The following is a 71,540-nucleotide window of genomic DNA, read 5'->3' on the forward strand; positions in this document are numbered from 1 at the left end:
GACGATCGTCTCAGATAGAGATCCTCGTTTTACTGCTAGGTTGTGGCAGAGCTTGCAGAGTGCCTTGGGCACTAAGTTGACCTTTAGTACGGCCTATCACCCTCAGACTGACGGGCAGTCCGAGCATACTATTCAGATCCTCGAGGATATGCTTCGGGGTTGTGTCCTGGACTTCAGTGGGACGTGGGAGAGGCACTTACCATTGGTAGAGTTTGCCTACAACAACAGTTTTCAGTCTAGTATCGGTATGGCACCGTTTGAGGCCTTGTATGGCCGACCGTGTAGGTCTCCAGTTTGTTGGGCCGAGGTGGGTGATGCACCTTTGTTGGGTCCGGAGTTGGTTAGGGAGACGACGAAGAAAGTTGAGCTTATCCGTAGAAGGCTTGTTACAGCCTAGAGTCGACAAAAGAGTTATGCCGACCGTAGGAGGAGACATTTGGCGTTCGAGGTAGGTGATCACGTCTTTCTGAAGATATCACCTAGGCGAGGTTTGATGAGGTTTGGAAAGAGTGGGAAGTTATCCCCTCGGTTTATTGGTCCTTTTGAGATCCTTGAGAGGATTGGTGAGGTTGCTTATCGGTTAGCCTTACCGCCGCAGTTGTCTGGAGTGCATGACGTGTTTCATGTGAGTATGCTTCGGAAGTATGAGCCAGATCCATCGCATGTGTTGGATTGGACCGATTTAGAGGTAGGTGAGGATGCCTCGTATGAGGAGAGACCGGTTTGGGTCTTGGATAGGCGGGATCAGGTCCTGCGTGGCAAGACCATTCCTTTGGTGAAAGTCTTATGGAAACATCACGGAGTGGAGGAGGCCACTTGGGAACGTGAGTTGGAAGTCCGTGAAAAATATCCGGACTTGTTTGTTGATATGTAATCTTGTATTTAAATTTTGAACTATTGTTGAACTTAAGAGCTTTTATGTATGTCTTAAGTTGTGAAACATTGAAAATGTTTTGGCTTATTGGAAGTATGTTTTGGAACTTGCCTCATATGGAAGTTGAATGTGACACTATATGTGTTGAATGTATTGTTGAAATTGGAAAGATAATGCGTAATGTTAATGCATGTTGAAAGTACATATGTTATTTACATATTGTGAAAATGCCTCTTGTTAAAGGGATGGGAAGACCGGTAATGGATTGGATTGTTGAATGTTAAAATGTAACATTGTTTAAAATGGAGAAAAACTTGTTTTTGAAAACTTGTGCTTATTTCGGGGACGAAATTCTTTAAGGGGGGGGAGGTTATAGCGATCCCGGGTTTACCCTTGTCGAACAGTGATCCGGACATGTGTCTGTGGATGTTGGTAGTTGTTTATTATCTTGTTTACATCCTTTTTACTTTGTATATTTGAGTTATAGGATGTGTTGGGCAGGTTTGTTACAGGTTGGTTGTGTTTGGGAGCCTAGTGTTGCTGCCCAGATTTTTGGACCTTCGCTCGAGCGAGGAGTTGGTCGCTCGAGCGAGAGTTGAGTTCGTGTCTGGTGGGTCGAGCTAGAGTGGCTTCGCTCGAGCGAGCGATGGCGTCTGGTTCTAGACCTGAGAGTTGTATTTCTTGGCTCGAGCGGTCTGGTTTGTTCTTCGCTCGAGCGAGAAGTCTGTCGCTCGAGCGTGCTTCTGGTTGCAGACCTGAGGGTTTGAGTTGTTGGCTCGAGCGAGCATTCTTTCGCTCGAGCGCACTTTTGAGTTTTTGGCTCGAGCGAGAACTTCTTGGCTCGAGCGAGAGTTTTCTGTGTCTGGTCACTCGAGCGACAAAGGCTTCGCTCGAGCGAGCGCGTTTTATATCAGCGGACAGTAGCGTTTTTGAACATCACTTTTTCACTTTCTTTTTTGATCAAACCCTAGATCCGAGACTCTCTCTCTCTAAACTTACACTCTCTCTAAAATTTGATCTCCCAAATCTAGCCTAGGGCCTTTGTTAAAAAGATAAAGGGTGTTGAGAGCTTTGATTTAATCTGAAAAAGTTTGGATTTGGAGCACGTTGATCTTCGAGTCTTCATCTCCTTTTTGGCTTAAACTTCGAGGTAGGGATATCCTACTCCTCTCTATGAGTTTTGTCTTTAAATTTTAGTATTTTGAGATGTTAGGGTTGGTTTGGTAATTTGGTGAAAGTTTGGGGGCTTTTGTGTTATTTTACAAAAGTTGGGGTTTTATTCATAATAAACCTAGATGCATGTTTGGCATAGAGAAATGGAATAAATGTTAAATCATTGATGAAAAAGGGACCTAAGGGTTGAAATGTTAATCATGGGAATTGACCTAATTACATTGTTTAATTAATTGGGATAATTAATTGTGAGGAATGAGGAAATGAAATGTTGATTGAATATCCATTTGTGCATTTATTTTCTGTTTAGAAATAACTGCTGTGGGCTATCGGTGGAGGATAGTCGTAATTGTTGTAGACAATGCATGATGATTAGGCAAACGGAAACTAATCAATGGATTGTGTCATGGAACTTGACGGTTGATAGAATACATTAACTGTATGTATTGAGTGATTGTATATAGAACCAATGTGTTTGTATACGTTATGTGTAGAGGAGGAGATGGGGGATGTACTCCGCGGTTTAGGGGAAGATGGGGGATGTACCTCTAAACTGGATAGTGTTGGGAGAAGATAGGGGATGAACTCCGTAGATACAGCTCATATGCTTGTCTAGTAAAGTGAAGATAGAGCTCATATGCTTATCTTTGTGAAGTGTGGATATAGCTTATATGCTTATCTGTGGATATTGTTGTTATACATATCTGTTGTAGAATGTGGATATAGCTTATTTGCTTATCTGAGAATGTGGATATTGTTGTTATACATATCTGTTGAGAATGTGGGTAGTGCTTATATGCCTGTCCGTTGAAAAAAGGAAAATGAAAGGTAACTAGGACTCATGAGTCGTATGACATAAATATGTGATTTATGTGAATGTATCAGTGTTGGCCATCTATCAATTGTTAATCTTTTAGTCATTGTTCATGGTTGGTTTAGTATATTTCTACTGGGTTGTGGCTCACCCTATATGGGAATATCATTTTCAGGTACAGGCAGCATGCCACCTCCAAGGACATAGCTTGGAAGGCTAGAGGCGGACATACTTTTGTCGTTTTACTTTTTGATGTATTACATGTAAATTCAGGCCAAGGGCTTAATGTGTATGAGTTAGTACTCTTTTGTTGTAACCAAGTGTTAACTTGAAAGCTGTAAGCCCTTAGGACATTTGCTTTTGTTGTTAACATATAATACTTCTGTAATGGAATTCTGATAAATGGAAGAATGTGGAACTTTTACATATCAATGCATGTCATATTTGTTGGGTTTAATGTTATTATTTTGAGGGCGTTACAAAATCCCTTCAACAAAACTGTACAGCCGGAAAGTTTTATTCATCTATTATAAAACAAAGACAAAAGGGTGAATCTGAAACACTCCAAAACAGTCGTGGCTTGAACGGATTTGGAACCTCGAAGGGAGGCACAATGGTTGGCTTGACAAAATAAGAGCTTAACTTGACGCTCCTAGCTTCGATCCGGTGTCTGGACACTTACATATAAATATAAACAGTGAGCTAAAGCCCAGTGAATAACATATGCGTAAAGGGGTTAAGTATGAATGTCCTTTTATTAATTAAAACATTCATTTGAATCAGTAAATCAGTTATTCAATCAGTGGCTCATATTTCATGCCATATCAGTCATTTAGAATTCATAACAGTCATACGTGGTACGTCCAATAGTAAAACAATATAGTAGGTCTTAATAGACCGAACAGTCAATTGATGGCCATCATAACAGTAAACAATAGTAGTTCCAAACATTGGAACTGACAGAGATCTCTGTAACAGTAGCAGTAACAGTACAGTAACAGTAAGTTGCTATGGATGCCACGAATACAGTTTACAAATAGAACAAACATTCATTTAGTAAGAAATGTCATTTCAGAAAGTAGTACAGTCAATCGTTCAGAAATAAACATAGTTGAACATATCTTTCCAACATTGTTACTCACAGAGTACTGGGCTATAGACAGGCTAGTCAGCGTCCTCGGGTGTGTAGACACCCCATTTTTGACCGTCCTCAAGACTTGGACGTCACCGTTGGAACACTTGGTGATTATCCATGTTTGTGTTTGTTTGGAGTTCCCGGAGGTCTCGGCTACGCGCCTTGCCTCAGGATCTCCGAACTCGATTGTTTTGTGCTTGGTTCAACACCAAACACTTGTGTTTTGCCTTTGAGAGGTAGGGTAGGGCTTGTAGACCATCCCCACCGATCACCGGCCATGGCTTGAGGCCACCGGTTGTGTTTTGTGGCCACCAGCCAAATATTTGGCCGGCCGGCACTATAGATGGCCGGTCGACTATCTTTTTTTGGTCAATTGCATTTTTGGGCAGCTGACTACTGTTCATCTGCTTTTGCAGATATTTTAATACAGCTGTCTTGCATTTGGCTCCCCTCCATACACGTGTATGGAGGGATCTCTCTCTTTAGAAGCTTGTCTTGTAAAATTTACAAGACAAAAAGCTCTATAAGAGGAGCCCTTCTCTCCCTTTGCTTAGGGTTAGACACTTTGGAGATTTTAGACAGCCATATTAGGGTTTTGAGTTCTAGGGTTAGGATTGATTCATATTCTATCTCTATACCTCTCTCTTTTTACCCTTGTGTGTGTTAAAGTGTGTTTGTGTCTTACTATTGCACACCAACACATAGTGTTTCACCTTCCCTTAGTTACTGAGGTTCTAAGAGGTTATTTTTGAGGTTTTGGAGCTGGTTTCAACCTAAAAGAGGCTGCTGGTCCACCATTGTTGAAGGGGTCTTCAAGGGTAAGAAACTAGTCCTTTTATTCCCCATTTTTGCATTGTATTTTTACCTATCTTAAAATTATTTTTGAGCTTGGTATATAATATAAAAAAGTTCTGTTTTTAGGCCCTCTAAATAGTTTGTTTAGAGTGTTTTGTGGTTTGGAGGTGTTTGACCCCTCTTAGGCTTTGAGAGGCCTCATTTTGTGCTATTTTGTGTAAGCTCCGAGACCTTGGTGTTTGGGCCTCCTCACCACTAAAATCTTGAGGGATTTCAGAGGTGAGGATGGTGCCTTGAGGTCCCAAGAAGGAGAGGGCCACCCCCTCTCCTTATTGTCCTTAAAATGGACCATTTTTGGCCTCTTGAGGGAGCATCTAGCTAAGCTTCATGTTGACCATGCCTTGGCTGTTTTTTGTGCCTATTATATCATAATATGCCTCTTTTTATTGTTGGTTTTGGTACACCATGCATGCTTAGCATACCTACCTTGTAATGCCACTTTATTGCCTTAACATGCCTTAGGTTGTAAACCTTTGTTCAAGCTTGTTTTTAGGTCTAGTTTTGTGAAGTTTCTATGCTTATTTTACCATGCTAGAGGTCTATCCATAGTTGTTTGGGTCGGCCATGGCATGCATTGTATAGCCTCTTTACATTTTTGGCTTGTTGGCCTTAAGTGTGTGAATGTGTAGCATGCATCCTTGACTTAATTTAGTGGGTTGGGACCATTTGTCATGTAATTTCAGTCCCTTTGACATGCTTGTATGCTTGCCTCGGACACCTCTTTAATGCTTTGAAAGCTTGTGTAGCATGTTCCATGTTTTGGCCATTGTACATGCCTTTGAATTTGAGCCACTTAGATACCATCTAGGGGGCCCCCTTTGCATGGTCTAGGTCTGCCTTGAACCTATTTTAAGTCCCCTTAGCCTTGTGAGGCTTGGTTGACTTGGTCATGGTTCAAGTCCCTTTGACTTGCTTCAAGTACTTGGGCCATTTATTGCATGCTTAGTCTATTTTGTTTGCTTGGTTTGGCACCATCTTTACATGATTTTCAATGCTTACCTTGCATGCCATATGTCCATGATTACCCTCTTTCAAATGTGTTTGAGAGTTGTTCCATTTGTGCCTAAGTGTTGGCCCCTTTAACATGTGCATGTGTGTATGTGTTTAGTCCCTTATCTTGGTCACTTTGGCCACTGTTTTGGGCCTTATTAGAGTTGCCCGAATCTTGTTTAAGTCCATTATTTTTTTGCTCGCATGCTAACCTTGCATAATTGGTTGCATGCTTGCATGTGCATCTTGCATTTCCATGTTGCATCCTTAGCTTGTATGCCTAGGTTGCATTGCACTTAGCATGCATGTCTTGCTCCTTGATTTAGTGATAGGAATTGGACTTTGGTTTGTTGGTTTGCATTGCATTTGACATCAAAATGTGCACACTTGGTCCTTTGGGCCATCACGCATGGAAATGCGCGATTGATGGTCCGAGAACCAAGGAGCATGTCCCTTTGAGTCATTAACATGATAATGGACATAATTGGTGCATACATGCCTTGAATTGTATTGCCATGCTCTGCCTTGCCCTCTGTTCCTGCCAATTGTAGATTCTGTAGGAGCTTTCTGCCGACCGGCAGTGCTAAGTGCCGACCGGCAATCCTCCCTCTGCCGATAGCTTCACCAATGGCCGGTGATCACATGCCACTGCCGGTGGGCATTCTACCCAGACGATGGCATTCCCCAATATCCAGAGAAGCAACCCTAAGGTTTTGGCAGCCTCCAGAGGAGTACATCAAGGAAAACAGAGGCAGCCTATGCATGACGGTGCACTTCCGAGCAAGATCCGAGCACGCATTGCTTTGAGCTCTCTTCCCAAGGCGGTTTATTGTTTTTCCTAGCTTAGTTAGTTTGTTAGCTAATTAGGCAATTTGTAATAATTAATTAGCTTGTAGGTTAATTATCTGTATTATTCTTTTGGTCCCTCCGAGCGAAGACGAATCTATAATAAGTGTGGGTGAGTGTGTGAATGTCTTCCAACCCCCACTTCTTTCTTCCCTTTTATTTACCTGCTTATGATGATAGATTAGGGCATGTTTAAATTAGCATACCTTATGTTATGTATGCGTGCATCCATACATTTGTCTTGCATGCACCGGGCTCGGTACATCATGCTAACTGCATTTGTACTTCAATTCCAAATTGAATACGTGCATCAATTGATTACATTTCACATGCCATGCTTAAGTTAGCCGAGCCTACTCTAATTGCATCTTGCATGTATTGCATTAGCTAACTTGACATGAACTAGGATCACGCATGTTTGCTAACTAGTTTATTGTTTTGGCACGGAGTACGATGTAAGTATTTATGCTTTAGCATCTCGCATGCGTGTGAATGTTAACATGATAGCATGCTTACCATGTGGCTAGATTCTTATGTGTTATAAACTGTTTGAATGCCTGTAGGTGAAGGTTGGATTGTTTGAGTTGGAAAAACTCGTTGAAATCCGTATTTTAGCCTACTTGCGAGTAGCAAATTCCAAAATATTTTTCCAAAACAAACGGATATGCAATGCTTGTTTCCAAATTAGGCAATCTAGTCTATACTTGTTTGCTGCGCGCATAACGTAGTAATTCTAGGCTAATAAATGGAATAAGAACACATAACGTTTTCACAAACGGATATCACGGTTAGTAGAGGCCGATCTTCGGATCGGGCGAGAGGGGGTGCTCATAGCTGACCTTCCCCAATCGTACCCTAGCTCCCGAGCCAAGGCAACTCTGGTGATGACGGACATGTGGCCTTTGGCACCGAGTCGGGGTTTCCTAAATTCCCCCATAAAAAATATTTAGGTGGCGACTTTGTATCTGGCAAAGCAGTCCATGTTTGACACTTCTTTTCAAAAATCTGTTTTCTCAAAACGACTTGCCAGATTTGGACTCTTTGGTTCAGATTAAGAACCGTGACACAAATCGAGTCCGAACTGTAGCGGGGTCCCTCGCGGGTGCGTCTACAGGGTGCCAACCCTACACAGTTACGGAACAAACACACACTAAGTTACATCATTGGGATTAATAACTTAGCCCCTTAACTTGACTCGGTGTGGTTCTATAACATTATCCTCATTAAGATGTCTTAAACATGGCCTAGGAATGCCTAGGATGGAATGAGGATGCAAAAATGTGCTTCAAAACACTTTTCAAATTTTTTGCTGAAACAGGGGTTTCGCTCGAGCGTGGCTTTCTACGCTCGAGCGAGCTTACCAAAACAGAGGGGTCGTTCGAGCGTAGACTCCCTCGCTCGAGCGGTTAGTAAAAAATGCAAAAGTACTGGTTGTTGAAAATCCCCGCTCGATGCTCGCTTGAGCGTGAGACATAGTTCCTCGCTCGAGCGTAGGTCTCATCGCTCGAGCGTGCTTCTGCGTCCACAAAAACCTGAGAGCTTGCAAACTACGCTTGAGCCAGCATTCCGTTGCTCGAGCGGAGCCCTAAACACAAAGGTGGTTGCTCGAGCGTGGAATTTTTCGCTTGAGGGTGGAAGCCAAAATTTGGGTTTTCCAGATTTGCTTCCAAAGCTCAAACCAAGAATTAAACTTATCAAAACTCAACCTTTTGGGCCAATTTTGCTGGAAAACACTTGGAAACTCATACTACAACATGTTTTGAAGATCAATTTTGTAAAATCAAGCCCAAAGGTGAGACAATTGAACACAATTTCAAAGAAACTTTCATGAACTATGTAAGAACATAACATGCATGAGTTTTTATGGATTCCAATGCTCCAAAACATGGTCAAATGCAAGATTGAACTCTAAAACATGGTGAATTCATGGACTATAACCAAAATATGGACATGCATGTGGAAATTCTCATGTAAATGAGCTCCAAACTCAATGATATGGACATGCATGCACACAATGCTACTCAATTCACCTTTTTAGGCTATAACTTGACTCTAATCTCCAATATTTCCATGAACCATGCAAGAAACAACTCAATTTCATGTTCAAGAGGGTGAGTTTCCTACCTTAGATCTTGAATTCCAAGTATGGAAGCTCAATTTTGCAAATCTCCTTCAATTCCTCTAATTTCAAACAAAATTCTTGTTGAACTAAAATTTTCTTCCAACTCTGTCTCTCTTTCTCTCTCGTTTTTGGTCTAGGAAATGAGATGAAGAATGGCACATCAAAATGTGAATTAAACTCTAAACAAAGTTTTAACAAAGTGGCCTACTATAATGGCAAAAGTGTAATTACCTAGGTTCAATTAGTTTAACATTATTTAATCTAATCTAATCGTTCCAAATCGAATTTTAATTAAACCTACCATAAAATCCTATAAATCCTAATTAGCATATAATACAAATCAATTTCGGAATCGGTCGCTGATAAGGCTTTCAATTCGCAATTCGAAACTAAAACATGAACAGGTCATTTTACGACAAACAGATAGAAATGTAATTTAAGCAACACACTCATCCAAACAGATTAGGATTTCATTCTAATTAATTACTTATTATGCTCAAACACAGTTTAACACTAATCAGAGGTGAGGGTTGTTACAGTATCGGGCATGACAATTGGAATGGCCTTAGCCATCGTAACATCTTGATCTGTGAAAATAGTTTTCAGAGTTTTGTTTGGCATTGCCTCCAGAAAAATTTGAAACAACCATGTAAAAGATTCAGCAGTCTCATCATACATCAACGCTGCACCGAATATAACTGTTTCTTAATGATGATTAAATCTAACAAATGATCCACTCGATTCTCTGAATCATATATATAAATATATAATAAAAAAAATTATATGAATCCACAAATAAATGTATGAATCAGAAAATAATATTTACAAGTAAATGTGATTAACTATCTAACAACAAATATGAATTCACTAGAACAGATCAATGTGATTAACTATATATATATATAGAACATAAAATTTCATATGAAAAAATCTGACTTATACATATAGAATATAAAATTTACCTACTTCAGTGAGTGAACTCATTTCATATGAAAAAATCTGAATTAATTGATTTCAAAAAAATCTGAATCATGGGTTAAAATCTGAATCAAATAGATTAGAATCTGAATTAATTGATTTCATATAGATTAAGGTCTCGTTTGGGAACAGGCTTTTTTAGTAACTTTTTTGACTTTTTGGCTAAAATGTAATGTAAAAAAAACTAGTATATTTGGGATGACTTTTTGACTTTTTACGAAAAGATGTGCAAAAAGTAGAGAGAAAATGAAATCTTTGACTTTTTGGTATGGGTTGTTGGCTTTTTAATTTTTTTAATAACTTTTTGACTTTTTGGCTAAAAGAAACACTTCCCAAATGAGGCCTAAGTGAAATGGGTTAAATAAATCAACATATATGGGTTAAATAAATCATATATGGTTCCAATCTATTTATGTGTTTTTGAAAAATCAATAACAACCCATCTATGAATCCCCAACAGATTATGTGACTGAACCAAACCAAAATCAATAACAAATCTATACATATAGACATATATATATATATATATATAATAGCAAGATGATGAAATAGACCTCGCTGTCGCCGCAATGTCGCCTTCCTGCCATCGCATCACTGCCGGACTCACTGATGCCCGTGATCCTTTGCTCGCCATTGCGGTGCTCCTCTATATCCGCCATCTCTTTCGTCTCTTAGTTCCTCTCTCAGTTAGTATTCATTCTCTTTCAGTTCTTCACTCCGACTTTCAGTCGCTTCTCACGATGCCTCTTTCTCTGTACTAGGGTTCACTGACTCAAATCGATGGTGCAAAGCAAAGAAGACGATACAGAGAGGAGAAAAAGGGAGAAATGAAAATTTTGAATTAAAAAAAAAAAAACTAAATAAAATGACGTCACTTTATCCAAAATGACGTCGTTTTGGAGACCACCGCAGGAAACCATGGTAGATGATTTGGACTCCGCTACCGCTACCACTACCACTACCACCACTTCAACCACCACCATCATGTCACTATTACTACTACCATTACCACCATCATTACTATTGCTATCACTACCACTACTATTATGCTAGAACTACCACTACCACTACCACTACCACCACCGCCACCATCATGCTGTCGCCGTCATCACCACCACTTCTACCATCACTTTCATCACCATTGTCATTATTGTCATGAATATCACCATTATTTTACTACTACTATCATCGCTATCACCACTACCATCACCACTATGCCACTCCACCACTATCATCACAATATAAAAATTAAAATATATAATTTAAAAATAATAAATTTTATTTTATACATATCAAACAACTTTTTTTTAATTCAATATTTAAATTTTTATCAAATAATTTTTTAACTTAAAAAATTTAATATTTAATTTTTAATTTTCAACTTTATCAAACACCACCTAACAATCATACTAATAATACAAGACGGTCAATGTGATTTGGCGTAAAAAAAAAATAAAATAAAAACAATGAAATTTAGACATCTATTGGGGTTTGGACATGTATGTTTTAAAATAAGATATTGTTGTAGGCAGATGTAGTGTAACATTGCTCTCCCAAAAATATATTTTAAATAATAATTCTAACAATTTTATTATTGTATAAGAGAGCAATTAAAATTTTTATTTTTTTGTTAATTTTTTTAAATGATAAATTTTAACAAAAAATAATTTTAATTTTCAAAATCACGTAATTCATATTTTAAGTAAATTTAAAAAGGTATGTTTATAATTTGAAAAATGTTAAAGATCTCAAAAAAATTTATAAAATTAGACATTTAATAAATATTTTAAGTGTCTAACATTACTTAGAAAACAGAATTTATTTAATATTTTTTTAAAAAGTTTTTTTTTTTAATTTCGTCCACTCATGTTTAGCTGGCGAGAGAGGCCACTGCCAACTGGTTATGAAAAAAAAAAAAACTAATGGGGCAGTAGATAATAAAGTAAAATAAAATAAAAGGTTTTTTTTTTTTTTTTTTTTTTTTTGTCTTGGTTGAGTTCTCAAATCCAAAGCCTTTTTAGGGGTTGGAATGTCAGTTTGGAGGTTTTTTTTTTTTTTTAAATCACAGAAAATAAAATAAATTTTTAAATTTAATAAAATAAAACATCATATTCAATTTAAAGTTAATATAATTTTTTTTCTTAAAAAAAATCAACAAAATTAAATACCCTTCTAAACAAGTCTTTTTGGCCTAGACCAAAATAACGAACGCTTAATTCAATACGGATCGTCAACGACAGTCGATAAGAGAGAGGTGAGGGGTAAAAAACCCTAGGGGGGAGAGAGAGAGAGAGAGAGGGAGAGACTCATATCCTATGTTTTGATCATCGTTCACTCCGATTCACATTGCATTCCAAGAATTTCCATAATCTTTATCTTCATCTAAAAAAGGTCAGCATTTTTTCCCTCTTTCTTTTATGCGAATCTGTTGTTGTTCGATTTTCTTTGAATAAATCTGTTTGGTTGCTGGGAAAATGGGGCAGAGGATATCAGGAAAGAAATTTGTGAATCTTCGTTTTAAAAGTTATTTTTAACTGGGAGCTGAGAGAAAAAAAATGAGATTTTTTTTTTTAGTAATGTTTTGATTGAAATTACTTGCTGGAACCCTACGTTTTCTTGCTTCTGCTAATCTGGAAGCATCTCTTTATGGGGAAGATAGTTTTAGAGGTGATTTACGGACCTTTAAATTACATATTTGTTTTTAGTGGCCAACCTTTTTATTTGATTTTTAAAATAGAAAAATCTCACACTGAACTCATGGATGCACTTAAAGCTGGCCCGGACACCAGGTTATAAATAAAAGAAAAAGAAAGTGCCTGAGCGTAAGAATTGTAATCCGGGCTCATCCATCATCTGGCTCAGCCCGCTCTGATTGACAGGCCTAGCTCGGTGCTTTGTTCTTTCCTCAATTGGAAGAACTAAGAAGTTGTTCGAAGGTGTAAATTTTATTATGCAATTACCTAACATGCCAAATTCTCCACAATTGATGTAACCAATGAAACTAAGCTTTCTAATTGTTCAGGATCATAACAAATTACCACTCATTTGTATTCATTGTTCTTGGAAACTCTCATTTGGGTTGGTTTCAATTTGGCTGCTGGCAGTGCTCTTTTCTACACCCCTTGACGTAGGATTACACTTGAGATTTCATGATGCTGATTACAGTCACTTGCTTGGTGGGTTAAAACTAAAACTTCTCATGGCTTTTGGGTTAATGGAGATAAAAGGGATGTTTGATGGCTTGTAGATCAGGAAGATGAAGTATGATGGCTGTAATTTAAGAATTTAGCTTGTTGAATTTTATGAACAATCAGAACAAGTAGTGGAAAGAGAAGAAGAATTAGGAGAAGTTTGAAATAGAGAAAAATAGGAAATGGTTAGTACATAAAAAACTCGAGGTTTAATACCAAGTTACTCTAATCTGATTGCAGTAGAATAGCTTTATTTATAGACTAAAGAAACTCCTTCTAATTAAGTGATAGCACTCCTGAGAGTTGCTGATATCATAATCAAAAAGCCCAATTTTATTTATTTATTTATTTATTTTTTATTTTTATAAATAGAAAGATTTCACGCAAATCTAGTGGTAAACTAATTTTGGGAAATTGTTCTATTGGAAACAATATGAAAAATCATGAAAGTAGAAACTCTTAGAAAATAAGTTTTAAAGGATAGCAACTTTTTTAAACTTGAAATTTTTGCTTGGAAATTTTGATTTCTGGACCTTATTCAATTTAGCATAGTTTATAGCCAAAGGACCACTAAACTTGATACCAACTGACCTAGGTTTTCATAATGGCTAATGTACCTCTAATATGCTAAACCATAACAAACCAAGAAATAACTCAACCAACTAATATTCAATCAAAGAGTCTTGTTGAGTGGAGTGAGGCCTAATGGATCAGTTCTAGGTGTTCAAAGAGGATTACATCTTCTAAGTTCTAACCAAGTTATGGCTACAGTATCATCAAGTTAATTCTTTCTGAAGTAGCCCTTTTGAAGTGGTTCTCACTGTATGCATCTTAAATCAAGCAGTGGGTAGCCCTCTTCCCATTTGAGACTCTTTTCACCTACTAGGTAACCCTCTCTAGTTCTAATTTCCTCTTATTTTATTTTTTAATATTTTGTTTGGGTTGTTGTGGGAGTAACTTATGTAAGAGAAGTTATTTGCTTAAAAGTACTGGGTTCATCTAGGATGCTTATTTTGCTTAATTTAGGGTATTTTCTTCTTCTTATGGATTAATAATGCACAACTGTGTTCGATGTTTGTTATACTGTGCATTGTCTCCTTCTGTATCTGTTTTCTTTGGATCATGTTTTGGAGTTAATATTATTTCCCATACTAGTCGTCTTGGAATTTTCCTTTTCCTTTCTTCTTAATACTTTCCCCTTTATTTAATATTTTGTCAATTTGTACTACATTTTTGACAGGGACTAGTGGGAATTGGGTCATGGAAAATATCAAGGGGTCATCAAACATCAGAAATGCAATTTACTATGGAAAACACCCTCTACTTCCTCCTAAAAGTCCATTTCCTAGTATTTCTCCGAATTTTGTTGATTATGTCCCTAGCCCTGCTATTGGACCTAAAGGTATTGCAAAGCACAGAGAGGTGAATTCGAATCACCAGCGTACTTCCTCTGAGAGCTTTCTGATGGAGGAGCAACCTTCGTGGCTGGATGAACTCCTTAACGAACCTGAAACACCTGTGCGCAAAGGAGGTCATCGGCGTTCATCAAGTGACTCCTTTGCATATATAGATGTAGCTAATGCATCTACTATTGATTATGCAGTTCAGGATGAGTACACATTTAAAAATATGGTTTCAGTGCCTTCATGGGGATCACAAGACTTTGAACAATATAAAGATGTGCAGCATTCTTCTTTGGGAAAACCAAAGAATCGGGCACGGGATTTTTCTTTGAATTCAATGTCACATCCAAGAGGTGTTCTTTCTGCTAGAGACAATGTCATTATGCAAAGTTCAGGATCATCATGTGTTCCACAAGAAGCAGATTTGATTCCATCTGCAGCCACTGAAATTCACGATCCAATTGAATCTGGTCCTCATGATCCAAAAACTGCCTCTGAAAGGAAGGATTCTGCTCATGCTAAGCCTTCTACAGTAGAAACAGATACAAAACGTGCTAAGCAGTATGTCCTATTCTTTGCTTTAATACCTGACAATATTAGCCTGCCTGCTTGTATTTTTTTGGTATTAACTTTTTTTTTTTTTTTGGGATAAGTTATTTTTTGATATTACATTAGAACTGCAATGTTTGTTGATCTTAACTCTCAACTGCTGCTTATTGTTTATTGCTGCTTATTTGTTGCCATGATCTGTATTTGACTCTATTGAGTTACTTGGGATAGACTTCTGTTATTTGATCAATTTAAAGTGTGGATATTTTGCGACTCTTTACTCTTTGAAGGTTGATTGCTATCCTCTTGTGATATTATTAAAGATAAGTGTCCAGTAAATCTGTAATTCTGTATATTTGAATAAGTAGCTAATACTCATTAGAGAGCGAATGAATCTTTCTAAGATATAGAAGGTAGTTAATTTGTCTAAAATATGTAAATTTTACATAAAAGGTGACCTCCATATAACAACTCTTAATTGGTTTACTGTGGTTGAAGGACAGAGATAAATAGCAATATTTCCTCCTATTTTCTTGTTTTTTACTTTGGTGGTAAAGAAAATGAATGGTGGATGGTTTCAAGCCAGATCTACTTGTGACTTAATCATATTTTGGTTAGAGTCTATTTATATTTTTTTTAGGTTAGTACAACTTTGGTTGGTTTTCTATATGATTTTTTTATGTTTCATATGTTAGGGTTATTTTGGCATGGGCTGTACGTGCTGCTTATGAGTCATAATACGGTTCAAGTTATATTATTTGGTCTCCAAATATGTTTTTTCAGAAGGTTTTAAATGCGTTTTTACTTGTGAGATTAGGAATTCTAGTCTATATAAAGCTTATTTAATTCAATGGAGAATATGACATTTCCAGAACTTTTAAAACTTTGCAATTGTATGATGTGATGATTCTATCCCTGGGCGTGGTTCTTAGAATTTCTCCTTGTTTTCTTTCTTTATTTTTCTTCACTTCTAGCTTATAACACTTTAGAAACTGATCTGCTTCAAGCCTTTTGTCAACCAATGAAGCACCAACACTTAAAAACAAGTGCTGTAGGGTGTCAGACACGAGAACATTGTGGGGACACGTAGGGGACAGGCCATGTGGCGTGTTAATTTATTTAATTAATTTGTTTTCAGGGGACACACCGGAGACACGTGGGTGGGGGACACTTTGGGGACACGCCAGCTAGTTATTTTTTACCTTTTTTCTTTAGTTCTTTTGATGGATATTGAATGTTGAATGTTTATTATTTTTTGCTTAGATTTAAATACTTAATGAACTATCCATAAAAAAGATATAAATGATTACTGTTAATTTAAAGGTTATGATTTATTTATTAAAAGTATCAAATTAGTATTTGTTTTTGTTAAGTAGATGTAATATTAGTCTACATAGCAAATAAATATATGAAAAAATATTTTGTTGCCGTGTTTCTGCTACATCTGTGTCCGCATTTTTTTGAAATCATAGTGTCCTGAGTCTGTGTTTGTATCCGCATTTGTGTCCGTGTTTGTGCTTTTTAGCTCTTTTTTTTTTTTTTTTTTTTTTTCTTTCGTTTTTGGGTATAATAGCTCTTTCTTTTTTCATGCCTCCCACATTATCACAACTCTCAACTAAGAGACAACTCCTCTCACTTTCTTGCTTGTCTCTGACTAATTTGCAGTAGTTACACAACTTTTTACTGAGATATAACTCCTCCATCCCTTCTCTATTATATATAAACATGGTGTTCACACAATTTTAATTGTATAGGATTTCTGGCTCTTATTTATTGTCAATATTTTACCGAAAGAGAAATGATAGAGACCCACAATTTAGGCAAGGTAGTGAGGCTTTTATGATTGAATGTCTGACAAATCAAAAGTTGGCATCTATTATGCCACATCATTGTGGGAATTTTTTTAGGGGTCTCAAACATTTTTCTTATATTGAATTGTCTGATCAGTATGACAAGGTGTAAATATGTGATGAAGGGGTTAAGAGGATGTGAGGACCATTAATATAAAGAAACATATAACCAAATTTTGGATTTTGTCTAATTAAATTTAAGTTGCTCTGGAAGTGGAATTAATTCATAACAGTTATGTGATTTTAAAATTAAGTTGCTTGAGCTGATGTAAGAACTTTTTAAACTAGTTGATAGTTGTTCCCTGGTTGCACCACAAAATGGATTATAAACTAGTAAATCACATGTAGAGTTTTTTGGGAGAGAAATGCTGAAAAATGTGTAATGATGCAAGAGCTCTTTTCCACTTATATGTTCAAAGAAAAAGGGTGTGTTGGGTTTTTGGCCCCTATGTTGAATATGTGTTCCAAATCTTGTGTTAGTAAGTACTACTATACTATTAAATACATTTGGTAGTTTGATACAAGATGTCTGCTATTCTTAAAAAAGGATTGTTGTAATCCAAAATGGTTAAGAGATGATTAATTTGATATAAAAGTTGTATAGTAAATCTGAAATGCTATTATGAAGGCAATTTGCTCAACGTTCACGGGTCCGGAAGCTTCAATACATTGCTGAGTTGGAAAAGAATGTGCAAGCTTTACAGGCAAGTATTATAAACTACGAAATTTTGAGGTCGAATTTTCGTGGATAGGTTAGACTGTATTTTGTTATAATAAGCTGATGTTACTCCTCATTATGATTACAGTCAGAAGGATCTGAAGTTTCTGCTGAGCTTGAATTTGTCAACCAGCAGAATCTTATTCTGAGCATGGAGAACAAAGCTCTGAAGCAACGTTTGGAAAATTTAGCCCAGGAGCAGCTTATCAAGTACTGTAAGTTTTCATACTTCTTGAACTTTTGTAAGTCATGTTTGCTTCTGTTGCTTGAAAGTCTAAATCAGTTTTTATAACTCTCATTAGTTCACATTCATCAGGTGCTGGTTTACTAGATATAGTGACATGTTAAAAGTATATTTACTTATCACAAAAGAAAAGAAAATGTGGTGTGTTAGAACAAGTTGGTGACTTTGTATATCATTGTTTCCTGTTTGTGAAATGGAAACAATAGACAGCATTGGAAATTCCTAAAAAATATGGGAACTTTGATAATGGATGCAGTTTAAGGGTAATTGGAAATTAGGAATTCCTAAATGGAAATTGAAGAGAAACTGTGTTGAAATGAGCAGAAAGGAACACGGAGGCATCTTCAGGAGCTTTTGCTGGCATTTTGGACACTAGTACTGCTGGAACTACTGTAGAGGTTTTATATTTGGAGTGAGAGCTTATGGTAGTTTATCTGTCAGTAACATAACATCTTTTACTATTTTCAGTTCTCATGTGGACTTTGTTCTTTTGTAGCATGAAGAAACATTCCTAGACAGAGCTTTGCACTATTGCAAATTCTTTTTCCATGAAAAGGCTCCTATAAAATTACGAATGGTTGATCAAAAAAAATTTATGAAATGGTTAGGCGGTGTATTAAATCCAAAACCATTATTAGTTTTATAAAAAATACAATTAAAGATGTTTTCCTGCATTGATTCTTCTACATCCTAATCCATATAACCATTGTGATCACTCTTGAAATTATTAATTCTTTATAATTAAGGCTTTTGTATATATATATTGGTTTTTCATGGAGCTGTACGTTATTTGTAAAGAGGCCTTTTTTCTTGCTTTGTTGTTCACATTACCAATGGACGACTGGAAGGAAAAAGGCTACATCACTTGTAGGGGTTTTCTTTTGATAGAGTTGGATCCAAGTATTTCTGGAATTTAAAAAACTATATAAAATGATATGGTAAAATTGTGAGCCTTAGCACTACAAAAAAAGACTTATCAAGATATTACTTAGGCCTTGTTTATCAATAGGCTATTTTAGCCAAAAAAGGCCCACTACAAGATCACATCACTCTTTTATTTTTTTTTGTACATATTTTCATAAAAACTTAAAAAATTACTGAGATAGCCAATGTCACTAGCACGCCATTTATAGGAGTTTGAATTGTCTCCTGTCCACAAACTTTATTCAATTTTATGTGTAGATCATCTATAAAAAAAAATTAGATTGACATGACAAATATATCCGCATGTCTGTGTCATATCCATGTTGTGTCACATGACAAATATATCCACATGTCCGTTTCCTAGACAGAGCCTTCTTTTGTTGGTTGCTTTTGATAGAATTAGTATTTAGTGTAAGGAGGTTTTGGGAAGTTAAAAAGAACTCCAAAAATTATATCTTAAGAAGGATTGATGAGTTGGATAGTATTGTCTAGTGGAGGACTTGGTGGTGTCTCCTTGAATTGTGGAACCATTAATTGAGTGTGGACTGTTCATTCATCTGGTCTGTGGCTATTGTACCTCTCGAAGTTAAAGGGTCTGCATGGTCTGTGGCTTGCAAGAAGCTTAATGCCAATGGCATGATTTAGGAAATGAGGCCTAATTGCCTTTTGCTTCCACAATGATGTGTCATATGTAAAAGGGGAGAGGAGACTATTGATCACTTGTTCTTGCATTGTGTTGTAGCTATGACTTTATGGCACAAATTCTTTTTAGTCTAAGAACCACATTCATTTTTAGGAAGGTGGCGTGCCCATGTCGGACACACAATTGGGGGACCCACACATCCATTTGTTTATATTTTAGTAGTTTATATGTCACAGTATTGTATACATTTGTATATTGGTTGGTTTGTTGCAAGAAATGCTTATCATCGGCCTGGAAATCGTTTGCTTTGCAGTAAACTGAGACTGTAGAGCTTAGTAGCATAGAATTACACACAAGACATTGACACAATTGGACTCTCAACACAAATACAATGCACAATGAATCCTTTAGAAGGACAATATATGGAGAGGATACAGCACCATGTAAATATAAGGCTACTACATATATCACTAGTGTCTGTTGCACACTTGACTTGTGGTCACCCTGTGTACGTGTGAAACTTTTCAAATTGAGAAGAAAAGGTTGTACACTTCTCTGGGTGTATTTTTTTGTCCCTCCGTCCCCACCCACCAAGAAATGGTGAAAAAATTTAGCTTATATTTCATTAACCTTTTCATTTTCATTTTCCTTTCCAAATCCATGATATTAACACCACCCAAGTGTGGACACATCTTGAGGAGTTACCCAGAATTTTGGTGTCCAAAATTGACCGTGTTTTTTGTAGGATGTTTATGCTACGTAGCTTTGGATAAACAGTTTCTTGTTTGCTTGGAGAGATTATTAGTTTCCTGTTGGGATATATTGGCTTTCCCTTGCATGTTCTGCATTGATTTTAAATGAATAATCTTAGGGATCATGAAAAAAATCATGAAATGCATCATGAAGATTTTTCATCTTTTGATTAGTGTGTGATGTTTTATTGTATGTGTAATCCAAATGTGGAAAATATTTCATGATCATCTTCATGATATTTTTTTCATGATCCTTAGCATTACTCATTTTAAATTAGCGTTTCAATAATATATGACACTTGAATTCAAAGAAAGAATGAGAGGCTAATATTTTCTTTTCGTTTCCAAATCTCTATCCAAATTCATAATCCAAACACAACCTTAGAAGAGAGATATCAGGCTGTGCTATGCAGGCAAGCTGGGAATTCATTTCCGCATATTCATTGAGAAACTAAGACAATTTAGGCTTTGTGCAGTGGAACATGATGTATTGGAGAGAGAGATTGGAAGGCTGCGAGCGCTGTATCAGCAACAACAACAGCCACCGCAACAACAGCAACCATCTTCGGGCCATCGACGCACCAAAAGTAGGGACCTTGATTTCCAATTTGCAAACCTTTCTTTGAAACACAAGGATGCTAGTTCTGGTCATGACCCTATTTCAGGCCCACTTAACATTTGAACCATGTGACGTAGCTAGCAAGCCGTTTGTGCTGTGCCGTTCCGTGACTTTGCCTCAACTGATGTTTCCATGCCATTGACAAATATTTGCAGTTCCCGCTCATGGTGCCTGCCCTCTTTGCTGAAGCTTTGCTTGTTTGACATCTTGCCTTTCTGTTTTTGCTTTTAATTTTTGTTTTTGGGTTTTTAATTAATACGTATGTGCACCTGGTAGTCATGCCAAGAACTTGTGTTTTTGGCGGGTTGACTCACCGGAGGTGGTGACTCGAACAGCTTGATCATTGTTCATCTCCCCCTGTATGTTCCAGCTATTAAAATTCATAAATTTTCCTTATTTTATACTTTTCGTTATGCTGCACACATTGTTGAGGCTGTACTTCTAAATGCATTGTGCTAAATGTGTAATAAAAAGCTATGCTTCGGAAATTCTGTTTTATTCATGACATGATTGATGCCTTGAGTTTCCAGGTTGCCAGTTAGACTGTTGTGCTCTGTTTGTTATGAGCCTTTATTTATTTATTTTATTTCCCTTTTGGCTGAGAAAGGGTGGGTAGACTTAAACATTTACTGTATCGTCGTGATATTTTGGTATTTATGCGCATGTCCTCAGGAAATATGATTAAATGTTGTCATATGAAGTGCACAAGGCTTCTGTTTACAATATGGTTAGGGATGTAATGTAGCAACTCAATTTTAACATCGAAACAAGGTAATTGACCGCTTAGGTGGACGGTGATAATTCTCTTTCCTTTCTCTGTTTTGGAAGTTGTTCACCATTTGGAGTTTGGTATTGATAAATGCACTGTATGCTGATTCGTAGGATTAATCTGTCCTTTTGAACCCCTTTTGTTTCCTTAATTTCTCTCTACTTCTGTCTCTTGGTTGATTTTTCATTATCATTGTCTTCCTGAAGAACTGTGTTTTGGTGTGAAATATTCAGGGGTTTTCTGGACAAATATCTATCTACATGATCTGATCTAGATCAAAACTTTAGAAAACATTACAAGTAAAATGCTAATAAAATAAAATAAAATGTGTACTTAAAAACAAGAGTCAAAATATATATTTTTTAATTTTTCAAAACAATACTACAATTAACAATAATGAGGAAACAATTATGCTGAATGTAAATGGTGCACTGAGGTGGCCATCGTTTGGGAGCCTTGGGTAGTCATCTGGAGAGGGCATGACACAGTCATCACCATTGAAGGAAATTTTTCTTGGAAAAGCCCATCCTTCCCTGAAAGTGAAAATCCCTGTATCTTTGTGTAGTACCATCTCAGTTTGTATATTTCCGTTGTACCCTGATTGGAGTAACATGTCGTTGTAGTACTGAATACCATAAAACATTCCCGTATCGTCTGGATAAATGAGGTTAGAAAGTGGAGGAACATGTAAGATTCTTTCTCACCAAACGCAAACATTCTTATAAAATAAAGGGAATAACCTTTAATCTTGATGCATTTCATAACCATCCATAGAACTTGAATGATCATCAAAATAAGTGAAACTATCAAAAAATGTGATAAATAGAGTATCAACCAACTTACTTAGGTCACCATATTGATTGAGTGCCTTATAGTTGAAGCTAAAAACTTCTGTCACACTTCGCATGTTGGGATGTAACACCACCAAGTTCCATTGGCTATAATTCTTTGCATAATTCAAGTTTGTCACTGTGATTTTGACCCGCCAGTACTGCGTGTAACTTACTTTAACGTGCCAGTGCACTTTTATGGGGCACATGTGTTGTGTACACTGCACTATTGGCTGTGGAGCTTCATTAGGCAATTGCAACACTGATGGTGAGTCACCGGGCCTGCGGTTATCAGTAAAAATAGTGAAATGGAAATTAAGATAGTTTTTAAAAACTGGATGAAATCAGTTGTTTTCAGATTAGAATCTCATTGTGATGTTGTTCATTTTTTCTTTTGTTCATACTAGAACCATTGAACTCGTTAGATACTGATTCCTATCTCAAAAGTGTTTTCTCCTTGATTTCTTTTCATGAGAAAATGGCCTGATAAAATGAGAACATGATTTAGAAAGCTGATAAAGTTCTTTACAAGAATAAGGGGATTTACCTTACACATTTTGCTTCAGGTTGTCCTTGGCAGCGACAACTACAGAGAGGGCATGAAACGATGGTTTCATTGTAGAATGCAGACAAGGAAACACAACAAGTTGGAGTCGGTGAAGCGCGAAATTGAGAGTATGAACAAGTCACATTATATGTGGCTACAACAAACCGAAACAACAGAAGAACATAAGAAAGAAAAAGAAAGAGAATAGTGTATAAAACAGAAGCTAAATTATGTTCACTTCTTCTAGTCAATGAAGGGGCGAAATTGGTGAATCCAACTTTTGCTCTTCCCAACTAGACCTTTGTTATAGCTTTAGAAATTACCAACTTAGTGTGACTTACCAAGAGCTTGCGTTTGTCGCCGGCCATTATCCTCAATAAACTTGCTCGGCGCAACCTCAACCGGATCTCCACAAGTATAACCAACAAGCCCAAGAGTGAAATTTCCCGGCATTGAAATATTTGTAGAGGTAGTGGAAGCACCAACATTCATCTGAAAAGCGGCGCCAAACAAGTTCGGGCCTTGTATAATGGACGATAATACCCCTCCTTTGCAACAATTAGCAACTTGCTTATTGTAAGAAACTCCAGGCATAAGGTCAATAATAACTGGCTTCTTTTCACAACAATGAGGAAGTTGCTTTCCCTTGAAAGCTGAACAATTGCCTTGTTCAGTAGTTTCAGCACCCCACATATTCCAAATTACCTCATCGCCCTGCCATGTCCAACTTAGCCTCCAACCCGGTGGCTCGATATGTCGGTACATCTGGTAATTGAAAATGACTACTCTTACCTGCAAATATTGTATAGAATTTTTAATTGGAGCTTTGAGCCTGGTGGTGAGCTGAAAATAGAATGAATTTGGGATATGAATTTGGGTATGCAGGTTAAGGCCAACTAGCTTTTTTTGATGCGCTCAGGTCACGCCAGTTCTGAGGACCAAAACCTTCGACCCAAATAAAAAAATTATTTCAAAAGGTACATTACAAATAGAATATATGATATAAATTTAAATTTAATATGGGGATTGTAATAAAGTCTCTTGGATTTTAGGAATAAAGTTTTCAAAATCTATTTGTTATTAAATATTATCGAAATATTTTGTAAAATCACTTCACTTTCTATATATATAAATTTTCATGCATCATTGTGGATCTTATTATTATTTTTAAAATGTAATCAAACTTGAATTACTTGCAAAAAAAAAAAAAATAATAATATGAATACGGGTGCATCACATACATATAAATTATAACAAACAATAACTTACATCTTGTGTATCTTCATTCATTTGCATAACATCCCATTTGATAGTGATGTTTCCATTAGGATCCAATGGATCATACCCATCTGCATTTCCCACAATCAAATGCAAAAAAGTCTCAAAGATTTTACAAAAAAATGCAAATTAAATCTATGATGTCTCAAACAATTCTAATTTGCTCCAACAAAAATTGACGTATTTGAAGAATACTCACAAGTTAGTGAAAGAGAACTGATGAGAGAGAAGGAAAACACAGTCAATACCAAGCAGATTGGCCTTTGATCCAAAAACAAAAATGGGTTCCAATCCATTTCTCTGACTCTCATTCTCTCTCCTCAATCTTAAGCTCTGCTGTTTTGTGTCATTCCTTGTATATAGAGAGAGATATATAAGAGGAGAGAGAGAGAGACCATGCATTGCATAGTTACATTACATGTATGGGTATGGCTGTATGTATAATCTCATCTCTCTCTTTCATTTTCTCTCTCCTCTCTCTATATATAACGTATGGGAAAATTACACTTTTACCTTATAGTTTAACTTAAATTTCACATGCTATGAATTCAATTTAAACAATTTTGAAACTACATTGTAAGTTTAGTTTTTATTTGGTCTCCAAATAATCGTCAATTTTTTTTATATGCATTTGTTATAAAATCGTTAATTTTAACATTGAATTTGAATAAAAAGACCAAATTGAAATTACACTAAAAGAGAGAGCTCAAATTATTAAAATTAAAATTAATAAGACTAAAATAAAATTTGAAACAAATTACAATGATAAAAAGTGTAATTCACCGATATAAAATGTATATAAATGTAGATGTTTCTCTCTCTAAAACAAATAAATCAGAATTAAAGCTTTGTTTTTACCATATTTAGGTGATGAGAATGCGTCTTTGCGGGGATTGAGATCGTTTTTTGACCTCTTGCCACTAACATTTCAATCAAAAAATAATAAAAATTTTATATGAAAATTAATCACAATAATGCAATAATAATATTTTTAACATAGAAAATGTTATATAAACTAATTTTTTTTTACAACGTTTAATTTTTGAACTAACAGATATTATGAGTTTGTAGGGAAGAAATTTTGAAATTTATAATAGGACATATTTAAATAATATGATAGGGATAACTCATGCGAGTAAAAATTATTTGTAAAATTTGTATAGTATCACTTATTTATTTATTTATAAATAATAAGCTATTTTAATAAGTTTTTGATTTGAAGTAAATAGGTACAAATCTGTGTATATAGGTTTTTAGTATAATAATTTTGTTTGTATATTATTACTCTAAAAAAAATATTTAAAATTTAAAATGTATAAATAGATTATTCTAAGTATAACTCACACTATGACTAATTTGATTATTTTGGGTATTAATTTGTGAAACATGATTACTGTAGCTAACCCAAATCCAATCTTAAAAAAAAATTCTAAATCTTAAGTCTGCTTACTTAACTCAATATTTATAACTAATATTATTATTATTTTTTGAAGACTTTTAAATGAATTGGACCCTCTTAATAATTATTTGAATTTCGGTTACCAAAATCTAATAGTAATATAAGTTTGGATCTTTTAGTAACTTTTTCACTTTTTTTTTGGGATCAAATAACTGTTTCACTATTAGACACGAATATTTATGCTTGTTTTACTTATATATATATACTAGTGAGGGGGTTGCGTGCAAAGCACGCTAGCTGATGCCCATTAATAAAAGGAGATAATAATATAATTTTGTTAATAAATTTGGTATTCTGGATGAATCATAGATCGAAAAAATGAAATAGAATTAAATGAAAAACATTATGGACTATTAAATGTGACAACAAATGAGGGGCATCTTGCATTCATGTTGCTTATTTGTATAAATCTGCAGATATGGGAGGAAGACAATGACTTAGCATGTTTTGAGGTCTACATGTAATGAACATGTGGAAAGTTCAATAGCTTTTGAGATACAACAAGAACTTGAAGTTTATGATCTGTAACAAGAATCAACGCACATCATATTTTTTTGATTTTCAAAATAGTACTATAAAAATAAAGTTCAAACTATTCATGCAGGAAGAGAATGAGAGTTGTAAGTGGGTTAGTACCCATTGTAAGTAATATTGGATAATTTCCTTTCACAAGCAATAAGAACCAAACCAAACCAAAAGTAATATTGAGTTGTGTCTAGCACATTGTAGTTCCAAACAGGCAACAACAAAAATATGTTACAAACCAAACCACCTGAGCCATACCAAACCAAAAATATGTCACATTGTAGTAACCTATTACAAAAATATTATAGTGTAGAGTGTTCTTTCTAGAGAGATTTGGTAGAGGGTACACTTGTTGCAGCCGAAATATCAGAAGCAGAATTTGTACCAACAGCAGCAGTTGAAATATCAGAAGCAACATTTGTACCAATAGTTGATGGAAATAGTTCTTTCTTTGCCTTGGGTTCTATTTGGACAGATTGTTGATGTGGTTTTGAAGCAAGAGTTATGATTGAGGGTTCTGCATCATCATTGTTCACTGATGTGATGACATGTTGAAGCATTGCTTGTCCACGGAACTGATATTGGTGAGGCTTTAGTTGAATAATGTGATATTCTGGCACATTCAATTTTGGAAGGGCTTCGTTTGAAACTTTTCCATCCTGCATAATATATGTAGAATATTTAAAAATTTGGGAAGAAAAATAGTGAATTTGAAGATGAAGTATGTTAATTTATTTGACCTGTGTTGTATGCTTCATTAGGTCAGTAGATGAAATTGAAAAGAACTTTTCTGCATGATCTTGGAATATTGTTGCCATTATTGAACCTGAATTATCTTTGAGTTCAACTTGGAATTTGACTCTGTTTGTTTGTAGTAAATTATATGTTAGTTTTATTAAACATAAAACATTAGTTACATTAAAAGGCGTAGAGTTAGTTTGTTGTTACCTCGGTTCTGCAATAACTTCCTTTTTTTTACAGTGGAAACAGTCGAAAACAGTTTGATATTTTGCATTTATGGATTTGTAGCAATTGTTGCAGCTCATGTACCAAAAAGATTGATCAAGTGAGGTGATGGACATAGTTGCTTTGACCCAATACATTTTCTAGTAACAAGTGATTAGGAATGGTTACTAATGATATATTTAAGATGCTTATAGAGAAGAAGAATATGTATATGAAGCTTACCGCATTTGGAGAAGATGGAATGTTGCTGATGGAAATGATTTTATCTACTTTAGGACTTGGAGTTGTGATGTTTCGAACATGAGTTTCAAGTGGAGAAGGTAAAGTTCTAATGACTTCTTCATTTTGGATGCACCTGCATCAATTTATTTTGATATTAGTGTTTGTAAGAAATTATTATTTGAGTTAGAGTATTTGAATTAGATGGTACCAATTGTGAAGTTGGTGTGCAGCTTTGAAGTTGGGGTTGAGCACAAAAGCTGATGTTGGTTTTGTTGATAATGATTGTCCTGTAAAAAATAAATTAAAAAAAATGTGTTTTATATATTTTTAATATCTAGTATAATGTGGTAAGATTATAATTACCGTGAAACGATGAGACTTTAAGCCTGACTGCAATTAGAGTTGGGAATGATTGAGCAATGGTTTGCAATATCTCTCCTTCATTAGTGACAAACTGACCCCACAAAGTTAAAACTATTGGCATTAACCTGCTACAATTAAGAGAATTTGTTAGTATTGAAATCAAGTTATACTAAATACAAGTATACAAAATACTTACTCTTCATTAATGAGTACAATTTCTTGTGCAATTGTGGTTCCATTTTCTGTTGTGATTGTTTTTGGTGGCTTAATTTGAACAACTGCTGCAAGAATATCTGTTATAGATACAAAAACAATAAGAGTATCTAATGAAAAAGTAAGTTGATAATTATTTATGTTGATCTAAGAAAACTACCTATGGATGATGTTTCATTGCCAAGATGGTTAGAGAATTCATTGAATGGTACGAAGTGATATGTTGGGGCATTGTTATCTTCATTATTGTTTTCAACATCTCGAATAAGTGTGCTGGCCGTGATTGTCCATTGCCATTGCCATGATTGCGGTGTGATACGGTATTTTTCTTGTAGCAACTTCACAGCAGCATTTGAGACATAGTATGAGTTAAAAACTTTGAAGGTATCTTGGAACTGTTCTATTTGATCTTCATAAAGTATAGCTTGAACTTGTGTACCCTATACAACTTCATAAAGTATAGCTTGACAGAAGTTAATGAGGCAGTGGATTATGTAATTATGAATTAAATGAGAATTGTTATTGTTAAGAACCTAAAAAATGAATATGGTATATATTTTAAAATAAGAATTTCAAAGTGTAACCTCTACATCAGCCAAAATGAGCCTTTGATATCTTGTTGAGCCTGTTTTTGGGATTCGTGGATTCCACTTTTCCAAAACACGAATCTTTGCTGTCCATTGTTTAGTTGTGCTAGTTATTTTTTTGATAGGTGTTATTTCTTCATTCATCCTGCAAAATTTGTTGTAAGAAACAATTTAAAAAGAATTTAATACAAGGATAATAGATAATTATAATAAATACAAATAAAATTAAAATTACATTACATACGAGGGAATTTACCAAAAATTTACAACAAAAAAATGAATTATATACAGCCTGCAAGTGTTAGTAGTTCTTCATAAACAACATTTTTTGTGGTATTGTTATCCAAAGCATGTTGATTTGTTGGTGGAATGAGAACTTTAACATCTGCAGCAGTTGTAGCTCGTGATAGAGCAACATAAAGTTGTCCATGGGAGAATACTGGCTCTCGTAGGTAAAGACCTACTTTTTGTAATGTTTGGCCTTGTGCTTTATTTATTGTCATGGAAAAACAAACTTTACTGGGAATTGTGTTCTAGTAAACTGAACTGGGTATTTTTGATGATCTGAGGGTTGCAATGGTCTTCGTGGTATGAAAACCATTTGTCCTTTCCGATCCCCAACAGCAATTTCAGCACAAATGATGAAATCTTTGAGATCTCGACAAATAAGTCGCGTTCCATTACACAAGCCTATTGAAGGATCTATGTTTCTTAAAGTCATGATCGGACTATTGATTTTCAATTCTAAATGATGAGGTGGGAGACCATTTGGTTCAAGAGAATTCAAGAAGTCTTCATATTGTCCTTGATCATTTGGATCGATTGTCTTGTCGATGCTTGTATATAATCTACCCTTTGTTGGGAATTGTTTGATCAACAAATCATTTATTTCTTGTACACAATCATTTTCTGGAGTGAGCACAACAGAATTAATCATTGAAATTGGATCTTTTGAGTAGTTCTTGAGATTTGGAAAGATAGTTTGAATCAAGTCTTTGATAGAATTTTCAGCATTTGAAAAATTGTTAGAAATTATCATAGATGCTGGTATTTTGACTTTGTTTTGATCATTGACTGATTCAGATCCATTGCCAATGCGTAATAAGTAATTGCTGAAGGAAGGATCATGCCTTGCTCGCATATTTTCAGTCAACTTTATTTTCTCAATAGATTGCCATAATTCTGAATTGACCAAGCTAGCATCAATTGAATCATATTTTGTTCCTTTGGGAATGACTGGTGGTATTTGTCGAAAATCACCACCCAAAACTACAACTTTGCCTCCAAAGAGTAACTCTGACTCGTTGATATCCTTCAACATATCATTCAATGCCTCAATGTTTTGTTTCTTGGCCATGGGTGCCTCAACCCAAATGATTAGTTTTGCAGTTCTCAAAAGATTTGCAAGCCCAGTTTGTTTACCTATGTTGCAAGATTTATATGTATCAACATCTATAGGTATTTTGAAACGAGAATAGGCCATGCGGCCTCCTGGGAGAACAGAGGCTGCTACCCCAGATGTTGCTGTTGCAAGAGCAATGTAATTCTTGGATCTAATTGCTGCCAACAATGCCTTGTATAAAAAGGTTTTACTAGTGCCTCCAAGACCATCTATGAAAAAACACCCTTGCTTTCCTGAGAAGACCCTATTTAAGATTTTTTCAAATGCTACCTTTTGTTCCGAGGATAATAGAGAAATAGACTGGTAATCAGCTTCAGAAACAACAATATTCATTTCTTCTTCAATTTCGCGACAGGTATCTTGATTATCAGATGAGAGCACGTTGTTAGAGCAAATATTGAAATCTTTGATATCTTTGCCCATTGATTGAAGAGTTGAATTTATGCTTTGCAGAACTTTTTTGAAAATTTCTTGTTTTGAAAGATTTGTTGTTTTGGCATAATCCTCTGCCATGTAGTCTTTGAATTTTTCCCACAACTGGTTTGGATTATTAGGAGCACAATGAATGAGAATGGCTGCAAACAATCTTCTTAGAGAGTAAGGCATTTGGTAAGAGATTGCTTCTTCCAAGCATTGTTCAAGATTGTTGTCTGATTGTAAGAGACCATAGAGAAGGGCAACTTCTCGAAAAGTTTTTGCTTTTCTTCCATTTATGGTTCTCAAGGATTCAAATGATGTAGGCCCTCTGATGTTGTTTAGAAGTAACCTAAGGTAATATCTTTCACCTTATGCAGGATGTGCTGTGACAATGCACCCAATAACATTGCCCTTTTTTCGCTCAGTCCACATTCTATCTTGTTGCCACCAAACAAAATGTTCAGGGAATTCCTTATATAAATATTTTGCAAGCTTTGCCTTTTCATTTGACTTGTTCATCAAAAAGAATTCAGTTAACATTGTTTTCGAACGGATGGGATCATTTAACACAGAATTTAGGTCATCTGAAGGATTGAAAGTAACAAATTGTTGGTGCTCAAGGTGGATTTGAAGATGGATTACTGATGGGTATATGTCATTCAAAGAGAATGCATAAATTCTCCACATTGCCTCTGGAGGTGAAATCCATCTTGCCGACTGAAATTGTTGGATTTCATCTATGATTTCTGATTGATTTTCTTGAACAATATGGAATGCAATTTTATCATGGCCTTTGTAAATATACTTGTACAAATATTTGACAGCTTTGATTGTTGAACAAATTTCCACATTAATGTGGCAATCATATTTGGCAAGAAGATATGGATTGTACGAAACTACCCAACGGTTATCCAAAATTTTCCTTCTGATTTTCACTTGATTACCATCAGCACGACGCTTGTATATTGGGTATGAGTCTTTGGAAGATCTTGTTATAGGTTCAAAATTTTTGGGATAATGATTTTTGCATTTTCCATTCTTCATGCAAATGTTGTTCGGATTTATTTCACCACAAGGTCCATGCATCATGTGTTTGACCACCATAGAAAACAAATGAGGATGTTTTTTTTGATCAAGAAGTTCAGCAGATACGATTGAATCATAAGTATCAGGAGATAAAGGCTTTTGTCTAGGTGCTAGAATTAATAATAGATGCATATGTGGAAGACCTGTCTTTTGAAATTCAATGACATAGACATATGCAACGACTTTTCCAAAGATTTGATGTTTTATGATGTCATCCTTCAGTTGTTCCATTTTTGCTCTAAAAGCACGAGAGGTTAAATCTGGTCTATTTTGAGCTTCCTCATTAGGTCCTAACTCAGCTTTAATCTCTGGCCATGTTGGATTACAAGTCATTGTAAGAAAGATATCAGGTTTTCCAAATCGCTGGACCAAAGCCATTGCATCAACATATCGACGTCTAAGATCTCTTGGACTACCTATGAATGACGGTGGTAGTATAACTCTGTGACCAATCTTTGAACCTCTACCTTCACCTGTTGTGACACTGTCTATGATTCCTTGATACAAATCAGCCCTGATTTCTCTTTGTTTGTTTCGAAAGAACTGAAGTCTAGATGTTTCAATCTTGACATACATATTAACACAATACTGCTGAAAGAGACGACCAGAGCGGAGTAAGATTGAAGAATCATTGGGTCGTATTTGAAGCTTGTAGCAGTAGTATTCACGACAAGAAATGGTAGTTTTCTTATTCTTTTGTTTCTGAAACACTGAAATAAATTTTTTCTAGTTAGGATTAAAAAAAATTTAATACTATTTAATTGATAAGGAGAGGATCTATTTACCTTGGGCTTCTTTTATAAGAAGTAAAGCGATCCCGGTTGTCCCTTTACTGTTCTGTTGTATTCCGGACTCGGTTTCGTGAAGTTGGTGGTTGTGTACCTTGTTGTTATCCTTTGATTCCACCAGTGTGAGTTTTAGGATGTTTTGGGCAGGTGGAGTGCAGGTTGGTTGAACCTTAGTCTCAAATCTAGTTGTCCAGGTTTTTGGTGTTTCGCTCGAGCGGGTCATTCTGCACTCGAGCGGAGTTTGGTTTTTGGTTGTCCGCTCGAGCGAGTCCTTTTGCAATCGAGCGGGGTTTACACGCTTCCAGTATTTCGTGGCCCTGCAAAACTTCTGCAGGTGTGTTTTCTACGCTCGAGCGGGTTTCTTGCGCTCGAGCGGCTCGCGCTTGAGCGGGATTGTTGGCGCTCGAGCGGGTAGTCCTTGTCCTGTATAGTTCTGGGGGATGAAAATCTGTGCTCGAACGGACTGGTTTTCACGCTCGAGCGGATGTGTTTTGCTTTTGTTTCTTGGCGCTCGAGCGGTTATCTATGCGCTCGAGCGGGACCAGATGTTTGTGCTTTACGCTCGAGCGCTCTATTCTACGCTCGAGCAGGTCATGCGTATATGAGTTATCCGCTGGGTGATTTTAAATCACTTTTTACTTTTCTTTCTCTCTCCTACTTTTTCTAAAGCCCATTTTTGAGAGCCCCTCTCTCTAGAAACTCCCTTCTCTCTAGGGTTTGATCTAGTTAAAGTGTCCTCCTTCTCTTCGGCCTTTGTAAAAGTTGTGTTGATCGTTGAGGGCGTCGTTTTGATCCGAAAATCTTGGCTTTTGGAGCACTTTGGCTTTAGTCTCTTCTCCATCCGAGCTCTAACTTCGAGGTAGGGATACCCTACTCCTCTTTATGAGCTTTGTCTTTAAATTTTAGCATTTTGATATGTTGGGGTTGTTGGGTAATTTTGAGAGGGTTTGGGCCTTTGTATAATTTTACAAAAGTTGGGGTTTTTAATTATGTAAAACCTACATGCATGTTTGGCATGAAGGAATGAAATTAATGTTGAAACATTGATGAAAATGAAATCGTGGGGGTTGAAATATAAGTTATGGAAAATGCCCTAATTACATTGATTGATTAATTTGTATAATTAATTGTTGGAATGAGAGATTGAAGTGAGAATGAGGAAATTGGAAAGGGAAGGGATTAGAGGGTGTAGTTGGATCATTTATCGCTCACCAAGTTGAAATGTTGATTTAATATCCATTTTGTGCATTTATTTTCTGTTTAGAAATAACTGCTTTGGGCTATCGGTGGAGGATAGTCTTGATTGTTGTAGACAATGCATGATGATTAGGCAAACTAAAACTAATCGATTGAATGCGTCATAGAGTATGACGGTGGATAGAATACATAAATTGTATGTATTGATTGATTGTGTATAGAACCTTTGTGTTTATATGCATTGTGTGTAGAGGAGGAGATGGGGGATGTACTCCACGGTTTAGGGAAAGATGGGGGATGAATCTCTAAACCGGATAGTGTTGGGAGGAGATGGGATGAACTCCGTAGATATAGCTCATATGCTTGTCTAGAGAAGTGAAGATACAGCTCATAGGCTTATCTTTGAGAAGTGTAGATACAGCTCATATGCTTGTCTAGTGAAGTGTGGATACAGCTAATATGCTTATCTGTTGATGTGTAATATGCTTATCTATTGATGTGTTGATATAGCTAATATGCTTATCTATTAAATAAAGGTGGAAAATCAAAAGTGACATAGACTTGTATGTTATGAAACTGTGATGTGATATATGTGGATGTATCAGTGTTGGCCATCTATCAATTGCTAATCTTTTAGTCATTTTTCATAGTTGGTTTAGTATATTTCTGCTGGGCTGTGGCTCACCCTATATGGGAACATCATTTTCAGGTACAGGTAGCATGCCACCTCCAAGGACATAGCTTGGGAGGCTAGAGGCGGACAGACTTTTGTTGTCTTACTTCCTATTGATGTATTACATGTAAATTCAAGCCAAGGGCTTAATGTGTAATCGAGTTAGTACTCTCTTTTGTAACCAAGTGTTAACTTGGAAAGCTGTAAGCCCGTAGGGCATTTGCTTTTGTTGTTAACATGTAATGCTTTTGTAATGAAGTACTCTGATGAATTGAAGAATATGGATCTTTTGTATATAAATGTATGTTTATATTGATGGGCTTAATGTTATTATTTTGAGGGCGTTACAAGAAGGTCTGAAGCAGTAAGAGCTTGATGAACACTAAGAATAGATTGTTGATGGCATGTAATTTTTGTTTGGTTTTTGTCAACTCTATCAATACCATAATGCCATCCAGATTCACCATATGGAAATAACAATGGATATTGTAATGGGTCATAACATCCAAAATACCATCGAACTTTTTCACTATGACCAGAAATTTGATGAACAACAATATCTCTTGAGATTTCTTTGGTTAAGACATCATTTTCAGACCAAATTGCTGCGACTTGTGAGGCTGAAGGTTGATTGTAGACTCTCTGATCTAACGATACATCAGATTTAATAATAATTTGTGCAGAGTTCAAATAATCTATGTGTTCTAATCTCCTGAAGAAGATTTATAGCGATCCCGGTTTCCCTTTTATTGGTTGTTGTATACATCTCGTTTACATCCTTTACTCTTTGTATTTGAGTCTTGGGTTGTGTTGGGCAGGTGTATAACAGGTTGGTTGAGCTTAGGAACCAAGTGTAGTTGCCTAGATTTTGGCCTTCACGCTCGAGCGAGGATTTTGACGCTCGAGCGGGCCCGTCGTTGTTGTCTGTCTGCTCGAGCGGGGTTTCTGACGCTCGAGCGTAGTTTTCCATCTTCCAGTATCTCCTTTGCAGTGTTGTGCGCTTGAGCGGGAGTTTTGACGCTCGAGCGGGAGAGTTGACGCTCGAGCGGAGACCTGGTTCTGTAAAAGTTCTGGAAGTGTGTATCCGCCGCTCGAGCGGGATTGTTGACGCTTGAGCGGGAGTTTGTGAGTGACGCTCGAGTGGGGCGACTTTTATAAAAATTCGAGATCCGACTTTTGGATCACTTTTTCAACTCCTTTTCTCTCTCTTACTTTTCAAAACCTCCATTTGAGAGCTCCTCTCACTAGAACCTCAACTTCTCTCTAGGTATTGATCTAGTTAGGGTGTATTCCTCACCTTTGGTCTTTACAAAAGTTGGGTTGATCGTCGAGGGCTTTACATTGATTCGAAAATTTCGAGTTTTGGAGCACGTTGAGTTTCTTCATCTTCACCCCTTGAGCTCTGAATTTGAGGTAGGGATATCCTACTCCTCTTTATGAGTTTTGTCTTTAAATTTTGACATTTCGATATGTTGGGAGTTGTTGGGTAATTTTGAGAAAGTCGGGCCTTTGTGTAATTTTACGAAAGTTGGGGTTTTAATCATGTAAAACCTAAATGCATGTTTGGCATGGAAAAGTGAAATTAATGTTAAAACATTAATGAAAATGGAACCTAAGGGTTGTGATGTTAATTATGGAATATGCCCTAATTACATTGGTTAATTAATTTGTATAATTAATTGTTGGAAATGAGGAATTGAATTGAGAATGTTGAAATCGGGAATGTATGGGACTAAAGAGTGTGGTTGGATCATTTATTGCTCACCTAATTGAAATTTCGATTTAATATCCATTTTGTGCATTTATTTTCTATTTAGAAATAACTGCTTTGGGCTATCGGTGGAGGATAGTCTTGATTGTTGTAGACAATGCATGATGATTAGGCAAACTAAAACCAATCGAGTGAATGTGTCATAGAGTATGACGGTGAATTGAATACATTAATTCTATGTATTGATTGATTATGTATAGAACCCTTGTGTTTATATGCATTGTGTGTAGAGGAGGAGATGAGGGATGTACTCCGCGGTTTAGGGGAAGATGGGGGATGTACCTCTAAACCGGATAGGATTGGGAGGAGATGGGGGATAAACTCCGTAGACACAGCTCATATGCTTGTCTAGAGAAGTGAAGATACAGCTCATAGGCTTATCTTTAAGAAGTGTAGATACAGCTCATATGCTTGTCTAGTGAAGTGTAGATACAGCTCATATGCTTGTCTAGTGAAGTGTAGATACAGCTCATATGCTTGTCTAGTGAAGTGTGGATACAGCTTATATGCTTATCCATTGATGCGTAAGATGTTTATCTGTTGATGTGTTGATATAGCTAATATGCTTATCTATTAAATAAGGATGGAAAATGGAAAGTGACATAGACTCGTATGTTATGAAATTGTGACGTGATATATGTGGATGTATCGGTGTTGGCCATCTATCAATTGCTAATCTTTTAGTCATTGCTCATAGTTGGTTTAGTGTATCTCTGCTGGGCTGTGGCTCACCCTATATGGGAACATCATTTTCAGGTACAGGTAGCATGCCACCTCCAAAGACGTAGCTTGGGAGGCTAGAGGCGGGCAGACTTTTGTTGTCTTTTCCCTTTTGATGTATTACATGTATATTCAAGCCAAGGGCTTAATGTGTAAATGAGTTAGTACTCTTTTGTTGTAACCAAGTGTTAGCTTGGAAAGCTGTAAGCCTTTAGGGCATTTGCTTTTGTCGTTAACATGTAATACTTTTTGTAATGAAACTCTGATGAATAGAAGAATGTGGAGCTTTTATATATATCAATGTATGTCTATATTGATGGGTTTAATGTTATTATTTTGAGGGCGTTACAAGATTGAATATGGATTTAGATGTGAAATATTTATGAGCCTTTCAAGAATAACAGGATTTAGCTTTTCTGAAGATTTCATTCTATTTTGGATTTCTTGATCAGTGTCATAAAAGTAGAGCTGTAGATGACTAAGATTTTCATCAGAAGATGTAAGCTCATTAATGAAGTGATAAACTTGACCTTGTATCCTGAATGTATAGATCCCTTTATTTCTCCGACACAGTTCCTTGTCATATTTGACTCCAAAAGATGTGAAAGCAAAGCAATTGTTATATGTTCGAACATAGGTACGAAATTCTTTTGCTTCCTCAGAGTTAGATGTATATAACCAATCAAGTTCTGGAGGACAGTTACTGGAAACCAAAGAGACTTGTCCAACCATACAACAAAAGCTATTAGGCTCAAGGTAAAACTTTTTCGCACCACAAAAGTTGCAAGGTCTTTGTAGTGGTAAGATAGCAGGTTGAGTTGGAATGCCGCATGTTTTTTTGTTAGAAGCCTTCCATATTCGCGAACTACAATTTTCTATGAAGCGGGAGATATAATTTTGTTATTTAGAAAGTTAAGCAAAGAAATTAATTTGTAAAGAATTTAAATTTAGAATCAACCTGCATCAGGTTTTGAGCGATGATTTGTTTCGGAAGTGGAACCTATGAAAATTAATTTGTGTTAATGTTAGATTTGTTGCTATAATTCTATTAGATAATTTATTTAAAGGAATAAGATTCAAACCTTTTTCATAAATACCGAAATAACTTATGTGGGATTTCCCTCTGTTGTCATGACATGTAACAAAGCCGGATTGAACAGTTGAAACATGATTTCCTAATAAAAATAAGAAGAAAAAGAAAGAAACTACATGAAATGTTTATCATATGATTTTAGAATTACTATGTTATTATGTAATCACGTTCAATATTTTTTCTTATCAGTTACCTATACGCAATTGTTGCTGATTTGAGTTGCTCCCTTGAATCAATAAATCTTTATTTTTTGTTGATGATGTGCGTTTCCTTTTTTTATCTTGACGGACGTCTATGGAATGTACCAGTAATTAATTTGGCAAATATGTTAGATTTACAAGAGATGAAACTTTTAAGCTAAGATTAGTAGTAGGATAACTAATCTTGATTTAAATGTAATGTTGATTTAAAGGAAAAATCAATACCAACAGAGTTTTCAGCTTGTGAAAGTAGATATTGTTTCTTTTTAGGATATGCCTCTCGCAGTCTTCTATTTTTTTCAAGTCTTTGTTTTTCTGTAAGCAGAGGAATAAAGTATATATGTAAAAGGTTAATATTTTAATGTTCTTTTCTTTTATATAAGTTATGGGTAAATATGTATACAACGAATGTTTGAACAGAAGTAAAAAGTTTTAAAGTAAATTGTTTTGTACTTTTAACCAAAGATTGATCTGCATCTTCCTGGTCAGCACATAATCTTCGTTTTCGCATTTTTGTGTTGCACAACTACATATTAAAACTACATAAAAGAACTTTATTTTTGTATTAGTAGAACGAATGGATTGTATCGAGCTATGTCCTATGCTTAACAATACTATTTATGTGGAAAAACATTAAATGGTATTGATTGACATATGTATATCATAATATTCTAAAGATAAATAAATTAAAGAATGATAATTATTTGGAATATAACATGCAAAAAAATTATGAAAGGAACAAATTTTTAATTGTAGCTAAAGAGTTAAAGCAAAGACAGAACCTGGCAAAGCTCAGTTAACTTGGTAGCAGAGTGTGGAATTATGACTACTGCAGATACAAAAAGAAAGGTAGTTTAGAAATTGAAAATAGCCAAATGGTTTAGATTGGACAGAAATCAAAAGATTGATATTTAATTAAAGAATTTTTTTTTTTGTTATAACGCTCAAATAGTGGATATTTTTTTTAATTGTCCTTTATAATTATTAATAATGCTGTAAAAATGAAATTTTCAATTTTAAAGAAAAGCAAAACCCATATTTTAGCAAACAACAGTTATGGAAAAAAAAAAGTAACATTTTATTTTAAGGATTTGTAAGAGAAATTTATAGAAGTTTAATATGCGTATTTATTTTATATCAACTAATTTTAGAAAAATAGTTTTACTTTGAAAATTAGGACTAAATGCTAGAATAAATGAATAAATCATTGAATAAAAAAGTAAACGTTGGTATAGTTTACAATCATGTCAAAGTTGTAATATAAGGATAACAATACTGAGCAAAATGCAAATTGTCTTGGTTAAGAAGGAAAAGAATGTCTTTGACAGTGAAAATGTCCTTGATTTGGTGAAAATTTTAGTTCTCTGTTGATTTTATACAAGTTTGATGAAAGGATTTGACCTCATTTTCACAAAAAAATCATTAAATTTTGGGGTTTGGTGAAGAATCAGAGATGCTGTAAACAGTTAAAAATTAAAGAGTAATAAATATCACTGAGAACTTACAATTCAATGCCGAATACTGCAAAAGAAGAGCTCCTTTGAATTTGCTTTGTAAGAACTACGGACAAGCTTCATTTGCAGCAGAAGTAATTAGAGCAACTGTGATTGTTTTTCCTTCTTAAATATGAATATAATAAGACAAATAGGTCTGTGTATGGTAGTGATCATGACAGGTGTATGGCATAGATGTAAGTTGGTGAATTTTTTATTTTTAGTTTTATTTAAAAATGTAAAATAACAATTACTAATATCAAACCTTACAGATGAAGATCTTTAATTTGGAAATTGATTGGACATATATTTAATGCAAAAATCAACATCAAAAAGAATATATTTTTGTGAAAGTATAATGATAAAAAAAAAGGCAATTAGAGATTAATTGTTTAGATATAATTTTAAATTAACAACACTAAAAAAATAATTTAATTTAATATGTAAATTTAATTTTTTAACAACACTAAAAAAATTTAATTTATAAGGCCATAATTTATAATTTATTATTGTTAATTAAATTTAATTTATAATTTATAATTAAAATTTTTTATTTAATATATAATTTTAAATTAACAACACTAAAAAAATAATTTAATTTAATATGTAAATTTAATTTTTTAACAACACTAAAAAAATTTAATTTATAAGGCCATAATTTATAATTTATTATTTTTAATTAAATTTAATTTATAATTTATAATTAAAATTTTTATTTAATATATAATTTTAAATTAACAACACTAAAAAAATAATTTATAAATGTTCAAAAGACTATATTATGATTTTCTAATTGTTTGTTAAGTAATAGCATAGAGAGTAAAATTGACATTTCACAAAATAATTCCATGGAATACCAATCCCATGGTTTCTATCCCATCTCCCCCCATGGGATAGGATAGTCCCATATTTGTGGGACTAATAGTCCGGGGGAACTATTAGTCCGAAGCAAAAAAAATGAAACAAACAATGGACTATTAGTTTGGTGGCACTAATAGTCCAATCCCACCGCCTAATCCTTCAAAACAAACACACCCTTAGTATATATTACAAATGTGATTGAAATATAAATTTATAAAGAAAAATCAAATATTTAAATATTAAAAAATTTATGCCAAAAAAAAGTTTTTGAGATGTAAACAATTGAATAAAATGTATATTTGAATAATTTATTATTGTTTATAACTTAAAATTTGAACATCTAATTTTTATTGAGAAATTTATATCTAAACACCATTTATGATGTTTATTCAAAATTTGTATGGTGTGTAAATAAAATTCCCTAAGTGGAAATGATTAATTTGTGAATTGATTTGACATTTATTTTAATGGAAAAATCAGTAATAAGAGGAGTATATTTCACTTGGATCACAAAATTATAAAGATTATCTTTCTACAAAAATAAATAAAGGGATAAAATAGTGAAGGGTTTTGATAAGTATGAGATTTCTCTAAAAATATAATGGTAAAAAAAATCAAATAATAATTTCAAAGAGTCAAACATTTTAAGTGGAGCTGATCAATTCATAAATTGATTTGACACGTTTAATGGAAAACCCAGCAGCAAAATTGCTATATTTCACCTGTGGCTAACATGAAAAGCATCTGACATATTAAAAAAAATAATGATTAATGTCCATTTATTGATTGAACACCAAATGGACAATGCAACATGATAAATACTATATTTTTATTTAATATATAAAGATAAATATTGTGATTTATGCAAATTGTAATGTATATATAAACAACAATTAAAAATAATTTGGTTGCATTTTGTTAATATAAGTATTAACATTTAACTTAATGCATAAATTTAATTAATTGTTTTCTTGGGGGTATATATTTGACTGAAATTTATCTAATTTATTTACTTTTGGATATTTTATATTTTTTAAACTAAAATAGTCAAATAGCAAGGTTTAATTTAATGTATACTCTCATAAATATTATAAAACATCCTGGTTCAAAAGGACAAGATTAGAACTTGATTTTATAAATAAATATTATATATTTGGTACAAATTAGCGATGGTATAGCAACAACTCACTGCTCAAACCTTCGGAAAAAAACATAGCATAGCCAAAATGAGACAATATGACATGCAAATCAATAGGAATTTTAATAATATATTAATCTAAGAAAAAAAAAAATTAATTAAGCATATTAAATCTAGAAGAAAAATTTATATGCATTAAACTTAGCACAGGGTATGAGCACCTTAATAAAAGGTAACACTGTACTTGAAAAAGTTTAAATGCAATTGAAATAGGAGAGTATTAGAAAAAGAAAAAAACATAAATACAGAGAGTAGAAGAAAAATAAAGAATGCATACAAAAAAGTAGTACAACTTTTTACATGTGTATAAATACAAAAGCCAACAACTATAACTATTTAAAATATTTGAAAATTATGTTTGGATCTTTATAACAAGCACACTGAACAACATATAATATATATCTAGATATAAAGAACCACATAATACAAAAATCTAAGACAAAACTAAGATGAGGCACTACTTTCATCATAACGCAACTCAAATTCAGAACTATCATATCTCTTTATAAATTCTTCTTTTTTTTTTAGCAATATCTTCTGAGATCTTTTTTTCATATTGAATAAGTAGCTCTAGCTTTGGGTATTCGGTGAGTAGAGCCGGCAAAGTTCCAGTTGATGCCTTGTTATAATAGATCTCCTCCCTCTTAAATCGTCGAAAGAACTCCTCAATTTCTTGTTTTAACTGAACGAATTCATTGATAGGTTCACTTGATATAGATGGCTTGGAAATCTCAGAACAATCGGGATTAAGGGCAACACAACAAGTTGTTGATTGATTAGTTGATGGAGAAAATGCAGCCTTTTGCTTGCTATTGCCTCCAGTAAGAGGCCATGAATGACCTTTCATATTTAATATATGATTGCTGGAAGCAAGATAAAAAATAAACAAAAGGGACAAATATGAATATTTTGAAAAAACTGTTAAAAATATAATGAATTTAAATAGACAACATTCACATTAGTTTTTAACATTATGTATTTTCAACCAAGACATTTTAATGAATATGAATACGATTCAAAGGCAATAAGTTTATCAAAGAATATTTCTTTCACAATGCGAAAGAAAAAAGAAAAAAGAAGAAAGAAAAAAGGAAAAGATAAACAATTCATTCCTATGTTTGATTGTACACTTTGAAATACACATTCATTCCTATGTTCTAAGCACATTCATTCAAGTTTTTATCAAAACCAGTCCACCAATGTAACCGCCCATTAACAGTCCCAAGTATAACCCATTGAACACCCCAACATCTCATAATTTCAGACCAAACCACCCATCCAAAGAATTTGGATATAATAAAAATTATTTTACAATATACATAATTCATCTCCTATCCTAAACATATTATATCTCATTATATCCAAATCCAATCTGGACAACTAAACAAGGCCTAGATGGCTAGCACCAACCAACAAATAGAATAATCCAGTTTACAACTTAATTATTGGACTACAATTAACTACAAAACAAAGTTAACAATGCAATTAATCCAGAATAATGTTGGCACTGTTGACACTGTCTGTAGTGCTACTGATCAATTAATCTAAACAAACAAGTGAATTTGTGATTACTGATAAACTAATCCAGAGACACAAGTGAATTTGTGATTTTTGACAATTTAGGATCATGTAAGTCTTGGTGGGTATTTCATTTATAAATTGACTGGATAACTAATTATACACATCATATTTTAGACATACTTCAATCTGTATTTTTTTGAAATATCACTAACTTGGTTGTTATTGTGTGACTCAGGAGGATTTCCTTTGGACTTTTTTAACTGTTGAAGTAAGGACACTACATATTGTGCAGAAGCAAAAGCAAGCTACAGGCACACACTTCTTATACACCCATATTTTTACGTTACATAAACTTATGATATATATATATGGTCCACTATAAAAACAAAAAAAAAAAAAATACTTATTCTAATATTATATTACATGACAAAGGCATGGATGCGGTTTTTAAGGTGTATCCTCTTTTTTTCATTTATTTTTCCCCCTTTTTTCAAAGTCAATTGATTGACTTTGTGAAGCCGTAAGAGAGAGAGAGAGAGAGAGACTGATGTTTGTTTATGTTATGCCTCTTTTCTTCATTATACTTAATTTGTTTAAAGCAGCAGCTTTGTTTGATAATGTACATTGAAGGAGTCTTTGTTTTATTGTATTTGTAATGAACAAGCTCAGTTCGAATTGGAAAAAGTGTGCAACTGCTTCTGTGTGCTTCTCTGATATTTGCAATGAATATTTATTTGATTTATTATGTCTCTGCTCTAATTCTCAATTTGTCTGGATTGAACAATTGTGCACCACAAAACTTAGATCAATAGAATGTCATGCCCATGGGAAATGAGTTTTGGTTTCTTTGAGGTACTCTATTAAAAGTAACATACATTTTATTGAATAAATTTTTTTACCTTTTAAGTACTTTTCGTCCTTACGAGTAAACAGAGTTGATTAATCAAAATTTAGCTAGGCTTGATAAAGATGTTTGAAACAATTAGTTTTGGTTGCTTCAATATGGACCTCCCGTTTTGGTGGGTATTGTATGTTATTTATCTTTGTGTTTTCTTACCATGTGCACTAATTTTAATTTCTTTGACCTTACTATAAAGGATGTATATCAGAATTGTAAGGTTTATTATATTTTTTTCCCCAAAGTGTTAAGGAGGTCAGTGTAATTTACCTTATGTTCTATTTATCTTCAATTTCATTATGTTTTTCTTAAATTTTGCTTATACAGATCTCGTAGTTGTTCATTATATGTGCTATAAGATGCTTTGGTTTGATCTTTTAATGAAGCTAAGTTGAGCTCCATTGCTAGAGGGTGGAGTTTAGCGACACAAAATAGTGATGTGTATTCTCTGAAACTTCTAGATTTTATTTTTTAATTTTTATGGATTTCTTATGTAGTGAAACTTTTGGGTTTTGTGTGGAGAAATAATCAATAGCTAAATTTTGTGATTTAGGAATTTCTGCAGCTTTTCTCCACTTTTATGCCCCACACCTCTTCCCCCCGAACTACCTGGATCTCACAAGTGAATCAAAAGTTCGATCTACATTGAATCTTCACCTGAATTGCACGATTGGCTTTCTAATGAATTTTGCATTGCTGTGTGGGTTTTGCTCAATTTTGAAGTACAATAAAAAACTTTTATGGCATTACATAGTTGGTGATTAATGGGTTTTTGCTAAACTGTTTTTGCGGTTAAATTAAAAATTTGACATGTGGTATTCAGTTTGCTTGGGTATTGTGATTGTGGATTCCTATTTGGTTTCGTAATGAATTTTGCAATACTCTTATCATTTTTAAGAATTGTCAAGTATAATAAAGCCTTCTGTAACATTCTATGATTGGAGATTAATGGGTTCAATTACGCTTTTGTCTTTATGATTAACACGCTTTTGTCTTTATGTGGGTTTTGCTCAATTTTGAAGTATAATAAAAAACTTTTATGGCATTAGAAAATTCAAAATGCAAGGAATTTGTGGTGATGTTAACAATGCATGACCTGGACAAGCATTGAGAAAATTCTCCTTTATTCATTCAAAGACAATTTCTTTATTAAAAATGTATTGTAGCAAACACAAATATTAAAAAATATTGATTAATGGGCAACACAAAAAAGGGGAAAAGAAAAGAAAAAAGGGGAAAAGATGAGAGGAAGCAACGACGTAGATGTAGGGAAGAAATGGGGAACTGTAGACAACCCACATAGTTCTCTTCACTCAAAGTTTGGTTGTACACTGGATGGATAAGAAAAATGAAAACAAAAGTGCAATTGTGAAATTATATCAAATGTTTTAGAGTTGATCATGCGAAATGCAAACATTTGTTTGTTGAAATTAACAAATTGTTTTCTAACTAAAAAGTAGCCTACTTCATAAAGGGAACACTTTTTGTTGTATAATTTATTCAATACAGTTTTTGTTTTGTCTAAGTTGAAATAATGAACATATAATGCTTGAGATCATTATAACAATTATCTAAAACATTATGTGCGCAAATTATCAAGTAACAATTGCCTTTAATTTGTGGTTTCAGAAATTATGATAGCTAAATATTGAAAGGTACTTACCTTGATCTTGTTAATCCTATGTATTTGACAGACTATATTGTTGTAACAAAATCCATTATTTCCCTGCAATAGAGACGAAGAAAGTGTAATCTTAGCCTACAACAACTCTCTTAAATCCCATATTTGTGCACACATAACCAAAGAAAGAAGAAATGCATATCCATGTCTAGATGATTGTTGTTATACACCTACAATTTGTTTATTAAATGCTACACAAATGGAAAAAAAAAAAATATGAAGCAAGTAACAAAATCTACTAAAGGTAAGAGAGGAAATTATAAAATTTATTGCAAACTCACATCAAAAAGAAATATGAAACCACTAAATATGAAACAAACCATTGGCGAAGACTCCAATGGCTGTGCAGTTTTCCTCACATTTCTATTTAACCCTCCATAGTGGCCTAAGGCATTGACCCACCCAAAAAAAAAAAAAGAAAAGAAAAAAGAAGCAATGAAGAAAAAAGATTGGACCTTTAACCATTCAAATCAACGTTTAAAAGTGATCTTAAGAAATAGTTGAGGTTTATTGAACTTTTGACACAGATGATATATTTTTCAATTTAATCAAAGGATTAAAAAAGCAATACAAAGGTAGACCATAATAAAAAAATAAAAAATAAAATGAAAAGAATGTAATGTCAAAAGGGCGTTGTAAGCTTTGCAACCAAAAAGCAATTGGCGCTAATGATTTACACAGTTAATTTGATCATGTGTTAGATTGGTAAGCAAACTAAAGTATCTTGGGTAGATGATGCTACTTTAAATACATTCTTGGCTAATGTTGTTAATCAAAAGAAAAGGGGAGGAGAATGGAACATTATACTCTGACTAAGCATCAACCAACATACTATAATTTAGGTATAAATGAAACTTTATGAAGTTTGATTTAGGCGGTAAGATTTAAAAAGTAGAAAAGAAAGAAACACAAACACCTATTGAAAAATTGATATTCATGAGTAACTAAAATCAATAAAATAAGTTCTTAACTAATATTACATAACACCTAATCTTCCAGATTACAAACACCCGTAAGTCATGATCAAACACAAAAATAAAAAGCTAACCCAGAGATAAGAAAAATTAAATTTTGATAATAAAAAAAACAAAAAAAAAAATCCAACCAAAATGTTTTTAAGTAATTAGGCCAATTCACAAATTTTCCAAAATAATTGAATTGCATCAAATCAAAATGCAAAAGCAAGAAAGAAATTAGCTCACACAAAATTATTTCCTGCAATATACACAAGTGAATTTCAAATGAATATATATATATATATATATATTCACATAATTTATTACAATGATTACATAATAACACATTATCTACACTATATATATACATTTTTTCATTTTTTATTTGTAAATTCTTAAGTAATACTCGTCTCTCTCTCTCTCTAAATAGAAACCCATAAAGTCATCAAATCAAATAAATTGTTCAGTTAACATAAGTGGATGAAAAGAAACAGAGCCAGAGACAGAGTGAACCACCATCGCTTGTTTACATGTCATATGATCTACCAATCAATAAAATCTAATTAGTTTTGAGACCGAATAGCTTAAATTTCGTAACTCGATCAATGTCTACATTTTCAAGGGAAAAAAACAAAACGAGGCAAAAAATAGTGCACTACCTCAAAATGAACAAAACAAAAAAAATCCTAATATTAAGCATAGAATCCCAGAGGCCTCAGCACAGAATATGATCAACAAAATTAATTTTTTAGCTCAAATTGTAAGCCAAATTGCAGAATAAAAATGAAAAATATTAAATTAAATTAACTAATGAGAAAGAAAAAGAACACAGAACCAAAGAAAATTAAAACAATAATAAAATTGAAACCCTAATGAAAAACAAGAAGCCACAAAATATACACACAGTAAACATCATGCAAACAATAATAAAAAGAACAAAACCCCAACTAATTAACAGAACCAAAGAAAATTAAAACACTTTACAAACCCTAACTGGATGAAAATGAACCTAAAATCGAAATACCTAACATTCTTCATCTATGTCTTTACCTTAATAGAAGCTTGTGTCGTATTCTTCCATCCTTGTTTTATTCGCTGGTGAACACTATGAATACCCACAAAATCAAACAAATCGGCACCACAGAGGAGACGTCATCCGTGGTCGCCAGAGGAGAGAGGAGGGAGGAGATCGGTGAGAGTAGGGGGAGGTGCTGGAATATCGGGGTTTGTGGAGGGAGATCGGCTTTGAGAAGAGAAGGGAGGGTGAGATCGGCTTTGAGAAGAGCAGGGAGGGTTATTTGGATAGATTATAGAGAGAGAGTGGGTACATGGATCCTTTGATTTGATAAACAGCTGTAAGTAATTTGAAGATATTTTTCCATCAATACCCTGGCATCCAAAGAACCAAAGCTATAAATCACAAGGGCAAAATCGACTTTTCAACTATTACAAAATACTGTTCATATTTGGCTGAAATTACTGTTCACATTGCATCTGTGCTTTATATATATTGTATAGATATATTTAAAGTTTATTATGTAATTATAGAATATAAATATAAATTAATATTTTTAAATGGCTGGGCTGGGCTGGTCGGAGATGTTATAGAGATCCTCGTTCCAATGGGTTAAAAAACTCAATATATCTTGAGTTTATGGGCCAAATTCTTTTTTAAAACAGTAAAGATATCAAACTGGACTGTGCTTTTGATTTTATGGCCAAATACATTTAAAATTCTAAAAATATTGAACTGGACTGGGCGAATTAAACGGCCCAACTGGCACAGGGTTCAAGAATTGGGCTAATGAGAGATGTGTGTTTGCTTGAATAATGGCTAAAATTTTTAAGATACGAATGTGATACAAATAAGATACAAAATTAAGGCTTGGTTTTAAGTCCTAAGGTCACAGGTTTAATTTTTTTTCTCTTTGGGCCAATTTCCTGGGCAAAGTACAATTGGTTAAGAGGTTAGACCTCAAGTTGTCTAATCAGCACTTGGTGTGGGTTCAATGCTCTCCCGCCGTGCGAGTCCTGACTTAAGCAGAACTTGTCATGGGAGGTCGGGGCAAGTTCCCAGGTTATAGTCTCCTCGCTCGGAACGGCTAACAGGACACCATGGTGATCTCTGCAAGGGGCGCTACCTTGGACCTATTGGAGAGTGGGGAGGATTTTCCTGTAACAAAAAAAAAAAAAAAAGAAGAAGAAGAAGATACAAAATTAAGGTGGAGAGATGATTAATATATAAAAAAAATAAAAAATAATAATTAGATTGAAGATTAATTTTTATGTTTTCAAAATAAGAAATTGGTAAATTTATCAAACAATAGCTTATAATTTATATTACAAAAAATAAAAAATAAAAAAAATGCGATCATTGGTTGAAGATTAAAAATAAAACAAATTTATTGACTTGCTAAATAAAATGCAACGTTAAAAGTACGATTTGAGTTGCATTTTGAGCTTATATATTCACAAAATACAAATTCAAATTGAATCTAACCTCAATATGTCACATCATCAACAAAAATATTTAAAGTGATTAGGTGAATAGTAGACCTAATTTAATGACTATTACTATTATGCTATCTAAGAAGATATTTAATTTGATTAACGAAATGGCCTTTGATAGGGTCGTGTGGAGAAAAAAGATTCATGTAGCCGATCCTATTTGATGGGACTTAAGACTTGGTTTGGTTTGATTGGGGTTACTATTACATTATCTGTAAATTTTGACTTTTATCGAACAAGTAAGGTAAATTTGCATTTAGCGTAGATGCCAAGTATGGATTAGACTGTTCCAGTGTAGTAGCTAGCTAGAGATGATTTGGATTTTGTCACTTTGTTTATGAGATAAAGATTGCAAAACGTTACACTTGAATTTGAGTTTTATTTTGATACTTGGGATTGTGGGGCTTTAGTTTACCAATCCCGTTCCCTATCCCCTCCCACAATAATAACAATAATAATAATAATAATAATAATAATGATTTTTTTGGGGGGAGAAATATAGTTGAAAAAAAAAAATTCACATTCATAGTTAAAGTTTATAAACTTTAATTATTAAAGTCATATGAGTATGTAATTATTTTTAAAAATTACACTTGATTTATAATTTTTTATTTTTTTCAATGAAGCTCCAAATCACAGTATAGATGGATGCTCTTATCGCTTGACATAAAGAGATTGCTTGGTGCAATTTATTATAGGTTAAAAATTAATAATTAAAAAATAGAAGTTAAAAGTACTCGTCCCTTAGCTTTCAAATAATTAGTTTCTATTCAATTTATTCAAATTATTTCTCTCTAATACATTGTAAGCATAAATTATACCAAACAATCTGATATAATCTCTTAAAATAAAAAAATAAAAAAATAAAAGTAGTTTAAATAAACTACGCCAAGCAACTTAAGAGAAATGTTGTCAATAGTGCTTTTTCCCTTTGGGCCATTTCAGATTTCAACACGGAGTCAAGTTTGCCACTTCGGGCCATATTTGGTGTAATTTATGGTGTTTTTATTTATTTATTTATTTTTTAAAGATGTAATTCAAATTATTTGGTGTATCTTTTATTATAATTTATAGGACAATGATATTATAGCTTACTTTTTAAATTCATTTTCTAAACTTAATGATATGTAAGTGATATGATTGGTTAATAATTAGAAAAGATATGAGAGAGAATGATGTCTTACATATTCTCATTGATTATCATATCACTGAGCTTGAAAATTGAATGTAATTTTTGGAATTGTATAGTAATACTCTAATTTATAAGACAAAAATAATTTATATAAACACAAGAAAACTAATTATCGAAAAGCACGAAAAATGATGCTTAACTTCTAGTTTTTGGTTTTTAATTTTAACTTTCAAAACTTAAACAAAATAAACCCATAGTTTAGAATCCATAAACCCATAATTTAGAATCCATTAAAAAAAAAAAAAAAAAACATTTCAGGTGAAGTCCCAATTGCTCAAAGGCCCTAAGGCAATTGCTTAAATTGGGTTACTCAGTTTCAAAGTGATCCTCAAATCAAGAAGAAAAAAAAAAGTTTCAAAGTAATCCAATTGTTAAAGAAATTAATTATGTAATCCATAAAAAAATTTTGGTAACCTCCCTCACAACTCAAATATTTTAAAAGCCACTACCTAGCTTAGAAATTTATTGAGCAAAAGATTTACTCGAGCCATCAAATTCATGTCAAAAAAAAAAGAAAAGAAAAAAAGAAAAAGAAAATATAAGAAGGTAAATTTCACTAATCTCTATAAGAAAATTTAAATAAAAACAAGAAAATTGATGATAAATCCAATCTAAAAGAGTATATAGCAAGTTGGGTTGGGGCTAAAATAGCCACAAAAGACAAAACAGGCTATTTTAGCCACAACAAACAAAACATCACATCCAACCCATAATCATTACACTCTTCTCTCACAAAAAAAATCAAAAAAACCAAAAAGCCAAAAAGCCCTTCCCAAACCAAACTTTTTAGCCCAGGCTAAAATAGCCAAAAAAGCCAAAAAGTCAAAAAACCAACCCACTTCCCAAACGGAGGCTAAGGCATTAGGTTTGGTAGATATTTTTTATTGGTGAGAAGTACACATTTTGTGAAATAATTTAGTGAGAAGTATCGAATGATATTTTGTTTTCAATTTTACCTCTTAACTTTTTTTTTATTTGTTTGACTTTTCGTTGACTATTTGTTCAAATATTTTGTCTATCGATTCAAATTTATATCTATCTGTTAATTTTTTTTCCTTAAATTCTATCTATCTGTTCAAATTTTCTTATCTGTTAAAATAACAATTTCTTATTTGTTACTAAAATTTGAAAGCCCATTTTTCCTATCTATTTGAAATTCACAAACTAATTTTTCTATCTGTTGGAATTATCCACTACTAGCAATCAAATATTATACAAAAATTCACAAATTATTCATAAACTAATTTTTATATTTGTTGAAATTATCCACCACTAGCAATCAATTATTATACAAAAATTCACAAATTATTATTATCTGTTCAAATTTTGAACCAAAACAACAACTAAAAAATAATAATCAACAACTAAAAAGAGAAAAAGAAAAAAAGTAGAGATCTGTTCTATTGAACAAATCGGCGGCCTTCTCCACAGATCCAGATCTATCACACAAATATGCACCATCACCATTCAAATTAAAAATAATCTATCAAAACATACAATTAAAAAAAAAAAAACATAGATCCAGATCGACATTTGTGTAACTTTAAGATATGAGAAAATGATAATCGATCTATATATTCTCAGAGAGAGACAGAGAGAGAGAGAGAGAGAGTCTAGAAAAGAGATAACTCTAAATCTGATGTCAGCAACGACATATGAGGTGGAGCTGGAAAGGGCCAGCAACGGAGGAGAGGTGGTGGTGGCGGAACTCACAGGTACAAAGAATGTTTGAAAAACCACGTCGTCAACATCGGTGGATATACGGTGGATGGTTGTGGCGAGTTCATGGCTGTCAGTGAGGATGGAACCCTAGACGCCTTGAGCAGCGGTGGTTCACGATGGCGGGCGATCGTGGCGTGGGTGGGGTGGAGAAGGGGCGGCGGTTTAGGGAGGGTATGAGAAGGGAGGGAGAGAGAGAGAGAGAGAAAGAGAGAGAGAGAGAGAGAATGTGTGTGCGTGTGCGTGTGTGTATGTGCGAGGGTTAGGGTTTGGTTCTAGAATGAGGTTAAACAATATATATATACGAGATAGTTTGGTTATTTTGTTAGAAGTTGTCCTTATGAACAAAGAAAATCAGCACTGGACATTTGGATAAAATAATAATAATTTTAGACTTTTGACTCGAATGCCCTAAAAACAACCACCACCTTAGTTAGAAATCTCTTGTTAAATAAGATATATTTTTCACAAGAATATTTTTTTATATAAAAAAAGTCATCAATAATGATGTAACAGTAGCATTTTAAAAATTTGTGAGTTACAATATATCTAGCAAGTGTTTTAACTTAAAATGAAATGACCATAAAAGATTATATTCGAGAATTTTGTACACACAAAAAATAATTATTTGTATACATTACACTAAGAAGTATGGACACAGACAAGCGACACAACATAAATACGATACCAACACATCAATTTTTTAAAAATGCAAAACACAGAACGTGAGAAGCACGTCCGAAACATATAATTTTATATATTTATTATATATCATATATATGAATATATCATTAAAAGATAATAAAAAATATAATAGAACACTTATTTTATAAATTTATGTTATTTTTTCTTTCATTATTGTATCCTAAGTTATCTAGTTTATGTTGGAACAATCTTTTGTGTAAATAAATAAGTTGAAACCAAAATGAACAAATAAAATAAGTTACTTACAGAATTTGTTTACCGAAATGAATAAGTACAAAATTAGATCAAGTCGAGTGTGTGACACTCTATCCTTAAGACAGATTCGTCCCACTTCGGTGCTTACAGATAAAAGGCGTTTATCTCTTAAGATATAATGATCTACACAAATTGTAGTAGCACTCCAAACAATTTGTACAGCGAATTAGAACCTGTGTTCTATACTCTCTGAAGTTTTCTCTAAAATTAGTATGTAGAATAATGCAAAGAGAGTACAAAGGAAAGCAAGAAAAAATGAATTTCGATATGAGAAAGCTGCTAGAAATGTCCTGGTATTTATAGGGTTGAACAGGTATGAAATTCAAACCCGAACAGATCTATTTTTAAATGAACAGCTACAGTTACTGTTTGAACAGATAACTGCTGGCAGTTTCAATATGCTAGAAATTGCTAGCAGTTTGAAACCTGTCCTGGAAAAACTGAATCTGTTTAGTCTGTTTGAACCTGCTGGAACTTGGACTGAAGGACTATTTTGGACAGAAAATTTCGTTCAGGAAAATTAATTTTTCCCGCAAGAATTTTTTGGAAAAAATTCATATAAATTTTTGTCCAAAAAATTAATATTACAATTGACCTGATCCACAACCCACATATAGCGATCCCGGGTTTACCCTTGTTGTACAGTGATCCGGACATGTGTCCGTGGATGTTGGTAGTTGATTATTATCTTGTTTGCATCCTTTTTACTTTGTATTTGAGTTATAGGATGTGTTGGGCAGGTTTGTTACAGGTTGGTTGAGTTTAGAAACCAAAACTAGTTGCCCAGATTTTGACCTGTTCGCTCGAGCGGGGGTTTGGGCGCTCGAGCGGGAATTGCACCTATCCTGTATATCCTGTGCAGTGTTGGACGCTCGAGCGTGTAGTTGGCCGCTCGAGCGGGGTTGTGTGAGTGCCGCTCGAGCGGGGAGTTGGAAGCTCGAGCGAAGACCTGGTTCTGTAAAAGTTCTGGGAGTGTGTATCCGCCGCTCGAGCGGGATTGTTGGCGCTCGAGCGGGAGTCTGTGAGTGACGCTCGAGCGGGGTGTTTGACGCTTGAGCGGGTCGACTGGGTTTAAGTTCCGTGTTTTGACCTTTCAAATCACTTTGTCTATAACTCTTCCCTTCTACAAACTTGGGGTGCCCCTTGGGGCCCAACCTAAGTGTTGCCATCTAGAATTTATATACACACATAAGTTCTCTTAAGTTTCCAATGTGGGACAAGCCTTGCAAGGAAACCCACATTTTATTTTTTATTTGTCCATTCCACGAACCTGAAAATGACTTCAACTTCCCATTCACTCATAAATGGTTTTGACAAACCGTCTTCACCGTGTAATTTGCCATGAGACAAGGAACACATCACCTCTTGGACCTACCCCAAAAGACGTGTGGGTCCCACTCAAATTTGGCCCAAATTAATCCTATAAAAAACCATATTTTTCCAACAGTTTAAACTTATAAATAGTTTCATATGTGTCTAATTGGTGAATACATGTGTTTAATCAAAGGATACAAATGTCTTAAAGTTGTCGAATCTAAAAAACTTTTTAAAAAATAGGACACATTTTGACGCATGTTAGACACGTATTATGAAGTGTCCAATGAATGTTAGTGTTTGACATGGACACAACACAAACACGACACAGATACGTCACATTCTTATAAGTGTCTTTGCTTCTTAAACTTTACATTACATGTTAAATAAAAATGAAATAGAATTTTCCATTTTTATAGAAACAATACTCTTACATAATTTAATTTATGCGAAAGAGGTCACGAGAATAGTGTGATGTTGATGTAGAACAAAATTCTATAATTTTGATATTTGTTAATTTTTTTATTTTGGAATTAGATTTTGACAATGATTTTAAATAGTTTAGAATTTTAGTTTCCTATTCTCTCAGGTTTCCTAATTTGTGTTGATTTAAGTTTCCTAGTTTATTTTAGAATTACTTTTCTTACAAGTATTAGGTTTAGTTTATTATAAATAAGCCTACGAGCATATGTAATGGATTCATTCAATCAATAATATTTTAAAGAGTTTTTCTTCTATCTTCCTTGTGGATTCAATGGTGTTCTTGTGGATTCAATAATTCTCATCAACTAGAACGATATCTAGTCTCGTGTGATTTATTTCGCTACATCAAGTGGTATCAGAGCAAGGTTTTTCCTGGCTCGATGTCATTCATCGAAGGAGGAAGCATAAGCTCTATTGACGATGAGCGTAGAGAAAGATCTAATAAGATTCGAGTCAAGGGACTTGCCCAAGGCCAACCTATTAGTCACAACGTTAATAGGAACCGCGCTATGGGATTTGCCCAAGGCCAACCTATTAACTACAACATCTTGAGACAATCTTCTCGTTATCAATACGATAGTGAAGATGAATCTGAAGATGAGTTATTTGAGGATTATGCTGAATACCAGTCGGTAAGGCAACAACGAAGATTCAATAATGTGTTTAATAGCAATAATTGCATCAATCATGACTTTTCAGATTATCAAGTACAACCAGAAATTCCCTATTTTAATGCTTCTTGTCATGCTGAGGATTTTATTTATTGGTTTCACAAAGTTGACAATTTTCTTGAGTGTATGGAAATCTCTGAAGAAAAGCAAGCCAAATATGTCGCACGTAAGTTACAAGGTTATGTTTCCATATGGTGGAAACAATTATAGTGTGATCGAAGGCGACAATACAAACAACCCATTAGGACGTGGCATAAGATGATGAAGTTGATGAGTTCTAGATTCCTTTAGTCAAATCATGGACAAATATTGTATGAACAATATCAAAGAAAGCTTGAATCGAAACAATTGTTCCAGAGTAATTTTGCTTCATAATATTCTTCACAATTCAATAATTATTATGCAATTGTGGATATAGATTATTCGAGGAACATGACTATGGTTCTGTCAAGTTTGGGTCAATTAAGTCTTGTAGGTCAACAAATTTGTTACGCTTCACCACGCATTGAAGAAGAAAAGATTTTGAGTATCTTAATGTTTGAAATTTTTGAAGACCCAAACAGACATTCAATTGAAGTAGAAAATCAAGTTGATTTCAACAACGGTGAGAACGTTGAAATTGATGAAAGAGAGGTCACTGAAATCACTTTGATCAAGACGTTTAAAGAAGACGATGAAGACGTGTGTAGACACCCCATTTTTGACCGTCCTTAAGACTTGGACGTCACCGTTTGAACACTCGGTGATTATCCATATTTGTGTTCGTTTGGAGTTCCCGGAGGTCTCGGCTCGCGCGCCTTGCCTCAGGATCTCCGAACTTGACTGTTTAGTGTCTGATTTCACACCAAACACTTGTGTCTTGCCTTTGAGAGGCAGGGTAGGGCTTGTAGACCATCCCCACCCACCACCGGCAATGGCTAGAGGCCACCGGCACTTTTTATTGCCGGCCGGCACTTTTTGTTGCCGGTCAGCACTATTTAGTGCCGGTCGGCACTACTTTTGGCCAAGATGGCATTTTTGGCCGGCCGACTACTGTGCATCTGCTTTTGCAGATATTTTAAGACAGCTGTCTTGCTTTTTGCTCCCCTCCATACATGTGTATGGAGGGATCTCCCTCTTATGAAGCTTGTCTTGTAAGCTTTACAAGACAAGAAGTTCCATAAAGGGAGGGGCTTGTCTCTTGGCTTGGGAGGTTAGACACTTGAGATATTTTGAGAGCTTAGACAACCATTGTTAAGCTCTGGTTTTAGGGTTAGGGTTAGATACACATCCTACCTCTCTTTCTCTCTCTTTTGTGCTCTAGGTGTTTTGTGTCTTACTATTGCACATAAACACCTAGTGTTTCACCTTTGTCTAGCTATTGAGGTTCTAAGGGACTGATTTTGAAGTTTTGGTGTTAGATTCAAGCCAAGGGAGGCCATTGGAGCACCATTGTTGAAGGGGTCATCAAGGGTAAGAAACTAACACCTTTATTCCCCATTTTTGCATTGATTTTCTACCTATCTTAGAGCTGTTTTTGTGCTTATTGTATAACACAAAAAAGTTCTGTTTTTAGACCCTCTTGGTTGTTTATTAAGGGTGTTTTGTGATTTGAGGGTGTTTGACCCCTCTTAAGCCTTGAAAGGCCTTATTTTGTGCTATTTTGTGCTAGTTTCGGGACTTTGGTGTTTGGGCCTCTTCACCACTGAAATCTTGAGGGATTTCAGTGGTGGAGATGGTGCCTTGAAGTCTCTAAAGGGAGAGGGCCACCCCATCTCCTTGTTGTCCTTGAAAAGGGCATGTTTTGGCCTCTAAAGGGAGCCTATGTTTGAGTGTGTGTTGAGCATGTATAGACTGTTTTTCATGCTTATTTTTCCATAATATAACATGATTTTAAATTGATTTTGGTACTCCATGCATGCTTAGCATAGTTGCCATGTAATGCCTTGTGATTCCTTAACATGTCTTAGGTCGTGTGCCTTTGTTTCTAGCATGTTTTAGGCTTACATTTGTGAAGATTTTGTGCTTATCTTGACATGTTCTAGGTCTGTCCTAGGTTGTATGGGTCGGATTTGGCGTGCATCATATAGCCTCTTTGCATTTTGGCTTGTTGGCCTTAAGTATGTGAGTGTGTAGCATGCCATTTTTGCATTGATTTGGTGTTTTGGAATCATCCACCATGTCATTTCAGTCCTATCTGCATGCCTATATGTTTACCTTGGATGCATCTTTAATGCCTCATAAGCTTGTGTAGCAATGCTCCTTGTTTTGGCACTTGTGCATGCCTTTGTTTTTGAGTCATTTGGATGCCATCTAAGTGATCCTTAGGCCTTGTATTAATGTGCTAAAACTCTGTTTTTGGTCAATAAGTTCATGCCATGTTTGGTCTTGCTAGGTGTAGTTCAATACTCCATTGGTTTGCTTTGAGCACTTAGGCCATTAGTTGCACGTTTGGCTTGATTTATTGCTTGGTTTGGCACCATGTTTTAGCATGATTTTAGGGCTCATGTTGCATGCTAATTGTCCATGAAATCTCTTTTCGAGTGTGCTTGAATGTTGCTTGCTCAATGCTTGAGGTTTGGACCATAACATGTGTATGTGTGCATGTGTGTTTAGCCTCCATTTTTGGGCATTTTGGCCACTGTTTTAGGACCATTTAGGGCTGCCTAATTCATGCTTTAGTCCATCCTCTATTTGGTTTGCATGCTTACCTTGCATGTTTGCTTGTATGCTTTGCATAAGTACATTGCATTGTTCATGTTGCATGAATGATAACATGCTTAGGTTGCATTACATCAACATGCATTCCTTGCCCCTTGATTTGGTGATAGGGATTAGGACTTTGGTTTGATTTGGTTTGCATGCATTTGAAATCAAAGCTGCATACTTGATCACTTGGGCCATCATGCATGAGAATGTGTGATTGGTGGTCCGGGAATCGAGACACATGCCCCTTTGAGTCATTACCATGATAAGGGACATGGTTGGTGCATATATGCCTTGAATTGTGCTGCCATGCTTTGCCTTGCCCTTTGTTGCTGTCATTTGCAGATTCTGCAGGAACACTCTGCCGACCGGCAGTGTAAAGTGCCGACCGGCAATCATTTCCCTGCCGACAGCTTAACTTTGTGCCGGTGGCCACATCCCACTGCCGGTGGCAATTCCATGCAGCCGGTGATGTCTCCCAGCATCCAAGGAAGCAGTCCTGAGGTTTTGGCAACCTCCAGAGGGGTGAAGGAAGGAAAACAGAGGCAGTTCACGCATGGCGGCGCATTTCCCGAGGCGATTTACCGTTTTCTTAGTTTAATTAAATTTGCTTAGTTGATTAGGCAATTTGTAATATTAATTAGCTTGCGTAGTTAATTAATTTGTAATATTTATTTGGTCCCTCCGAGTGAGGGCAAATTTGTAATAAGTGTGTGTGGGTGGTGTGTATGTCTTCCAATCCCCACTTCTTTCTTCCCTTTTATTTACCTGCTTATGATGGTAGATTAGGGCATCTTTAAAATTAGCATACCTTATGCTATGCATGCGTGCATCCATACATTTGTATTACATACATTAGGCTCGGTACATCACGCTAACTGCATCTGTACTTCAATTCACAAATTGAATATGTGGTAGTTGATCGCATTTCACATGCCATGTTTAGGGTTAGCCGAGCCTGCCTAGATTGCATTTTTACATGTGATGCATCAGCCATTTTTTTTAACATGAACTAGGACATGCATGTCTGCTAACTAGTTTACTGTTTTGGCACGGAGTATGATGTAAGTATTTATGCTTTAGCATCCCGCATGTGTGTGAGTGTTGCCATGACAGCATGTTTACCATGTGGCTAGATGCTTATGTGATAAACTGTTTTGATGCCTGTGGGTGAAGGTTGGGTTGTTTGAGTTGGGAAAACTCGTTGAAATCCGTGTTTTAAGCCTACTTGCGAGTAGCAAATTCCAAAGCGTTTTTTTTTTAAAAAAAAAAAACGGATATGCGATGCTTATTTCCAAATTAGGCAATCTAGTCTATACTTGTTTGCTGCGCGCATAACATAGTAATTCTAGGCTAATAAATGGAATAAGAACACGTAATGTTTTCAAAATTGGATATCATGGTTAGTAGAGGCCGGTCTTCGGACCGGGCGAAAGGGGGTGCTCATAGCTGACCTTCCCCGATCGTACCCAAGCTCCCGAGCCGAGACAACTCCGGTGATGACGGACATGTGGCCTTCGGCACCGAGTCAGGGTTTCCTAAATTTCCCCATTTTAAAAATATTTAGGTGGCGACTCTGTATCTGGCAAAGCAGTCCATGTTTGGCACTACTTTTTCCAAAAATCTGTTTCTCAAAACGATTTGCCAGATTTGGACTCTTTGGTTCAGATTAAGAACCGCGACAACAAAATCGCGAGTCCGAACTGTAGTAGCATAAGGCCCCCCCCCTCCGCGGGCGCGTCTACAACGTGAAGCAAGAGAAAAACGTTGAAGTTAACCAAGAGCTTCTAATGACAGAACTATTATATCTTGATTATTATGATGGTGTTATGAGATTGTAAAAGAAGGAGATCAAGTTGAACACAATGAAAAAGAAGAAACAAAAGATGAGGTAATAAAGTTGACATATGCACTAGAGAAGTTGATTGAGGATGCAATTGATGTTTGAAAGATGATAATTGAATATCCAACTAAATTTAAGATAGAGCAAAGTCTAGAGAGTATCCAACATCAACATAAAATACACTTTATTGATTTTCTTGGTGTGGAGCAATTTAATTTGATTTTCAATACTTGTCTAATTAATCTTGTCAACTAGTTAAAGCATATAGTGAAAAACTTTTAGAAAGAAAACTTTTCTATATACAACTTTTGAAAAATGGCAAACAACTGAAATATTCAAAATATCTCTTTATTTGGCATGGAAGATGACAGATCTCTAGTTTGAACTCGAGGACAAGTTCTTTTAAAGAAGAGGAGTATGATGTAGAACAAAATTTTATAATTTTATAATTTTTATATTTCTTAATTTTATTATTTTGGAATTATATTTTGACAAGGATTTTAAATAGTTTAGAATTTTAGTTTCCTATTCTCTTAGGTTTTCTAATTTGTGTTGATATAAATAAGCCTACAAGCATATGTAATGGATTCATTCAATCAATAATATTTTAAAGAGTTTTTCTTCTATCTTCCTTGTGAATTTAAGAGTGTTCTTGTATATTCAAGAATTCTTGTCTACTAGAATGGATATCTAGTCTCGTGTGATTTATTCCGCTGCACCAGACGTAGTCTTTTTGTAATAGCAATGTGACTGAGAAGAGTTTACTGAATTTGAAATATTTGTATTAAATTCATAATGAGTGTAATCCCATATTACACTAATTCAAATTAACATCTTACTGTCAAAATTTGAATATTTTAAAGCATTTTTGAATTTCTGTTTTGAGTAGGTAATATTTTTATTTTTTATAATAAAATCCATCTTAACTGTTATTTTTTTGGAAGAGAAATACTGATATCGAACAACATTATTCTATACAAAAGTTTTGCATATAGGGTCTCACTACTAATCCTGGGACCAAAAAATAAAATAAAATAAAAAAATGAACAATGTAATACATTTTTTTACTAATTTTAAAATACTTTATAATTTATTTCAAATTTTTTCTTTTTAACCATTTTCAATTTTCAAGACACTTTTACACATTCAAATACTAATGGTCAAGCACTTAATTAGCATTTACCACTTATAGATATACATGTTCCACACACACATATATATATATATATATATATATTTTGAATATGCTATATTTATTTATTTTATTTTGTTTATTATATTTTCTTACATTTAGACACAAGTTAGTAAATTCTATATCCATTTATTAATGTGGATTTCATTACATTTGAGTGATTGAAAAGAGGGTTTTTTTTTTGGCTTTTTGGACTAAAATAACACTAAAAGGCAAAATAAGTTAAAATAATTAATAAGACAAAATATCACATCAAATTCATAACTATTTCACTTTTTGCTCTCACAAACATCCCATACAACTATAAAAAAAATTTAATTATTTTTCCAAACACAACTATTTTAATCAGATTAAAATAATCAACTATTAAAATAACCAACTCCCCAAATGGGCCATTATATCTAATGGGTCGATTTTGCCCTGATGTTGTTCTGTATTTATCTCATTGATTGATGGTAATTCCCTTGATAGTATGTCAATAAATTTATTTCTTAATCAAAAGAAAAAATAAATAAAATGAGATTACGTATTACTCATTTATTTTTATTAACATTATATTTATTTATTAAAGTATTGCAGGAATTAGCCAAGTGTAATCATTTTCTACACTAAATATTGTGTAGACCCCACTTTCATCTATGTAACTTGGAAAATTATTTTTTTGCTTTTAGGACAAGTTGACGTGGTGCTTTTAACTTAATTTTTATTGTTTGAAATAATGGGCCCTACCATCTTTTTATCTTACTTTAGGAGATAATTACAAAAATGTCTCTTAATAAATGATGTGAAACAATACTTTAAGGTCTCGTTTGGAAACAGATTTTTTTAGTAATTTTTTGACTTTTTAACTAAAATGTGATGTAAAAAAAATTAGTATGTTTGTGATAATTTTTTAACTTTTTACGAAAAGATGTGTAAAAAATAGAGAGAAAATGAAATCTTTGACCTTTTGATATGGAATGAATTGTTGATTTTTTGATTTTTTTAGTAACTTTTTGACTTTTTGATTAAAATAGCCACTTGCCAAATGAGGCCTAAGACTATTAAAAAATTAACTCACCCTTGAAAAATAAAATAAATTTTTTTGGTGAATAAAATACAATAAGAAATCAAGAAATTATTTGATGATTTTCAAGTATTTAAGCACGGTTAGTTTTAATTAATAAAATTCAATTTCAACAAGAGTAAGAGTAAATATCCAAAACTTAGATTTACTTTTCAAATTTAGTAATGTTATAGTATATTAAAATATTTAAGATGATAATTTTTTTTATATCTTCTGTGATCATCTATTTGATACATCATTGAATTTGTAAAGCGGATTTATATATCAAAATACAATTAAAAAAAAATTAGCAATTAAGATAGAGACAAGAGTTTAGGTCCAAATGGCGACGGTTTTGTGAAAATCACACGTGAAGGAGCATCTCTGTCCACTTGAAGACAGTTTATAAGCATAAGCACTCTTGCTAAACCAATCCACACCATCATCTCTCTCTCTCTCTCTTCGTTTTTCATGGCAACCAACAAAAACAACTGTGGTGGTTCTAGTGATGGCTGTGATAGAAATGAAAGTGAGGATACCAGGCGTAAGTGTAGAGAGTTGTTGTTTAGCCATTCGGTAACAGTAAACTTCTCTGCCGTAGATTCATGTCCTGTTTTTTTTACCCAAGCCTCATTGTAGACCGCCCGAACTCACTCCGCACGCAAGGGCGCGAATTGGGTTCTAGCTACTACAGTTCGGACTCCTATCACGGTTCTGCATCTAATCTCACAAAGTGCAATGTAAGATTGATAAATCACCAAAGAGTCCAAATCCGGCAAATCGTTTTGGAAAATTGATTTTAAACAAAAAGCACCAAACATGGACTACTTTGCCAGATTTCAGAGTCGCCACTTAAATATTTTATTTTGAGAATTTTAGGAAACCCTGACTCGTGCCTAAGGCCACGTGTCCGTCATCACCAAAGTTGCCTCGGCTCGGGAACTTGGGTACGAAGGGGGGAAGGTCATGAAATGAGCACCCCCGCTCGCCCGATCAAAGGATTGACCTCTACTAAACATGATATGTTATTTTGAAAACATATGTGCTCTTATTCCGGTTTATTAGCTAACCTTACTATGTGATGCGCACAACATACAAGTATAGACTCAATCATGCGGATTGGAACAAAACAACTCATATTTGTTTTTGAAAGTGCTACTCGCAAGTAGGCTAAAGCGCGGATTTGCCACCCTCAAGTGGGCTTAGAAAAACATGATTTTGCCACTCCGCAAAGTGGGTTTAAAACTCACAATCATCGAGTTGTTCCAATTCAGGCAATCAAACCTTCATCCATAGGCATTCATACAGTTTAGCATTTAAGCAAATAGCCTCATAGCAAGCATGCTGTCATGGCAACACTCACACTCATGCAAGGATGCTAAAGCATAAACACTTACAGTGCACTCTGAGCCAAAACAGAAGCTAGTTAGAAATATGCATAATCCTAGCTATGTTAAGATGCCTAATACAACACATGCAAAAATGCAACTAAAATAGGTTCGGCTATTCTAAGATAGCATATGAATGCAACACTCGATAACATGCTTTGAAACACGTATTCAAGAAAGTGTATTGAAATACAATGCAGTTTGAATGATGCGCCGAGCCCGGTGCATGCAATACAAATGAATGATGCACGCATGCAAAGCATAAGTATGCTAATTGAAACATGCCCTAAAACTAACCATCGAAAGTTGAAAAGTAAAAGCGAGAAAGAAATGGGATTGGAAGACATACATCACACACACGCACACTTATTACAACATTTGCCCTCTTGACGGAAGGTTCGAATAATAAGCTAACTAGCTATGCTAATTAAACTAATTATTACAAACCAAAACCAATTAATTATTCCTAGTTAACTAATTATTACAAAACAAATCGATTAATTAAGCACATTAACTAATTAAGTACAAAACCGACGAATTAGCAAACTAAGTAAAGCAGCTAAAGCAGTTAAAAGAGGTCCTCGGGGCGAGGGGTGCATGCATGCTCGATCGCCTCGCTTGGAAATCCATTGCTATGCCCAGAATTGCCTTTGTTTGCATTTGATTTGATCTCTTCAGATTGCTTCTGCTCCAATATGGAGACCTCCTGGTGGGCTGTCGACCAAAAAAGGGGCTGTAGACTAGAAAAAATGGTTGTAGACCAGAAAAAGTGGTCGGTCGACCACCCCTACTGGTCGGTCGACCAGTTGATTTGCCAAGCTCCATTTTTGCTGCAACAGAGAACAATAAGGGGCATAGCAGTGTATTTGCAAGATATGTGTGTACAACCACCCTCCCTATCACTTCTTAAGCTCAAAGGAGTGCGGTACTTGACTCTCGGGCCACCAACCGAGCATCGCAATGCACGATGGCCAAGAAGCCAAGTTTGCACAAGTCAATGTCAATGAATGCACAAATAACACATAAGGGCCTGCACCTCTATCATGCTTGATCAACAGGGTCGCGACCAAGAAATGATACACATTTCATCACTTTGAGTATGAAACGTGCGACATTCCTCGTGTTTGGATTAACGTCCAATCCAAACACATGCAACGCAAACAAGATGATCAACCTTCAATGCTAAAGTGACATGCGCAAGACTCTATCATGTAAGAAATGCATGCATGGCATGTTTAAAAGCTAAGTGTAGATGTCCCCGAACATCCTGGGAGAAATCCCGTTTTGTTCTTTTGGGCTCACTACAGTTCGGACTTAAATGTCACGGTTCTTAATCTGATCTCACAAAGTGCAATGCGAGATTGATAAATCACCAAAGAGTCCAAATCCGGCAAATCGTTTTGAAAAACTAATTTTTAGTAAGAAGTGCCAAACATAGACTGCTTTGTCAGATACAGAGTCGCCACCTAAATGTTTTATTTTGGAAAATTTTGGAAACCCTAACTCGTGCCTAAGGCCACGTATCTGTCATCACTGAAGTTGCCTCGGCTCGGGAACTTGGGTACGATTGGGGAAGGTCATTTCATGAGCACACCCGCTCGCCCGATCAAAGATCGGCCACTACTAAGCATGATATTCTTGCTTTTGAAAACACATGTGCTTTTATTCCGGTTTATTAGCCTAGAATTACTATGTGATGCGCATAGCATACAAGTATAGACTGGGTCGCCTGAATTGGAACAAAACATCTCATGTTCATTTTGAAAACGGGTTGCTACTCGCGAGTAGGCTAAAATACCGGTTTTGCCACCCTCAGGTGGGCTTAAGAAACATGGTGATTTGCCACTCTCAAGTGGGCTTAAAATTCGCAATCGATGAATTGTTCCAATCCAAATAACCCAACCTTCACCCACAGGCATTCAAGCAGTTATATCACATAAGCAAATAGCCTCATGGTAAGCATGCTATCATGGCAGTCACTCACACACATGCAAGGATGCTAAAGCATAAACACTTACTGAGTACTCCAAGCCAAAATAGGAACTAGTTAGTAATCAATGCATGATCCTAGTTCATGTTAAGATGGCTAATGCAACACATGCAAAATGCAACTAAGATAGGCTCAACTATTCTACAATGGCATGTGAAATGCAACACTTAACATGTATTCAACTCAGAATTGAAATACAATGCAGTTAGTATCATGCGCCGAGCCCGGTGCATGCAAGACAGATGAATGGATGCAAACATGCGAGCATAAGTATGCTAATTGAAACGTACCCTAAACTAACCATCATAAGTTAGTAAATACGTGGGGTTGGAAGACATGCATCATACACACGCACACTTATTACAACATTGCCCTCTCTCGGAGGATCCGAATAAATATTACACAACCAAAATGAATAACTAATTACAGCTCATTATTACACAACATTAATTAATTAACAAATTAACTAAGAAAGCGAATAAACTAGCATGCAATGCTACATGAAATGGATTGCCTTAGCTCTGCTCGGAATGATGAAGGATGCATGCATGCTCGAGTCGCCTTGTCGGGAAATCCATCGTGATGCCCCGATTTGCCTCTATTTGCAACTGGTCCCAGAACACTGTACAAAGCTCCAGAAGGCTGCTGACCAGGTTTTGCTGCTGGTTTCCGGTTTGCTACAACAGAGAGCGAGAAAGGGGCATGGCAAAGTATTTTCAACATATGTGTGCATGACCGCTCTCCCCATCAATGCATAAGCTCTAAGGGGTGTAATCCTCGATCCTCGTGCCACCAATCACGCATCTCGATGCATGATGGCCGAGGGGTCGGCTTGCACGACTCGATGTAAAATGAATGCACATATAAACACAAAAAGGCCTAAACTCCATCATGGGTAATCCGGAGTGTCGGTGACCGAGAATCGAGGCACGTTTCGTCACTTGGAGTACAAAACGTCCCTCGTTTCCCGTGTTTGGACTAAACCCTATTCCAAACACAATGCAACAAACATGGCATACACAATACGACTAGCATGCGACCCTAAACACAATGCAACCTAATTATGCTAGCATGCGAGGGATGATATGCAAACATGCAACTAGCATACACAATGCTATGAACTAAGAATGGCATACTCAATGCACATGAACTGTATGGCATACACAATGCACATACGAAGATGGATATGCATGGAGACATGAACAAGGCATACACAATGCAACGATCAAGCATGCGACAACATGGATATGACATACATAATGCACGATGGATTTAAACTAAAATGAATGGGCCTCAGCCACACTCAAATCAGTGGCCATACATGATGAAATGAGGCAACCAAAATACATGCAAACATGCACAAATGCAAGGGACCAAACCTAAGGCACTGAATGTAATTCTACCGAAGCATGGAAAGGATGAAATGTGGCATACAATGGCACATTTTTCAACTCTGAAATGACATGCAAGATGGTCCCGAAACGTGCAAACACCTCACATAATGCATACTAGATGGCTCGGATACCGAAACTAGTGAAGTGCATTACACTAGAGGTATGCAAAGCAATGCACAAATGACCAAACTAACCCCAAAAAGTCCCTATGCAGGCCCAAAACAGTAGGAAAATGGACTAAAATGATGGCTCGAAAGGCATGGAAATGAAGCTCATGTAATGGCCCATAAATGAGGTATTTAAGCACGACTCTCAAACACATTTAAAGAGTGAAAAACATGGGAATATGACACAAGTATAGGCTCTAAAATGACATGCTCAATGACCCCAAAACATGAAAACACCACCACTCAAGCATGCAAGAAGCTTCAAAACTCAAAGCTAGGCATGGGCATTACACTACAAGCATGCATAGAAAGCATCATTCAACCATGGGACCTCAAAATAGAGCTAAGGTAGTCCAAAACATGTACAAAATTAGTTCAAGGCGTGGCCAAAAAGTGCTGGAATCAAAGGCCAAAATAGCATGCAATGTAAGCTAGCAAAGAGGATTTGCACTACAAGCACGTGAGGCAATCAAGAGACCACTAAACCAGCAAAAGTTAGAGGTATGCCATGCCAAATAAAGTCCAAAAATCCACTGAAACATGGTTAATGCATGCAAGAATGAGATGTTCTTTGATAGGCTACAAAGAGGGTTGTTCTACACATGCAAAATGGACATCCAATATGGAAAAACAAGCACTAGAAAGAGCCTATGTAGGTCCTAAAACTCACTGAAAAAGGCCTGAAACATGGCTTGGAAGCATGAAAATAAGGGCTCCTTTGTTAGGCCAAATATGCTAGGAAACAAAACAAGGGGAGAGAGGGTCACCCCTCTCTCATTTTGGCACTCAAAACAACATGCTAGCCACTAAAAATCCACTGGATTTCAGTGGCTAGAAGGCCAAACAAAGGTCAATGCAAAGGCCCTAATGCATGGCTCAAAATGAGGCAAAATGAGGCATGTAAGGGGGTAGATGACCCCCAACAGAAAAATGATCTTAAACAAACATGTTAAGAACCTCAAAATAAGACTTTTTTCAGTTTATGATAAAGCTCAAATATTCTTTCAAGTATAGCTAAAAGATGAAGCAAAATAAAGCCTAAAAGAGGGAATAGGGTGTTACCCTTGTAGCTCAGCAACTCCAGCAGCTTATGGACCAAAAATGCAGCTCCTTAGGACCTCTCAAGACCCTCCAAGAATCTTAGGTTGGTGTTGGAGGTGTTAGGCCAAGAGGTAGTGTGCAAAGGGGCAAGAACTTAGCACTTTTGAGACCGAAATAGAGATATAGAGAGGGAGGTATATGTGTATGCCTTAGGGAAATTCTGAACCTTCTACAAGGAAGGGGAGGCCTTCCTTTATAGAACAAGGAGTCTAAATCTTCTCAAATAAGCTTCAAACCAAGGGCAAAGATCCTCCATACACATGTATGGAGGATCAAGTCTGTGCCTTCCAGCTGGCACAGTTGGCAAGCATTCAGGGAGACAGAACTGCAGAGAGCTGGCTGACCAGTTCAAAAGGGTCAAGGTGGTTGGCAGCCTCCCAGGGTGGTCTCCACACTCAATGCAAGCAAGTGGTGGTATGGGAGACCAGTAAATGTGACCCAAAAACCAAAAAAACCAGCTTCCCGATAAGAAAACCTGAAAATCGACAAGCGGGGGGGAAATGTGGTCTCCAAGGAGAAAAGGTGGTCTCCCACCCTTGTACCACCTCCCAAACAATGAAAATAGGGTCCATGCCAAAAATGGACCAACACCGATGCAAAACAAGGGTTTGGGGGTCAAAATGCGCAGCCGGGTGCCCCGAAAATAGGCTATTGAGCACCGAAGGTGGTGTATGACCACAAAGGTGGTCTCTCGGGCCACAGTGTCCCTCTAGACAGAGGAAACAAGGCGTGTGCCAAAAACTGGAGGAAACGGAGAATGCTAAGCAGTCTCGAACCGAGGCGCACGGCCGACGGCTCTGAAAACCAAAAACTGGTCTCCAAACAAGAACAGTGGTCTACGACCACGAAAAGTAGCCTACGGCCACTGAGAGATGGTCTATGAGACCTCTCTCTCCCTTGGGGAATAGAAAATAGAACCTGATTCGCAAATCGAGGCAAAGCACAAAAGATCCCGAGGTTCGGGGGTAAGGCTCTCAGCCAAAACTCCGAAACCTCAGAATGAGCACGACATGCGCGATCACCGAGCGCTCAACCGATGACGTCTGAGTCTTAAGGTCGGTCAAAAATGGGGTGTCTACACTAAGGCATCAAAGCTAATGAAACATATTACACATGAGGCATGCACTATCAATCTCAAATGGTAAAACCAACCCTGGACAGAGGTCAAACATGCCAAAACAGTGGTTGAAATATGTTAAGATCAAGGCATATAACACAAGGAGAACAGGCTCATTTGATGGCTCATTAACAATGCACAAAGACACAACTCTCAAAAGCTCTCAAGGAATGAAAGAAGTGAGAACATGGCACACATATATGCTCTGAAATAACATGTTAAACGCTGTCTAAACATGCAACCATCACAAATATAGCGTAGTAGGGTGCTCAAAACTCAAGACTAGCTAAGGTACTTGCACCATAGCCATATCAAGCAAGCCCCAAAGGGCCAAGATGACTCAAAATAGTCCCAAGGCAGGTCAAAACAATGCCAAAACATGCATGAAGTAGAGTTAACACATGCTAGAATGGGAGGCATAAAGCATGACGCATGCAAGGACAATGAGTGAGATTACACTACACATACCAAAATCAAGCATGAGGTGACTTCACCAACAAAAATCAGAGTTGTAACATGGTAAAATAACACCAAAAACATGCTGAGATGGTAGCCCAAAAGCTTAGGCAAGCATGCATACATATTGGCTCATAAGTGAAGCATAAGGCTCAACCCTCAAACACAACAAAGGGATGATAAATGTGAGAATATGGTAGAGGTATATGGTCTGAAATAACATGCCAAATGATGCCATGCCATGCAAAAAGCTCAAATATGACATGCTAGAGGTCTCAAAGCTTAAGGCTAGCAAAGCCAAATGAACTATAGCTATGCAAAGCCAAGCATGCATGACCAAAACTACTCAAATTAGACCTAAAGCATGTTAAATCAAAGCCAAAAATGTGCTGGAGTAAAGCATACACATACTAGATCAATAGGCCAAAACACCAAACAAGCTAGGCTAGTGAACAAGCTTGCACTACAAGTGCATAAACCATGCAAGAGGTGACTTTGTTGACCAAAATCAGAGCTAAGGCATGCCAAAATATGAGTAAAAGCCTACTGGAGTGGAGCCAAAAGCATGCTAAAATGGTGGTCCAAAGCACAGAGCATGTTAGGCTAACTAAGAGGATTGCATTACAAGTACATGAAGCATGTAAGAAGCAACCAAAACAACCCAAAACAGAGTTATATCATGTTAGAATAAGGCCTAAAACATGCTAAGATAGAGCCTTTTGAAGGTAGAAAAGCATGCCAAAGTGTTCAGCCAACAACACATGCAAATAAAACACAAAGGGGGGGAGCACCCCCATCCATTTTGGGTCTCAAAACCCACTTTCCACTACTGAAATTCCTCTGGAATTCAGTGGTTAAAAGGCCAAAATAAGGTGGTTTGAAAGGCCTTAAGAGATAGAACAAAGCAAAGGAAAATAAGCCACCAAAGGGGGTAAACCACCCCTAACTCAAACAAAGCCTCAAACAAACATTTCAAACACTTAGAAACAAGATTTTTTGTAGTTGAAAGTAAGGCCTAAAAGAGCATGCAAGGATGGCCAAATACTTAAGCAAAACAAGGCTTAAAGAGGGTAACTACTCATCCTTGAAGAACAACTTCAAAACCAGCCACTTCTGAGGCAAAACCAAGCCAAAATCACTCAAATCCAACCTCCAAGAACCTCAGTTCAAGAGTGAAGGTGTTTCACTAGGTGTTTTAGTGCAAAAGTGTGAAAAAAACTCACTTTAAGGCACAAAATAGCACAAATATAGAGAGAAAGGGAGAATCAGAGAGAGAGAGAGAGAGAGAGAGAGAGGGATATGTTTAGCCCCAATCAAATTTTTGAACCTTGAACAAGGGGAAGGAAGCTCCCCTTATATAGAATTTCTTGCCTCAAGCTTGTTAGACAAGCTAGAGGCTTGGTGCAATCCCTCCATATGGAGGGTGCCTTCTGTGCCCAACAGCTGGCACAGCTGGCAAGGAAAATATATGTAGAAAGTGCAGAAATGCCGCCGACCAGTTAAAGTGGTTGACCGACCACCTCCCCTAGTCGACCGACCACCTCAAGTGGTCTACAGGGGAGAAAATTGGTCGGCAAGGGAGAAAAGGGGTCTACAAAGAGAGGAGAAGGTGGTGGCATGCTGCCGACCACCTTAGGTGGTCTACATATCACCCACCCTAGCTAATCGACCACCAAAAGTGGTCTATAAGGAAAAAAAGTGGTCTATAGGGGAGAAAACTGGTCTACACCCCTGTTCCACCCTCCAGGCAAGGGGTAACAAGGTTTGGTTCAAAACAAACCAAAAAGGAAGAAAGACAAGAGTCCGCAGGACAAGGCACTCAGCCGGAAGCCCCGAAAACTAGTCTACGGGCCACTACAAGTGGCCGATGAGAGGGAAAGGTAGCCTACGGCGACAAACAGTGGCCTACAGGCCTTTGTTT

General features: G+C 35.4%; 6 protein-coding genes and 1 long non-coding RNA gene across 7 annotated transcripts; 1 reads left to right on the plus strand and 6 right to left on the minus strand.

Annotated features, from left to right (window-relative positions):
- The first annotated feature begins 11,935 nt into the window (after positions 1–11,935).
- Positions 11,936–21,168, plus strand: LOC114287325 (uncharacterized protein At4g06598). Its single transcript, XM_082900184.1, has 5 exons — positions 11,936–12,178; positions 14,219–14,942; positions 17,409–17,488; positions 17,591–17,713; positions 20,538–21,168. Exons 2-5 carry the CDS (start codon positions 14,239–14,241, stop codon positions 20,741–20,743), a joined length of 1,113 nt encoding a protein of 370 aa, XP_082756310.1. The 5' UTR covers positions 11,936–12,178; positions 14,219–14,238; the 3' UTR covers positions 20,744–21,168.
- Positions 21,169–21,777: 609 nt separating this feature from the next.
- LOC114287324 (COBRA-like protein 6) lies at positions 21,778–24,540 on the minus strand. Its single transcript, XM_082900183.1, has 6 exons — positions 24,304–24,540; positions 24,096–24,175; positions 23,168–23,618; positions 22,827–22,980; positions 22,293–22,561; positions 21,778–22,103 (listed from the first exon to the last, which is right to left on the minus strand). The coding sequence occupies exons 1-6, from the start codon at positions 24,413–24,415 to the stop codon at positions 21,820–21,822; spliced, it is 1,350 nt and encodes a 449-aa protein (XP_082756309.1). The 5' UTR covers positions 24,416–24,540; the 3' UTR covers positions 21,778–21,819.
- A 1,709-nt stretch (positions 24,541–26,249) lies between these two features.
- LOC145804302 (uncharacterized) lies at positions 26,250–26,984 on the minus strand. The gene is made up of 2 exons (XM_082897993.1): positions 26,829–26,984; positions 26,250–26,747 (listed from the first exon to the last, which is right to left on the minus strand). The coding sequence occupies exons 1-2, from the start codon at positions 26,904–26,906 to the stop codon at positions 26,412–26,414; spliced, it is 414 nt and encodes a 137-aa protein (XP_082754119.1). The 5' UTR covers positions 26,907–26,984; the 3' UTR covers positions 26,250–26,411.
- Positions 26,985–27,032: 48 nt separating this feature from the next.
- LOC114287309 (replication protein A 70 kDa DNA-binding subunit B-like) lies at positions 27,033–28,322 on the minus strand. Its single transcript, XM_082897379.1, has 6 exons — positions 28,013–28,322; positions 27,836–27,932; positions 27,640–27,764; positions 27,485–27,563; positions 27,277–27,409; positions 27,033–27,194 (listed from the first exon to the last, which is right to left on the minus strand). The coding sequence occupies exons 3-6, from the start codon at positions 27,758–27,760 to the stop codon at positions 27,033–27,035; spliced, it is 495 nt and encodes a 164-aa protein (XP_082753505.1). The 5' UTR covers positions 27,761–27,764; positions 27,836–27,932; positions 28,013–28,322.
- Positions 27,832–30,447, minus strand: LOC145803977 (uncharacterized). Its single transcript, XM_082897380.1, has 4 exons — positions 28,955–30,447; positions 28,437–28,584; positions 28,013–28,292; positions 27,832–27,932 (listed from the first exon to the last, which is right to left on the minus strand). The coding sequence occupies exons 1-4, from the start codon at positions 30,445–30,447 to the stop codon at positions 27,832–27,834; spliced, it is 2,022 nt and encodes a 673-aa protein (XP_082753506.1).
- Positions 30,448–30,627: 180 nt separating this feature from the next.
- On the minus strand, positions 30,628–31,920 carry LOC145803978 (uncharacterized). The gene has a single exon (XM_082897381.1). The coding sequence runs from the start codon at positions 31,918–31,920 to the stop codon at positions 30,628–30,630; it is 1,293 nt and encodes a 430-aa protein (XP_082753507.1).
- Positions 31,921–41,612: 9,692 nt separating this feature from the next.
- LOC114257628 (uncharacterized) lies at positions 41,613–47,711 on the minus strand. Its single transcript, XR_014345935.1, has 3 exons — positions 47,445–47,711; positions 45,421–45,483; positions 41,613–42,201 (listed from the first exon to the last, which is right to left on the minus strand). It is a non-coding gene; the product is annotated as an uncharacterized LOC114257628 (long non-coding RNA).
- Between the last annotated feature and the right edge of the window lie 23,829 nt (positions 47,712–71,540).

Source organism: Camellia sinensis, chromosome 12 (assembly GCF_055761805.1).
Source record: "Camellia sinensis isolate YWXY chromosome 12, ASM5576180v1, whole genome shotgun sequence".
In the NCBI taxonomy this organism is placed as follows: Eukaryota; Viridiplantae; Streptophyta; class Magnoliopsida; order Ericales; family Theaceae; genus Camellia; species Camellia sinensis.

What these genes read in the sequence shown, in the direction of transcription:
- LOC114287325 (XM_082900184.1), top strand. Translation starts at nt 14,239, where the DNA reads ATGGAAAATATCAAGGGGTCATCAAACATCAGAAATGCAATTTACTAT. An exon ending in GATACAAAACGTGCTAAGCA is followed by an intron (nt 14,943 to 17,408) that starts GTATGTCCTATT and finishes GCTATTATGAAG; the next exon opens with GCAATTTGCTCAACGTTCAC. An exon ending in TGTGCAAGCTTTACAGGCAA is followed by an intron (nt 17,489 to 17,590) that starts GTATTATAAACT and finishes GATTACAGTCAG; the next exon opens with AAGGATCTGAAGTTTCTGCT.
- LOC114287324 (XM_082900183.1), bottom strand. Translation starts at nt 24,415, where the DNA reads ATGAGAGTCAGAGAAATGGATTGGAACCCATTTTTGTTTTTGGATCAA. An exon ending in CCTGAAGCAAAATGTGTAAG is followed by an intron (nt 22,562 to 22,826) that starts GTAAATCCCCTT and finishes TGATAACCGCAG; the next exon opens with GCCCGGTGACTCACCATCAG. An exon ending in CAATCAATATGGTGACCTAA is followed by an intron (nt 22,104 to 22,292) that starts GTAAGTTGGTTG and finishes TCATTTATCCAG; the next exon opens with ACGATACGGGAATGTTTTAT.
- LOC145804302 (XM_082897993.1), bottom strand. Translation starts at nt 26,906, where the DNA reads ATGGCAACAATATTCCAAGATCATGCAGAAAAGTTCTTTTCAATTTCA. An exon ending in TAATGAAGCATACAACACAG is followed by an intron (nt 26,748 to 26,828) that starts GTCAAATAAATT and finishes TATATTATGCAG; the next exon opens with GATGGAAAAGTTTCAAACGA.
- LOC114287309 (XM_082897379.1), bottom strand. Translation starts at nt 27,760, where the DNA reads ATGCCAATAGTTTTAACTTTGTGGGGTCAGTTTGTCACTAATGAAGGA. An exon ending in TAAAGTCTCATCGTTTCACG is followed by an intron (nt 27,564 to 27,639) that starts GTAATTATAATC and finishes TATTTTTTACAG; the next exon opens with GACAATCATTATCAACAAAA. An exon ending in TTCCATCTTCTCCAAATGCG is followed by an intron (nt 27,195 to 27,276) that starts GTAAGCTTCATA and finishes ACTTGTTACTAG; the next exon opens with AAAATGTATTGGGTCAAAGC.
- LOC145803977 (XM_082897380.1), bottom strand. Translation starts at nt 30,447, where the DNA reads ATGCCTTACTCTCTAAGAAGATTGTTTGCAGCCATTCTCATTCATTGT. An exon ending in TCATTTTGGCTGATGTAGAG is followed by an intron (nt 28,293 to 28,436) that starts GTTACACTTTGA and finishes GAAGTTGTATAG; the next exon opens with GGTACACAAGTTCAAGCTAT. An exon ending in CAATGAAACATCATCCATAG is followed by an intron (nt 27,933 to 28,012) that starts GTAGTTTTCTTA and finishes TATCTATAACAG; the next exon opens with ATATTCTTGCAGCAGTTGTT.
- LOC145803978 (XM_082897381.1), bottom strand. Translation starts at nt 31,920, where the DNA reads ATGTATGTCAAGATTGAAACATCTAGACTTCAGTTCTTTCGAAACAAA.